At 43.3% G+C, this 72,089-nt stretch overlaps 1 protein-coding gene across 1 annotated transcript; it reads right to left on the bottom strand.

The window, feature by feature from the left end:
- Positions 1–18,716: 18,716 nt before the first annotated feature.
- Positions 18,717–63,718, bottom strand: FBXO21 (F-box protein 21). Its single transcript, XM_036741058.1, has 12 exons — positions 63,450–63,718; positions 56,786–56,921; positions 54,254–54,348; positions 46,013–46,134; positions 41,623–41,769; positions 40,628–40,761; positions 38,568–38,704; positions 34,433–34,609; positions 32,036–32,168; positions 28,435–28,625; positions 26,443–26,600; positions 18,717–21,701 (listed from the first exon to the last, which is right to left on the bottom strand). The coding sequence occupies exons 1-12, from the start codon at positions 63,716–63,718 to the stop codon at positions 21,514–21,516; spliced, it is 1,887 nt and encodes a 628-aa protein (XP_036596953.1). The 3' UTR covers positions 18,717–21,513.
- Between the last annotated feature and the right edge of the window lie 8,371 nt (positions 63,719–72,089).

The raw sequence follows: 72,089 nt of genomic DNA, 5'->3' as shown, positions 1-72,089 counted from the left end.
GCATGTGCGTGTGCATATGTGTGTGTGTGTGTGTGTGTGTGTGTGTGTGTGTGTATGAGAGACAGCTAGTGACTAAGTGGATAGACCATTGGGTGTGGAGTCAGGAAGACCTGAGTTCAAATCAGGTACTTCCCAGCTGTGTGACCCTGGGCAAGTCACTTAACCTCTGATTACCTGACAAAATGGATCCACTGGAAATGACCTCAAACGGGGTCCTGAAGAGTTGGCCATCGCTGAACAACATGTACACATGTTGATATGTATATGTATGTATACACGTATGTCATCATGTGCCTATATAACTTGGTGCTGTTGAGTCATTCAGTTGCGCTTGACCCCACGTGATGCGTTTTCTTGACGAAGATACTGGAGTGGTTTGCCATTTTCATCTCCAGTGTGTCCCCATTTCACAGATGAGGCAAATAAAGGTTAATTGGTCACATAGCTACTAAAAGTGTCTGAGACTGGATTTGAACTCAGATCTTCCCAACTCTAAGCCTGGGGCACTATCCACTGCACCACCTAGCTGCCCCTAACTTGATGTTACCTGTGTTATATTTAATCTACATATACATACACATATATACATACATGCCAATGTTATATTTAACCTACAGATACATGCATGCACATGTGCACACATACATACATATATACATGCATGCATACATGCATAATACACTCCAGCCATGCTCCTTCCTTTCTCCGTCTTGATTCTGCCCCCTTTACTCTTATAAAAAACAGTTTAAGAAGGACGGAATATCTCAGAGGCCACAACTCACCAAGAATGACAGCACCAGCTCATAGTTGGATAGCTTGCTAAGGTTCGTAAAGGGCTTTCCTCGCAGCAACCCTTGCCCACACGACTGTCTCCATTTTACAGATGAGGACGCTGAGGTTCATAGAGGTAACAGAACTGGCCCGAGGTGACACTGCTAGAAAGTGTTGTGGATGCACTTTGAACTCAGCTCCAGCCTCTAAGACCAGGGGTGCCTTCCACTGTAGAGTGGCTGTCTCTGTGATGCACAAATGGTTTCTAAAACGCTGGTGGGGAAACTGTACACTAGGCTGCTGTTAGAGAGTAATGTAATACTGGGAAAATCAGTTACTGTTAGGTACCTCTGAGAAACCCCCTAGCTACTGACAAGCACCCCCAGAAAGAATGGACTCAGATCTCTTTAGCATTTAGCAGATATCCCTGGGGCCCTGTGACTCCTCCAAGGAATGTCAATAGATAGGACCATCCCACTGAAGGATAACCTGGCAGACCCTTTCTGTCTAGCAGATATCCCTGGGGCTCCGTGACTCCACCAAGGAATGTCAATAAGATTATCCCACTTAACGATAACCTGACAGAATCTTTTGATCAGCCAGGACCTTTGTTCCTGTTCCCCCCACCCTGTGACCTGGCCTGTAGGTTCCAGGAGATAATTAACCATTGTACCCCCACATGTCCTATATAAGTCACACCTTTACCCCAACATGGGGCCATTGATTTGGGTAGCAACCCCAATGGCCGCCGGCTAATAAATTCTCCATTTAAAACTTATACTCTGTGGCGTGTCTCACTCACTTCTGGTACGACAGTAACATTTGTCAGTGAATCAGAAAGCATAATTCTGAAAGGAAAGGGGAACAAATATTAATTAAACATCTACTATGGGTCAGATACTATGCTAAACACTTTACAAATGACCCCATTTGATCACTGAAAGATGAAACGGTTAACATTAAAACAAATTTTTTCCCTTCTTAATTGTTATTCAGTCGTGTCTGACTATTTGTGACCCAATTTGGGGTTTTCTTGGCAGGGATACTAGAGTGGTTTGCCATTTCCTTTTCTGGATCATTTCACAGATGAGGAAACTGAGGCAAACAGGGTGAAGTGATTTGCCCAGGGTCACACAGCTAAGAAGTATCTGAGGCTGGATTTGAATTCAGGTTTTCCTGACTGGAGGCCCAGAGCCCTATCCACTGCGAAGCCTAATTGTGGAGAGAAATACCCCCTGGTAATTTTATTCAAGCATTAAATGCCTCACTCTGGTTGAATTTAGTGCAATGTCTCTGCTCAGAAAGGGAAGAATCTGAAAGAGATGGCTTGAGTTTTATGATGATAGGGTCTCAGGTTCCAAGCTAGATGGGGTCTTAGACGTCATCACTATTAACCCCAGCATTTACACTTAAGACCACTGCAGCAGAGAGAGGTCACACAGATATTAAGTCGTTGAGCATGGCTCTCTTTAGTCTAGAGGTCTTTCTCCTGGATCCCCTTCTTAAAACACTGGTTTCTCTTGGTCTGACCAGCCCTCTGGTCAGCTTGGAGTTTACCCACGTCCCATGTTTCTTGTGTCTTCCTTCACCCCAAAAATTGTCTGGGCAAAGGGAAAAAGCCAAATTGCTCATTTGGGGTCATTGAGAGTAACATTAGCAAGAGAATGGTGAGAAAGAGCTTGAAATGATTTGGGACATTTTTCTAAAAGTTAGATTTTCCTGTTTCTCTCACTGCAATGTTCTTGGCTTGATCACAACCAAACTGGGGGCACTTGGGAAACATGGCAGCCTACTTGTCACAGCTTGTCAACTCCTACTCAGTACTTTCTCATCACACAGGGTGACCTCAATATTAAGTGCTGTCAGCTGGGTTTTCGGCACTTACTGTTTTTGTAAGAAAAAACGTCTTTTGTTTCCCCGATCTCCAGTGTTACGCTTTGCTTAGCTCGTTCTGGAATACTGGGAGAGAAAAACAAAACCCCAAACCAAACAGGGGGAGGCGGAGAACTTGGGCCATAAGACTATGATCAAGCAAACATGTCTGCTCAGTCACATATTCCTACGGTGCTGTGGAACCCCAGGATCTAGGCATTTCCAGGAAAAACCTTCCTACGTGGCCCAGAAAAAAGGGCCCCACCAAGTATTCTGCATTTGTTAGGAAGGTGAGAGAATCCAGGAGACTGGGCCCAAGGCTCCTTAGACTAGCAGCATCTCAGACTGGTCGGTCGGTAAGGGCGTTCCCTTCACTATGGCAGATGATGCCCCCGTATGCTTCGTAGCTGGTTGTCAGGATTTGCTGGGGCCAAACATTTCATCCTTCCGCGGCAAAACTCGTGAAGAGCCTTCCTGAATGCAGGGCAGACGGCAGAGATGGGCCTATACTCAAAGCCCCTCCAGCTTGGTAGAATCTGCGAGGATTTATACACTTATGGTACAGCTTGCAAGTAGGAGTGGGAAAGGGAACAGGAAGTGAGCATTTCCTTCTTTTTTTTCTTTTTTAGAAACAAGCACTTATTAAACCTGCCATGTGCCAGGCATTGTGCTAAGAGCTTAACAAGTGTTATTTCATCCTATCCTCGCAACTATTCTGGAGCGGGGGTAGGTACAGTTATTATTCTCACTCTACAGATGAGGAAACTGAGGCAGAGGCGAAGTGATTTATCCAGGGTCACACAGCTAGTAAAGTGTCCGAGATCAGATTTGAACTCGGACCTTCCCAGTTCCAGGCCCAGCACTCTATGCACTGCACCAACCGGCTGCTACCAGAAGTCTCCCACAATCTCAGAATTAGTGTTAGCTTATTACAATTATGGTGCGTCATTTCACTGTTGGGAAAAACCTCTGGGACTGAGACTGTAGTTCTGCTGCTTTCAAAAGGAACAAAGACAACGGGGTTGACTCACTGAGTAACTGAGAGGTGTCGGAAGCCTCTGACTCTTTGGTCCTTTTGGCTCATGTCTGTGCCGCCATGAGGCATCAGAGGACAGCGAGAGAAGAGGGGTATGGGGGACTTCACCTGGGCAGCTTTCTAAACTCCACACACTGGGGTTTCTTTGGAAGAAACAATTTTCATTAATACCTTCTGTTTTTATCCACATTTATCTCTGAATATCCTCCCTGCAACCAGCAGGTCATGTCTAAGAACAAATGAGAGAGAGAGAGAGGGGGGGGGGCGGGAGGGAAGGAGGAAGAAAGGGAAGGAGGGAGGGAGAGAGGGAGAGAGAGACGGAGAGAGAGAGAGAGACAGAGAGGAGAGAGAGAGAGAGACAGAGAGAGAGAGAGAGAGACAGAGAGGAGAGAGAGAGAGAGACAGAGAGAGAGAGAGAGACAGAGAGACAGAGAGGAGAGAGAGAGAGAGAGACAGAGAGAGGGAGAGAGAGAGAGAGACAGAGAGAGAGAGAGACGAGAGAGAGAGAGAGAGAGAGAGAGAGAGAGAGACAGAGAGGAGAGAGAGAGAGAGACAGAGAGGAGAGAGAGAGAGAGGAGGGAGGGAGAGAGAGGGAGGGAGGGAGGGAGGGAAGGAGGAAGAGAGGGAAGGAGGGAGGGAGAGAGGGAGAGAGAGACAGAGAGAGAGACAGAGAGAGAGAGATGGAGACAGAGACAGAGAGAGACAGAGACAGAGAGACAGAGAGACAGAGAGAGGGAGACAGAGAGAGAGAGAAGGAGGGAGGGAGAGATGGAGACAGAGATACAGAAAAGAATTTCAGCGAAACGAATCAACACACCCAAAGTCTGAGTGTATATACAATGTTCTATGGCCACAGACTTCCATCTTTGCATCCACCAGACGTGGTAGTGCTAATCCCTCATATAATCAACCTCGTTATTATCCTAGACACTGGTGATCTTTACTGAGTGCCTGTGTGGAACATGTATTGTGAGTAGCCCCTGAAGGACAAATTGTAGGCATGAGATTTTTCTGGGGGAGGATACGCTTGAGACAAAGCTCTTGTCGCTTACAGTCGTGTTCATGGGAGAATCTTCTAATACACGTAAAATACCCTGGGAACCTTTGGCGACTCCCATGATCATCCTGGTCATCTCCGGTTCTTTATTTGGCGACTCCCACGATCATCCCACCCATCTCCGGTTTTGTATCAGGGAATTCAGAAGGACGAGGCATACACAGAGGAGGGAATCAGAGAACACCGGGGTGAAGGCTCCGAGTCCCCTCCCACAGACCCCGCCGGCCCCTGAAGGGACCCCTTCTCTCCCCTCCCCCGCTCCTGGTTTGTATAAGACACTAGGGTTGAGAGCTGGAGCTTAGACTTCATCTAGTCGGACATCAGCCCACCCTCTTACCCTCCTACCACCTTCATTCTATCTGTGAGTTAACAGCAATGAGATTAAGTGATCTGCCCGAACTCACACGGGTAACTTGACAATAAACCCAACAAACATTTATGAAGCACTTACTGTATGTCAGGTACTGAGTTAAACACTGGGATGCAAATGTGAGCAGCAGAACTGGGATTTGAACTCAGTGCTCTGAGTCCAGCTCTGCTACTGTATCACATCAGCTTTTCCAAAGAGTATGGGGCAGCTGGATGGGGCAGTGGTTGGAGCATCGGGCCTGGAGTCAGGAAGATTCATCTTCCCCAGTTCAGATCCAGCCTCGGACCCTTACTAGCTGTGTGACCCTGGACGAGTCACTTCACCCTGTTTGTCTCAGTTTCCGCATCTGTAAAATGAGCTGGAGAAGGGAATGGCAAACCCCTCCAGTATCTCTGCCAAGAAAACCCCAAATGGGGTCAGGAAGAGCTGGAAACAACCCAACAACAGCGGATTTTAGGTGTGGACCAGGGTCCTTAGCTTCTGCCGGGTCTCACCTGTATTCAGTGACTCAAGCAACCTGGAAGGAAAACATTTATTTTTTCATCGGGGAATAATCTGAATAGAGTGTTGGATTACAGTCAGAGGGCTCCTTCCTTAAAACACCTCCGCATTGCTTAGTGAGTCAACCTTATGGTCTCTATAGGCTTTGAAAGCAACAGTTCTAAAGTCTCAGTCCCAGAGGTTGCTCTTAATGTGAATTGGAACACCATAGCAGCAATAAACTAATAATGGTCCTAGGACTGAGTGGGAAAGGGAAAAAGCTTAAGCATTTATAGAGCACCTACTGTGTGCCAGGCTAAGCATTTTACAAATATTACGTCATTTGATCCTCACACCCATCTTGGGAGGTGGGTGGTGTTACCGCTATTTTATAGTCCAGGCAAACAGAGGTTGAATGACTTGCCCAGGGCCACACAGCAAGTGAATGTCTGAGGCTGGATTTGAACTCAGGTCTTTCCAACTCTAGGCCGTTGCTCTATCTACTAAACCACCTGGCTGCCAGACACCTAGTCCTACTTGCTCGTCAGCCAGCAACTCTACGTTAGGAGAGGACAATTCTCTTTTGTTCCAAGTCTCATGTAACTTAGGCTGGGAAAGCTAGAGTGAGTGAGCTCCTTAATTCAGAGATGATTTTGCAAAGATACACACAGCCTTTCACAGCATGACTTTTCTAACAAGTTGTCACCATGTGGGTTCTGGGCACAGGAGGAGAGTGGTGAGTAATGGATGATGGAGCATTTTATATCTGAAATGCAGAGCACTCTAGTGTCAGCAAAAGAAAGAGGTGGAGAGAGGAAAGGAGGTAGGGTGGGAGAGAGAAGGGAAGAGGGGGGCGGGGACAGAGAGGGGGGGGGAGACAGGGAGAGACAGAGAGACAGAGACAGAGAGAGAGAAACAGAGAGTCAGAGACAGAGAGAGACAGAAAGAGAGAGAGAGAGAGAGAGAGAGAGAGAGAGAGACGGGAGAGACAGGGAGAGAGAGAGAGAGACAGGGAGAGACAGGGAGAGACAGAGAGACCGACAGAGATAGAGAGACAGACACAGAGAGAGTTGAAAGAGGTGAGAAAGGAGAGAGAAGATAGAGAAAAAGAGAGAAGGGAGAGAAAAGAGGAGAAAGGAGAGAAAGAAGAGAAAAGGAGGAGGAAGAGGAGGAGGAGGAGGAAGAGGAGGAAGGAGGAGGAGGAAAGAGAGAGGGAGAGGGGGAGGGAGAGAGAGAAAGAAAGAGAGAGATAGAGAGAGAGAGAGAGAGAGAGAGAGAGAGAGAGAGAGAGAGAGAGAGAGAGAGAGATACACAGGTGAAAGGGTGGGCAATCTGTCCAGTGAATGATTCTTACAGCTGAAGGGAAATACCTAAATCAGAAAATATCAGAGGGCCAAGAGGCAATCTCTCTTTACCCTACTCTAAAAGTAAAGCCACGAAATTGGAACAATGAAAGTAGTGCCCCAGTGCTGGGAACACATTTTGCTTTATTCTGAATAGGCCTATGTAGAAAAATTACCCTCTTTGCCCCATATGCCAAAGGGGAGCACTCGAGTTCCTAAGGGAAGAAAACACACCTTCCCTGGCGTCTTTGGAGTCAGGCACCAGGTGCCCACAGCCAATCGGGTGCAGCTTGATGGCTGGTTACCTAGGTCACCCTTCTTTCTGTTTCTAGTAGCTCTTCTTACATTTGCATCAGAGCCATTTTGGGGTTAGGCATTGTTCTCTACCAACAAACTAAAGAGCCTTTAAGCCCTGGGACGCACAGTTTTTCTCCAAGTTGTTTTCCGGTATGAATAAGAGTCTTTTCTAACTAGTCCTGGTGAGTCATCCAGACTGCACCCCACCTAGACAGCAATTAGAACAGCGAACTGCTACCAAATTAAGAGCCGAACACTGGCTCTGTGTCCCCCCCCTCCCCCTGCCTTCAGCGCAGAGCCATCTGCTTGTCTCATTACCGTGTGCACTGCACTGCTGGGAGGGTCCTGCCCACCTCCTACACAGCTCCAGAATCTGCCCCAAACCGAAGATCCCAGACCTAGAACCAGGCCTTTCAGTTCACCATCAGCACGTCCTCCCCCACGTCCATAATTCCCTTTCCTCACTCCTGCCTTGACTCGGACAGGAATAAACCCAAACTTAAACTGAATACAAATGGTACCATGAACAACTTGAGTGAGTAAAAGGAGTAATATTTACCCTGATAATAAATTAAGAAGTTACTATAAGATTCAAACTAAATTCTTTTTGAAAATCATGCTCTAGACCAGAGGTTCCCAACTGATTTTGTGTCCTGGACCCTTTGCCGGTCTGGTAATGCCCAAGAACTCCTTCTCTGAATAAGGTTTTTAAATAAATGAAACAATTATAATAAAATACACTTATTAATATAGTTAAAACAATATAAGAATCTCAGTTTAAAAACTCCTGGTCTAGAGACACTAAGAACCCACTAATAACTAGCTATTAAAACATTTGGCACTAGTAGCTAGGGCAGCTGGGTGGTGCAGTGGATAGAGCACCGGGCCTGGAGTCAGGAAGACTCATCTTTCTGAGATCAAATCTAGCCTCAGACACTTATTAGCTGTGTGACCCTGGGCAAGTCACTTCACCCTGTTTGCCTCAGTTTCCTCTTCTGTAAAATGATCTGGATAAGGAAATAGCAAACCACTCCAGTGTCTCTGCCAAGAAAATGTCAAATGGGGTTTCAGACAGTTGGAAAGGACTGAAATGACTTAACAGTACAAAGTAGGTATGAAGATGGCAAAACTAGGAGAGGCAGACAAATGTGGTTATGGTACCTAGTCAAGAAATTGTTAATAGACATTTATTAAGTACCTACTATGTGGCAGGCACTGTGCCTTGGGATGCAAAGAAAGGCAAAAGGCAGTCATGCAAACGACTATGTACAGTATCTATATCTAAATAGATAAATTGGCCATGTATGCAATAAACTGGATAAATTGGAGAATCAGAACCACAGTCTCCCAGCTTAGGAGGGTTCACAAAGGTAATCTAGTCCAATCTTATTAGCATAGGAATATTTTAGCCAAATTGCTTGGAGATCTGGGTGGGGTGTGGGGATCACCCACTACCTCCCGCGTTGGCCTAGTCTGCAGCTGGGCAGCTCTAAGTGTTAGGGAGTTTTCCTTCTATCAAATGAAGATCTACCTTTCTACCCCTTCTAGCTTTTACTCTAAATCCTGCCCTCAAAAGCCACTCAAGCCAAGTGTCTTCTGAGTGCTAACCCTTCAGATACTTTGGAGCCTAGCTCTATAGCTGTAAAAGAGCTTGGAGATCACCTAGTCCAGTGATATAAGACTCAAATAGAAATGGGGGGGGGCACTAAATCATACATAATAACCCCAGCAGGGGCTGTGTATTGACTTAGAAAACCACATATTAACATTATCTGTGTTCTATTGTATTCTTACTTGTTTTGTTAAACATTTCCAATTACATCTCATTCTGGGTCTGGGCAGCCCATAGGCATTTGTGTTTGATCCCTCTGCCCATTTTGACACCTCCCTTCCTTTTACAGATGAAACTACTGGAGCCCAGAGAGGAGAATGTACTCGACCAAGTCCATAAACCTAAGCAGTGGCAGAGCCAGGGTTCAAAATTATGGCCTTTGAAAGTATTAAATCCAGCACACTGCCTACTGTGCCACCCTGCCTCTCTGCTGCCCCAAAGACAGCTATCATTTCCCCCCTAAGCCTTCTCCTTTCCAGGCTAAACATGTCTAATTTCTTTAGCCATTTCGATGATGGCAGGGTTTCAAGGATTCTCATCATCTCTTCTCTCAATGTCTTTCCTGAAATGTGGCACCAAGAACTGAACACAATACGCTATCTGCTGTCTGAGTAGAGAGTGCCTCCCATGCTCTGAACACCCTGTCTCTCTAAATGCAGCCTAAGATCCGATTAGCTTTCAGAGTGACCGTTTTGTACACATTTTCTACATACTTATCTCCACACATATTTGTCTCCCACAGCTGATTACAGGGGCTGGTTTGTTTCTTCTTTGTATCCCTATCCTTTAGCACTGTATCTGGCATACAGTAAGCATTTAATGAATGCTTGCTGATTGCTTGAATTGGAAGCTGAGAAAAGACAGATGGTTTGATTTTATTATTTCAGGTAAAGCTATTGAGGGCTGCTGTGGCTAGCATAGATAAATCAGGGGACTGGAATCAAATTTTAAGTGAGTGGTTCCCCCTAGAAAGAGCAGAGGGTATCTTATCTCTGCCGTGATGTTAAGTGAAAATGCAGATCCATCTATCGATCCATCTATCCATCTATCTATCTCTTATCTATCTACCCATCTATCTACTCTCTCTCTCTCTCTCTCTCTCTCTCTCTCTCTCTCTCTCTCTGTATCTACCGAAATTGAATGCAGTTTCTTGAGCCCAGTGTATCTTATGAAGAGTAGTTTGGACTTTCCAAAATGAGATATGGGATCAGACTGCTTGCTTATCTGATAAAAACAATAAGCTAGTTTTGTAGCTTTTTCTCTTGTGAATAGTTTACCCCTTGAACAGTCCTGACAACACTGGTGAAACAGATTGATATGGGTTATGCTCATTCCAGTGAATTAAGGGACACAGGACAAAGAAAAGTTGGTCATTCTTTTGAGTGCTAATGCCTCAAGTTTCCATAAGAAATTAGAAAAATGAGCCATCCTAGGGTTTTGGTGGCAATATTTTTCTGTATTTTCCTGACTCCCAAAGTTAGCTTAAATATTTGCATGAAATAATGAAGAGTGAAATGAGCAGAACTAAGAACGTTGATACAGTAACAACAACATTGTTTGAAGAACAACTGTGAACTACTAAGTTATTCTGAGGATTATAAATATTCAAATCAGCTACAAAGGACCTATGAAAGAAGATGCTATTGACCTCTAGAGAATGAACTGATAAATAGAAGTATGAAGAGTATGGTTTTACATCTCTCTGTCCATCTATCTATCCTGTCTATCTATCCTGTCTGTATATCTATCTATCCTATCTATCCTATCTCTATCTATGTATCTATCCTGTGAATCTATCTATCCTATGTATCTATCTTATCTATCTATCCTATCTATCCTGTCTGTCTATGTATCTATCTATCCTGTCTATCTATCTCTATCTATCTATGTATCTATCCTGTGAATCTATCTATCCTGTCTATCTATGTATCTATCTATCCTGTCTATCTATCCTATCTATCTCTGTCATTCTATCTATCCTATCTATCTGTCTGTCTGTCTATCTATCCTGTCTCTGTATATCTACCTATCCTGTCTATCCTATCTATCTATCTATCTATCTATCTATCTATCTATCTATCTATCTATCTATCTTGTCTGTCTGTCTATGTCTGATGGTGGTCTTCGCTAGTGCTGGATGGGGAGGGTGGAAGGGAGACACTTTGAAACTCAAAATGTAACAAAATAAAATTAAATTTAAAATAAAGTTAGCTTAGATAGTTGGATTCATGGACCAGAATATGCAGTATGATTTCAGAAAGTGAATTCATGAGAAAGCTATTTCATCGTGCAAATCACAATACAGGATTTTCAGACTCATAGTGTCCAAGATACATCTTGTGTTTTTGTTGCTTATGCTTAAGATTGCACCCAATGGTCAAATTATGAGGGCTTAAGTAAAATTATAGTTTCAGAAGCATCATCATCTTCTCTGAAGAACTTGCTTGCTTTAGGATAAGGCTTCCCAAAAATAATGCTAGCACAAACACTTGAAGTGGTGAGGGATAATCTTTCTTCACACCCCAACAACAAAATGAAAGTGAAGGAGAGAGAAGAGTGTGGGCTGAAACTGACAGGGAAGTTGCCATGGGTACCTTGTTGGGGATGCGGGAAGAAATGGGCGCCGGGGATGCTGATAAGTGAAAGGATACTGATTAGGGAGATGCACTGATAATGACACTGGAGGAAGCTTGTGGGGGGCTGGCCTGGGGGAGGTCTGAATACTGCCAGGAAAAACTCTGCCCAGGTGAGAACAGGAGAAAACACATTAGAGCCAGAGTCATGAGAGCTGGTGTCTGAGGCCAACTTGGGCACTAGCGGATCTTCCACCTTGGTCAAGTTTCAATCTCTCAAAGGTTTGGAAATGTTTCAATAAATAATGTGGAAAACTACTGCTCTCCACTGTCAAAGGGGCTGGTTGTGCAGTTTTTACTCCATGCTTAGGAGAGAGGTATTCCACAAAAGATAATGGGAGGGAATTTATCAGAAAAACAAGTTTCAGGGTGTCTTCTGGAGACCAGTTTACATTTAGCCATGCGTGATCTAGAATAGCACAGGACAAGAATTACTAGACTCTAAGCTTCTTGAGGGGAGGAACTATATCTTACTTATCTTTGTATCCTCACAGTGCCTAATGCCTAAGTACAAATATTAATTAATGGTTATTAAGGTTAAATTTTGTTAGAACATATTCTGTTTGCCAAGTCAGAAGAGTATGTAATATGTTAAAAAATTATTTTTTTTATAAAAATTTTGGGGGAATCTGGGGGAAATGGAGTTGAGAGGTTTCCTGGAGGTAGTGCCATACCCCACTTGAATAATACAAGGAAAAAGATCTTAAATGAGGAAAATTCAGAAGCGACAAGAAGGGAAACCAACACAAAAGTGACTCTTACAGAAAAAAATAAAGGTCTAGTGACCAGGCCAGTGATCCAGTTCCTTCTGTTTCCCTCTCCCTGTTTCATAGCCTGGCATGAAGATGCTGCCAACTCAGTGAATGTCATGCCTAGTGCAATTTTAGGTGCCTGACTTTTGGAATTGGCCTCCTTTGGAAGAGCTGCAATACCTTGTCAAGTCGGGGCCTGTGAATCAGGCCAAGAAGGAGAGGGGGTGGCTATGGAGGAGCGTGGAGCCTAGGGGACAAGAAAGTGGAGGAGGGAGGAGAGCAGAAATGGAGCTTTGATCAACATTCACTGCACTCTGCATCTGCTTCTCTGCATGCTTTCAATGCCATGGAACTAGAGGCTCCTTGAAGGTTAAGCTCATCACCATGCTGCTCACTCAAGCCTTGAATGATGCTACTTCCCTCAGCTTCCTCTCCCCCCCACCCCGCCCCACTGGAGAGCTGGATGGTGGCATACCAAACTCCTCCCAATGCCTTTCTTTACAGAAAACAGAAACTGGACTTTTGCTCAATCCGTTCTGCATTGCTTCTCTGCCTAGGTGAACTCTCAGTGGGTACCCTTTGCTGTCCCCACTCCGGCCCCCCCAACATTTCCTGCCTCCTTTTGTGTGTTTTCTCCCTCTGTAGGTTGTAAGCTCCTTGAGGGCAAGGACTGTTGTTTTATTAATTGTATCCCCACAGTGCTTGGCATTTAATAAATCTTTATTGGATTGGATTTATTGGGAAATGGTTGTTGTATGTGAGGAGGGCAAGCAGAAGAAGGGGTAAGAAAAAATTGGAGAGGAAGGAGACCCAATTACATAGGAGAAGCATCTCTCTCAGCAGTGTCTTGGGGCACCCTCCCCTTACACTTTCATGGCTATAGAGAGAGTGGTAGAGGCCAGAAGAGTGAGACAGGTAAAGATGGCGACCGGGCCTAATTACTTTGGCATCTTGGACTCTCCCAGCAGCAGTGGTCTAACTGGTCACTCTTACTCTGTAAGGGAAACAGATCTTATTCCAACCTGGTGGCCTGAGAGGACAAGAACCAGGCAGCAGAGGCCTGAGTGAGTGGCAGAGAGGAGATGGAAGAAAAGTGTTGTGCCTTGTGAAAGAAAGGGATGGATATTAAGGTACATTTTCATCAAGGATACCTGAGAAAAATCAGCAAAGTGATGATTAAGTTAGACAAAAGCTCAATGAGGTAAAATGAACAAGAATCAGGGGGAAAAACATAAAAGACCATTTCAATGGACAAGTACTTTGAAATAAAGGGAAATCCATTAAAGATAGGACAACAAATTCATCAAGGCCTCAGAAACAATGGAGCAACTCTGGGGAATCTCTAGAATGGATCAGAAGAGCAAGGAAAGAATTATGTAAAAATATCAGAGAAATAAGGAAGAAATTGGAGCTTTTAGGGGAGAAATCAGTCAGTCTAATCAATTAATTTAGGACAAAATATATACACGTACTCCATAACTACAGATTGTCTGAAAAACAAACTATCAGTCGGAAGGCAAAAAATGCAGAGACAATAGGAAAACAAGGGAACAAAATTTAAAAACCAAAAGAAACCCACCAAAATTAGAACACCTAGGACCTCTACCACACAAAAATACTGAACTTGAAAATAGGATGCAAAGAGATAACCTAATGATAAACAATTCTTCCAGATAAATATAATGAAAAACAAAACTTGAACGTCACATGCCAATAAATCACACAGAAGTTTGGAAGCAGATGGCAAAGCTCAGATGGAAAGAACCCATAGAACACCAACAGAGAGAAACCCCAAGTAACATTCTAGTGAAATTTCAGGATTTTAATATAAATGAACAACTTTTACAGATGGTGGGGAACAGAGAGAGCCTTCAGAGTTCAAGAAGAGTCAATCAGAAAACCACAAGATTACTCTGTGGTTATAGGAAATCAACATGCAAATTGACCAAGTAGCAGGAGGTTAAATACTTTCACATAGTAACGAAAAGACTAAGAAATGAACTGTTTATTTTCCTTTGACTGGGGCTGTAAAAGGACATGAATGTGGGTAAAAGTTTTCTTAAAAAATGACATATTGCTTGAATGGCAACAAGAAGACAGAGAATATCGATAACTTAAGGAAGCTAAGGAGTTGTTGGTACAAGAAGAAAGACTGGGACAGAAGGTGAAGGAAGTGATTTACTATTTCAGGCAAAAGCAATCCCATCTCCTTATTAATAAAGAATATTATAGGCGGCAGGATACAATAAAGTAACACCTGTCAGATGGGGAGAGGAGAGGAGAAGCTGAGATGTGGAGGTGGTTATTAATGACTGGTCAGGACTTGAAAAGAGCAGGGGATGAAAGGCTTTCGATTTCTTCCCCTGCCTTTGGGGTGGAGAGAGACTAAGGATGTAATATTGAGAGGCAGATCACAGAGGAAGGAATGGGAGGTGGCCATAGCAAGCATACCAGCTTCCCACAGTCTCTCTACACAAACGTGTTTAATACTAAAGGAATTCTAATTAAATGATGGTTAGGTGATGCGGTAGACAGGATGTTGGATTTGGAGTTGGGGAGACCTGAGTTCCAATCATCTCTTAGACATTTAGTAGCGGCTATGACCTGAGGTTAGGTCACTTAGCCTCTCAGCCTCAGTATCCTCATCTATAAGATGGGAATATTAATAGCCTTTACTTCGCAGCCCTCACTTTGCTGTGAGGACCAAATGAGATAACATGTAAAGCGCTTTGCAAACCTCAGAGTCAGTTAAAAATTTAGTTTAAAAGTCAGATATAATAATGGCATCCTTTCTAGACCACGATGCAATACACTTAGTAATAAAGGACACATAAGTAAAAAACACAGGCCTCACTTGAAGATAAATGATAACATCGTGAATAATGACCAAGTCAAAAAACAAATGACAGAAATGATAATTACGTTAAAAGTAATAATAAAAATGAAGCAATATACCAAAACTTTGGAGACACAGCTGAAGCAGTCTTCAAGGTGAAATTTATATCTAAGAAAACTTACATTAACAATAGAATAAACTGAGCGTGCAATTAGAAAATTAGAAAATAAACATATTAGCAATCTTAAAATAAGTACAAATGGAGGCAGTTTGGAAATTGGAGGGGACTCTGAGGAACTAGAAATTAAAGTGATTACAGAACTGATAAACAAACTGAAGAGCTGGGTTTCTGAGGACTGACAAAATCAATAAACCATTAGCTAACCTGATTAAGGAAAACAGAGGAAGGAAAATTAAATTACCAAAATAAAAAATGAATGAAGTGAACTTATAACACCGAGGAAATAAGTTATCAGGAACTACTATACATAATTACACACCAGCAAAACTAAGAAAGCAAAGGAAATTGATGAATGGCTATAAAAAATAAATTATCTAAAGAGAAATAAAAAAACCCAAAAAGTCAAGACAGAGAAACTCAGCAGTCCCTTCTCAGGAAAGCAAATTGAACAACCCTGGGCAGGGGGGTGGGGAATCACTGGTTCAGATGGATTTACAAGTGGATTCTATCATGATTTAAAGATCAATTAATGCTTGTGCTTTAAAAAATTATTCCCCCCAAAAGCGATACAGTCTACCAAATTCTTTTTATGAGATATGTATGGTCCTGTGACCTCCACAAGGGAGGAAAAAAGCAGAGAAAGAGAAGGATTGACCAAGGTCACTAATGAATATTGATGAAAATTTTGGCTCTAAGTCCTCACTAGGAGCCTATAAAAATATATCCAGAAAAAATTTACTATGACCAAATTAGATTCATGCCAGGGACATAAGGGTGATTCAGCATTAGAACGATGATCATAATTAATCATGTAAACGACCACCATAACAAATGCATATGATTATTTCAGTAGACGAAGAAAATGCCTTTGACATGTTGCTGCTGTTCAATCGTTTTCAGTCACATCCAACACTTTGTGACCCTATTTGGGGTTTTCTGGGAAGAGGTACTGGAGTAGTTTGCCATTTCCTTCTCCAGCTCATTTTACAGATGAGGAAACTGAGGCAAGCAGGGTGAAGTGACTGGCCCAGGGTCTCAGTGACTGAGACTAGATTGGAACTCAGGGAAATGACTCCAGACCTGGCACTCTATCCACTGTGCCATCCAGCTGCCCTCGTTTATGTTAAGATCTCCTTAAAAAGGACAAGAATGGGAGACTTTTCCTTAATACAATCACAAGCATGTGTTTAAAACCAAGAGTTAACATTGTTTGCAGTGATGAAATACTGACTAGCAGCTTTCTAAATTCAAAGACGCATGAAACAAAGATGATGCCTCTACTCAATATTATATGAGCTAGCTCTAGGAATATAAGCTATAGCAATAATGCAGGAGGACAAAATGAAAGGCATAAATATTGGCAGAGAGGAAACAAAATAATCCTGCTTGCAGATGATACAGTGTACTTAGAAAACCCCAGAGAATTGGCAAAGAAATGGAAACAAAAGCTTTAGGTAAATCCATAACAGTCATTGGCATTTCTATATAGTACTAACAAGTTAAGAAGAAAGAGTAAGACAAATATTTAAAATAACTAAAAATGCAGGGAATTAATCTACTAAGACATACAAGATTAAAAAAACCCAACTACCAGAAAGCACTCTTTGAAGAAATAAAGGAAGAAAAATATTGGAGAGGTATTTGCTGCCCAAGGTTGAGTTGAGTCAGTAATGATAAAAAAATTATACTAAATTAATAGATTTAGTGCTATAACACTCAAATTCCAAGGGAATACATGACAAAACAACAACAAAAATTCATTTGGAGGAAAAAGGTATTTAAAGGAAAATTGTAAGAAAAATATGAATGACAATCTATATTATAAAGCAACAGTTATTAAAACTATTTGGCATCAGTTACAAAAACAGAAAAGTTGATGCAGATGGGGGCTGGGAACAGGCCAGATGAGCAAGAAACAGAAGAAATAAAAATAGTAGTTCTGTGTTTGAAAAACACGGGTTAGTGGGGGAAGGGCTTTCTTTTTTTTAACTAGAACTGCCGGGATAGCTGGAATCTAGTTGTGCACAAATCAAGTTTAGACCTAGACCTTATGCGATATAACACAACATGCTCAAAATGGATGCATGACCTAAATAGAAGAGGTCAAGCTATTTTTAAAAATTAAAAGAGATCCAGATTCGGTGCTCTCCAAAACTATGGCCAGAGGGAGAATTTTTTAAAAATTGTTAAATTTATTGATATCTTTTGCCTTTGCATCACCTACATTTCCCAATATGTCCCCTCCCCTCCCAGAGAGCCATCTTTACTAACAATAAATAAAAGGTTTTTTTAAAAAACCGAGCAAAATTAATACATCACAAAGGTCTCAAATTAGAGGGGAAGGCAATAAAGAAGAAATATATTTTGTGTCAGAATATGATGTGCCAATTTGAATATAGAATTTCCATCAACTTGAACCATTTCAAGATTGTTGTTGTCCAGTTGTATCTGGCTCTATGTTTTGTGGCCAAGATACTGGAGTGGTTTGCATTTCCTTCTCCAATGCGTCTCCATTTTACATATGAGGAACTGAGGCAAAAACAGGTTAAGTGACTTGCCCAGGGTCACACAACTAGTGTCTGAGGCTGGATTTCAACTCAGATCTTCTTGACTCCAGGCCTGGTGCTCTATTCACTGCACCACCTACATTAAATACTATAGAAGCTACTTAAATATCGGCAGGATTCCTTTCCTTTTCTCTCAGATGTTCTTTTGATCCATTTCTTCTCTACCAGCTACTTCATTCCATTCCCCCAAGTTTTTTTAAATGCTATTTTATAAAAAGCTATTGGTTTTAACCATGTACACCTCCCCCTTCCTCCCATGCAACTGCCACGTCTGTCATCAACTCCCCAGCACCATTCCCAGCTGAAGAGGAGATGGGGGAAGCTCTCTCTAGGCAGTTCACACAGGAAGAACCAACCCACTCTTGCTAAACATTGACATCTTTTTGTTAAACATCCTGGTCAGTGGTTAGGTGTTCTATGTACCTGCTCTGGAGGGATACAAAATTAATGATTGTGAAAAAGATACCACATTTCCTTCTCAAGATCTCAGCTCTCAGCACTTACACACCCCACTCCCCCCATCCTTCACCCCTACCCCCCATGGTTTGACGAGTCCTACAACCAGGGAAGAAACTGGCTAGATGATGCATGAGAGTACCTAGGGAAAAAGTCATCTAAAAATAGGGCAAATACACTGAAATATACTGGGGACCATTTTTTTGGGTGGGGAGGGCTTTTCATTTGGTGTGTACCCCCCCCCCCATCTTTGCTTCTTAAACACAGGAACAAACAGGAAATTCACATCAGGAGTTAATTCAATCTTAATAATTTCAAAATATTGTCTTGTGGCTGTAATAAAGACATTTAAGAAATGTGGAAGGCAGGCCTTCAACCTTCTACCTTTATTCACCTTAAATGACTTAATGTTAGGGATCAAAGGGTCTGGGGATATAGAGAAGAGCCTACAAATGCTGACACAATTTTATTAATACTGTGAAAGTGAGACAATCCAGAATTGGAAGTGCCTGTCCCTGCAAGCACACAGATTTATGGAGACATTGAAAAATGTAACAATGATTGATAGACAGTACTTTCTAAATAAAATGCCTCTGTCTTTGAAGACCCGAGAGAAAGAACCAATCACACAGGCAAGGGAGACAGAATTAAACCGAATTACAACTTACACGCTGATCAGAACAACAAGATTGACTTTCTCCCATCCAAGTCTTGCTGCCTTAAGGGCGGCTGCCTGGGAGCTTGTCTGGAACACAAGAGTCACTGACCAAGTTACTGCAATGAGTTAAATGTGCCTGAACACCAAAGCCTTACTCTTTCTACCACTTATTTTATGACATCCACCCACCCGATGTGATAATTAAAAAGCTGTAAAATTTTGCATTACAAACATTTATTCCGAATGATTAGTCACAGGCTTGTAAATATTAATCCTTCAGTGAAATCAGACATGCAAAGTTACCCCACTTGTCTCCAGTGTTATACAGAGTTTAGTACAGAATACATTTTTGGGGGCCATTTTTAGGCCAGAAAAGGTGAGGTATTTTACTCATGTCACTTCTAGGTTGTAGGCATGTGAAATTTGGTAGGTCACCTTTGTTGACAGTCTGGATGAAATTAGCCATTTGTTAATTACATCTCAAAATTCAAATGTTTGTATTCACTTGGGGAAAAGGGATGAAAATATGCCTAAACATTTAACATTTGTTAACACTGTAAAGGTTCTATTTACAGATTAATGTAACAGGCTGCTTTAAAGTGGACAAAGGTTTTGGCAACTTTTAAAGAGAAAACTTACGATTTATTGGCATATTGGGTCCAAAACAGACTTTTAGAAAAATATAAAGTGCCCAAAGGACAACTTCCTGGAACCAAATGAAGGGTCACTTAAGGAGCACATTTAAAAACAGTCTAAATACATATTTACAATTGTCTCAGCAAAGTCAAAAGCAACCATATTCTGATCTTTACTTCTATAAGATGTCATTGTCAAGTGCTCCCTCTTAAGCAGGACAGGCTTTTCAAAAGAGTCTCCCTGGAAGATTATTGACTTTCACACTTTCAAACTCCAGTCCAAGTGACCTGCCTTTAGTCTGGACACAAGAGGGATATGGAGAGTGGCCAGAGCCCCCTTTGGAGCTGGTGGGAGCTGCGTGGCCATGGTCTCCGTGAGGTTGTCTAATGCTACGTGGCCTTCATTTAGTATCTTGTGGTCTCCGGTGGCCTTCCCCAGGGCTGCTGTGGTCCCCAGGGTTTTACTGTGTAAACATAAAATATTCATCAACACACTGAGAAATAGTGCATGCAAGTCAACAGCCAGAATGTGGAGGAGTGGGCAGCGCACCTCCCCCTCCCCCAGAGCCTTATTTTCACTACGGAAATTGTAATGCCTTAAGCTTACAGGCACAAGGATTAGACGCTGACTCCAGCAGCAGCACCCACTCCCCTTAAAGATGGCATTAACTCATCTGAGGGTTGCCAAGCTTTTCAAAGCACAGGGGTCTATCAAATAAGTGACAAAGCTGTGTAAATGTTTGGCGCCTCCACATTCCAAAGCTAAGTAAATCTTGAAGAAGACAACAGCAGACTACTGGTTTACTATTCCAGACTTTCCCCAAGCCACTTAATTATAGTTTGCTTGTCCCGACGCTTTTCTGGCCCTAGGTACTTACTAAGGGGTATGAGACAGCTCATTTCCTTTTCCTTCTCTGGCAGGCTGTTCTGGTCAAAAGTGAGACAGGTCAGCAACTGCCTTTTTTAGGTCTTGGGGGGTTAGGTGTCATGAGAAGGAACCCAACTGGTCTTTAAGCAGCAGACGGACACTCGTCCATGCTGGGGAAAGTGAGCGATTACTGAACTGAGCCCTTGGCAACGATCACTTCCTGGGGGAAGAGCAGTCTCATTTACCGAATTTAAACAGTTTAAAGGCAACAGTATTGAGTTCATATAGAAAAACTCAGAGCAGATTTCTCTCATGAATGTTCTTGAAATAGCTTACTGTGATAGGAATGGACTACAGCAACTGCTGTAGGGGTAAGGACAGGAACCCACGAGCTAGGAGAAGGAACTGAGAGCAGGAAAATGGGCACAACTCCTCATGAGCTGGAGAAGACACTTCCCATTGCCTGTGTTTCACAGATCAGGAAGAAAGTTCAGACGGCTGCTAAACTCACTGAGGTCTCTGGAAAGAGAGACCCAAGTACTTTCCAGCCACATTCCTGGGATCACTTACAAGATAACTTCCAAATGTTTAATTAAACTTGTGGATAAATAAGACAAATTTGACTTACAATTGCACCAACTCCAAGGGAAATTAGATTTAGAAAATTCTTATAAACACATAGAACCCCTTCTTGTTCAAAAAATTAAATCCTCATAGACACAAACTACATTAAGCACAAGATTTAAAAAAACGGTTAGGAGCCTAAATGTAGTGCTGACCATAAGACCTTGAGAACAATAATTTCTAAGAAATCGTCTCCCCAGGACAAGCCACGTCACCGACCGACCATCCTGCCTTCCAAATGATCACGCTTGTGTTGGAGGCAGGGACGTCATCTTCGTCTCGGAGAGCTAGCACGCAGTAGGACTATTTAACTTAGAAGGTAGCCAAGATCATTGGTTAAGAAGTGCAATTCCTGGTTGGAGAAGGAGCCCAAGCACCAATGTGCTCCCAGAAGCCAGTCCTCGGAGGAGAGAGCAGCCGCTGCGGCAGAGGCGCATGCGCTCAGCCACCGTCCACTGTCCACCCTCACTCCTTGTCCTCTTTCTTGGGACTGTAAATACTCTGCACTGTTTCACATACAAACTCCGAATCCTCTGGGTACCGGATTTCCAGCTCTGTGTTGGCTACATAATGAGTTCCAGTAAACTCTGAAAAATAGCGACCAACATCAGGGTGAGAGATTTCTTGAGGCTCCATGTTATATTCCAGATTTTCTGTTGGAAGAAGAGAGGCAAATCAACATTGGCAATCAAAGCAGACCTTTCCATAGCAGCTCCTCTGGAGAACTTTGTGCTTCCCTAAAGAAGGACAAGCTCACGAGAGCTCACAGAGGGCATCGAGGCCACACTATGCATACATAAGAGGTGTTTGCCTCAGTGGTTCGTGTGCCCCATTTGGAGCCAGAGGACACTGGTTGGATCTTCAGTCTGCAGTGACTCGGACCTGTCTGGGCCTCAGTGGCGAAGGTGAAGGAAGGCTGGGGGCTGGCTTGGAAGACTCCAGATTGTACCAGAAGTCACAGCCTCCTGAGGCAGACTCTTTCACTTTGGAGAGCTGACTATTAGGCAGCTTTTCCTTACAGAATACTATTAATAACAACGCTGCATAGTGCCTGAAGGTTTGCAGAGCCATTTACTCACGGCAAATCTATGAGCTCTGTAATAGAAACATCATTACCCGAATCAGACAGCAGAGGAAACTGAGGCTGCCAAGAGGGTAAGTCTGGGAGAACTCAAACCTGCCTCCCAGGCCAGTCTGCTCTCCGAGTGCTGCTGCTCTGTCCTGGCCACTTCTCCCACAGCTCCCAGAAATGCTTCAAGACAGCCATCACATACAGTGGAAACAACACTTGTTCTGAAGTGAGAGGCTACACACTGCCTGTGCCACCTTGGCCAAAGTCACTTAATGGCCCTGTGCCTCAGTTTCCTTATCTGTAAAATAAGGGGGTTGAGCCAGAGAGGTTCCAAGGTGCTGATCCTATAAACAGCCAGGGTCAGCCTCTGTTTTGTCTCAGGAGAACCGCGGCTCTAATTTTCCCATGTTCTAATTACTCACCCAGACTGAGAGAGCCAAAGTTCTCTCATATAAGGACTCAATGTCTTTTTAAATGAAAATGTTTTGGTTTTAAAAGATGTATCATGAGGCTCCCTCAATACACCGCTGGCTTTTCAGCCGGCCTCCAGTGGAAAGCCTCAGCTTCCTCTTCAAGAAGAAAACTCAAGTTTCCAATCCAGAAGAAAAGAAGTATTTCTTAAAAAGCCTGACTAAATGCTCCTCAAAGCAAAGCCGCAGAATTAAAGAAAGGATCCATGGATTCTCTCTTTCCAAGGACAGAACCTGTGGTGATGCTAGACAATAACAAGTCTCTGGAAGCACCAATGTCTTTGACAAAACCCAAGCTTCTGATGGCCAAGGAAACATCCCTTCTTTGGAGGGCTCTCTGTAAACAAGATCAAGAGGAACCAATGAGCAAGGACTCAGAAGCGAGCAGCCCCTCGGGAGTGCTCAGGATGATGTAACCGGACCAGGGGGAGGTCAAGCCAGGGCCCGTGCTGTGCTTGTATTCTTTGCTTTCCAGATTTAGAAAGGGGAGCCAGAATGATAGGAAGGGGAAGGAAATCAGGAGTCCTATCTACACCCGCCTTCCACAGAGAGGCCGCTTCTGTTCACAGCAGGCAGACAGTTTAAAGCAAAGTTAATTCAGGTGGTTAATTTATCCCAACAGACTTTATTTCTAGTTTCTCTCCAGCAATTCAGCCACGAATTTATAGCTTTGGCCTCCTTCACGTGCTGGCTGGCTGTGTACCTCCTGGAAGCAGTTGAGGTGTGGTGGGTAAACAAAGTCACCTTATTTATGACGCTGTTTACAGACAGCTTGGCTGGATGGCAACATGGACAATGCCCTGGAAATTGGGACAAACGTGAAGAGAGGCAACTGTTTGGGTGAGAGCAGCAAAGGGGCACAGAAGGGCTCCCAAGGGGGCTCCTACCCCACTACTGCTGGGCACTTCCCAGCTCAAGCCCCTCGCCTGGTAAGTAGCCTGGCAGGGCAAGGAGTAGCAGTACTAAGGAAACTGGAAGGGGCACAGTCTTGTGCCTGAGACAATGAAGCTGGCTGGTCACGATGACCCCAAATCCCTAGGGACTGGAAATCATAGGGGGAAGTAAATATTGACCTAATGAGGAATTAGACCACTGAAAAGAGGAAGCTTCCTAAAATATTTATTTGGGGGAAGGGAAAGACAAGGAAAGAACGCATAACAGTATATTATGCCAAAGCATTTCAAATGTGGACTTGCGAATGCCCAGAAAACCTTGAGAAATGCCGTCCTGCACTTAAAAAGCCCATCTGGCTTTTTGACTCCTTCCCAGAAGCTCTGACACATGGAAGAAAAGCAAGGCAGAATTCTGGGAGCCACACAAGAACTAGGTTTTTGGAAGACTGGAGAACCTTCAAGATATAACAGAATTATCTGTGTTTCAGGAGATCTAAAAAAATTAGGAGTCTGGATGGAGTAGAAATGGAAGACTGCTCTCAGATGGCTGTCCTGGGCCTCAGTTTCCTTTTCTATTCTTGTTGTTGCTTGTCCTTCATCCTTATCTACAGAAGAAGTTGGAACACATTATCTCTAAGGTCTCTCACAGGCCTAACAGGCTATGAAATTGTAAAAGAAGCAAAATGTGCCCTCTGCTGGCAAAAGCTTCACATTTAGCTGCTTAAAAGGTTCTCATTTTGATCAGGTCTCTTATTTAATTACACAGATACTATGCCATACTAATGTATTTTAAAAATTAATGTATTTAAAATTCATCCATTGTCTAACTCAGTAGGAGATGCAGGGACTGGCTGAAGTCCCTATTAATGGCAACCCTTCACTAATGCCCTATGTAGATCCTCATTATTAGGAGGGTGGCCCTGGGTTCTAAAAAGCTGAGGCAGCAGAGTACAAACCACGCTACATCCTACTGAACGAGACAAGTTTTCATGCGGATCTGTCACCAGTTCAGAAAAGCTCATTACTGAACAATTTGACACGCGGTGATCAAAGTCATTTGGCCAAAGTGACTCATACGAATGATTTAATAAGAGGTCAGGGTGCCCTCACTGAGAAAATCATAGATCTTGCAGGGTTGAGCTATTAATCATAATCATAAAGGCTAATAGCATTTGGGTAAGGATTTAAGATTTGCAAAGCTTTTAACATATTCATAGTAATAAGACTATTAGAGCCATGCAGGAAAATTCAATCAGAGAAGGACATTTGATACAGAAATAAATTTTAACTAAACAAGCCTAGAAATACATGTGTTGTTTTTCAGTTGTGTCTCCATTTGGGGTTTTCTTGGCAAAGATATTGGAGTGGTTTTGCTATTTCCTTCTCCAGCTCATTTTACGGATGAGGAAACTGAGGCAAACAGGGTTAAGTGACTTGCCCAGGGTCACACGGCTAGTGTCTGAGGCCATATTTGAACTCAGGAAGATGTGTCTTCCTGACTTCAGGCTTGGTGCTCTATCCACCGTGCTACTTAAGCTGTCCTAGAAATACTGTAAATGACCTTTAATAAGAGTCGACAAAACCTGGTCCTCACATTAAGAGGACCAGAGAAGGAGGTGCGCTGGTCATGTATCAAGAACCTTAAATGATGAGTGGCATTCAGTGTCCAGAGAAGGAGGCTTTAGAGGGGGTCATGGTGAGAAGGTGTGGATGGCATCTCACTGAAGAGCTCATGGATCCACTGAAGCAGCAAAGGTAATAACTGAGATACTTATGGTGAATGACAGGCCTTGAGAGCAAGACAAGCTGATGCCAACAGCTGGTGCTTGATAGCTTCCTTTAACAAAAAGTTTTATTTTTGCCTGTTGCTTTGATGACACAGTTACTTCTCTTGGAACATCACTGGCCCCCATTCCTATGTTTAAGGGGATAAGTGATACAGGGATTTAAAAAATTTAAACCTGTAGTGCTTTCTCTTGCACAGCTATTTTATTTATTTTTGAGATGGGGAAACTCAAGCCCAGGAAATTAGATCGTGGACAAAAAATCCCCCCAAAACAAAATCCTTTCCATTTCTTCTAAATAAGGCTTTGCTTTAAAGTTAATGTAAAAATTTAAAGTACAGAAATGTTTACCACTGTGGTCTGAATTACAGCTAAGTCTAGGGTACAAGGAAATAAGTGAGTATTTCGAGCAGGATCACTGCCTGCTGGAAAACAAAGCAATCCACTGGATTTGGATAAAATGATCTCAAAGAGTTCTCTTCCAGAGTCCTCATGGGTCTCCCTGCCTTCGATCTCTCACTCCAGGCCATCCTTCACCTTGGCTGCCAAAGTGGTCTTCATAAGTGTGGCTCTGACCATGTTATCTGTGTTCTCTGCAGGATCAAATATAAAATCCTGCTTGGCTTTTCAAGCCCTTCATCCCTTCTGGGCCTCTCACACCTTACTCCTTTCCACCAACTCTAGGACTGAGCCACGGTGGCCTTCTGGCTTTTCTAGCCCAACTCTGTCTTTTCACCGGCTGTCCCTTAGGCCTGGAATCCTCTCCTTCTTCACCTCTGCCCCGAAGGCCTCCTTCAAGGCTTGGCTCAGACCCCACCTTTTGCAAAAGGCCTCTCCTTCCCCCTGAGATCAGTCTTTAGCTGGTGTCTACACAGCTATCTGCAGGCTGCCTAGTGGATTGAGCTCCTGCAGGGTCCTATGATGCTTCTTCCTTTCTTTGTGGGCCTCGTGAAGAACCAGCACTTCATGATGCTTGTTCCCATGTACCATTTTATTATTCAGAGGGTGGTTCATTTTGAGCCAAGTTGAAGGCTCCTAGGACAGTAATAACAAGCCATAAAAGTGGTTCACTATAGAGACATCCTGTATACGTGAGGAAAGGTTAACCAATGGTGATGAATACATTCAGGAGTCACGAGCATCAACAAACACACAGTTCCCCACTGCTGCCTCACCTTGGGCTGCATACCTACAAGACCCATCTTCCACTAGGACGTTATAGAAGGGCTGATGGTGGCCATGAGGCAGGCTGTGGACATTCATGTTTCTGATCCACTCGTGCCCCATCATGCAGGTTGGGTCCCAGCCATAGATCACACAGTTATAGCCGTACCTAAAGAAAGGAGGACAGCCGGCGGTCAAAAAGAACAGGCCTTGTGGGAAGAGAGGAAGGTAGGAATAATGGCAGCCCTGCCCACGGCTTGGTCTTGCAAATTCCCTACCTTTCTGTCTCCTGTGTGGAGCAGGATTCCAGCACTGCCTTTCTTGCTCTATATAAATCCTCTCCCTCTCCACGTATTATCATTTTACTTGTTTTGGCAAAAAAAAAAAAAAAAAAAAGCCCTCTCATTGATAAGTCAAAAATTTTTTAAAAGCAAAGAAAAAAGTCTTGGGGAAAAGGAACCCATGACATCATCTGGAGAAATACAAGATTGATCAATGAACTTTACCCTGAACTTGAAGACCCCATTCTGAGCATAGGAGGAAGCCAGAGACAGAACTGGCAGGAGGCGCAGAAGGAGAGCGGCTAGCAAAGAGTCTTTGAGGAATTCTAAGGCAGGATTGTAAAAGTGAAAGGAAGCATTCTTGTTAACTGCCCCTAACGAAGGAAAGCAGGCTTCACTGCTTAACACTAGACACCAGAGGACACTTGCTTACATCATTAAGGCTTGGCTCTGGGATGATGGTCTCTCCTTAAGACAATGTCAGGGAGGAGGAGAGACAGAAATAGACTGGGAAAGGTACAAAGCAACGTAAATTTATTTTTAAAGCAGACAACGTGGGGTGGTCAATATGAAACTGCTAATTAGGCAATCACCAATGCTGAGCTTTTGTTAGCTCCAGGCTGGCCTGACCCCACCTGTCCTTCTACAAGAAGACAGGGACAGGCCGCTGAGCAGGTAATGGGGCGGGGGAAGCCTTGCCTTTGACACTCACTGGCTGTGTGACCCTGGGCATGTCGCTTCATTCCCACAGCTCTGGGCAGCTCTAAGATTATAAGCTGCACTGGAGGTGGGTGTTTCTTCTTGCGGGGAGTTTTCTACACCAGAGATGGGGCCTGCAAAACTCCTAATGTGGCCTGAATCAGAGGAAAATATTTAACAAAATAAAGAAGATACAACAGAGATGCTAATTTGTGGTTTCCTAAGTCAATCTGCTGCTCCAGGATCAGTTTGTATTTGAATGTGACACCATAGCTTTATATCAGGGGTGGAGAACCTGTGGCCTCAAGGCCACATGTGGCCCTCTAGGTCTTCAAGTGCAGCCCTTTGACTGAATCCAAACTTCACAGAACAAATCCCCTTAATTAAAGGATTTGTTCTGTAAAACTTGGACTCAGTCAAAAGGCCGCACCTGAGGACCTAGAAGGCCACATGTGGCCTTGAGGCTGCAGGTCCCCCACCCTGCTTTATACCAAAGAAATCTCAGGCCCAGTCTCTTTGCCTGTTCTTACTAAAATGCCAGGAAACCCTGAGCAGAAAAGTAGAAATGGGTGGAAGAGATAATCTAGTCTCCTCTGTGGAGGGGGGAGAGTGAGAGGGAGGGAGAGAGAGTATGTGTGTGGTGTGTGTGCGTGTGTGCGTTTGTGGTGTGTGTGGGTATGAGCGTGTGTGGAGTGTGTCTGGTGGTGGTGGTGGCAGTGGCGGTGCTGGTGGTGTGTGTGTGTGTGTGTGTGTGTGTGTGTGTGTGTGTGTGTGTGTGTGTGTGTGTGTGTGTGTGTAATCAAGGGCAGCAGACACTTTGCCCATTTGCCCCCTCCAGGACACCCCATGACCCCTTCAGGGAATGCAGGGTGGGCGATTCTCCCCTCCAGTGCTCAGCTGCTATGCCCTCTGGGCACTTGGGCGACCCTAAGGACCCGGGATATCCAAGAGAAAGCCCTGGTCAGTCTCTGGTGGGAGTTGCCACAGGAGAGGCCCTGGAGCACAGTTGATGTACTCGCTCACCTCTTATGTTTCATGATGAGCCCGATGGAGTAGCAAACGTCACGGTGCTTCTCTTCAGAACGATGCTTCACCTCCAGCCCAATCTCCTCCTTCTTTCGCTCAATGTGCTCCAAGGTGTGCTGTACCAAGTAGCCAACTGCCCCGTGCTGGGAGGGGTCCAAGGTCTGGATGTGCTGCAGGATGTCTAGCACCTTCAACAGCCAAAGAAAGGCAGGAATTAAGCTTCTCAGTTGTACTTTTACTGACAAGGGACACCTGGCAAATAAGGAGGGCGAGCTGCCGTCAAACCCCCGGAATTCCAGACTTGGCTGGTCTTGCCCAAGCTGCTCGTCTGTCTTACAGCTTTTACTTTAAATGCACTGTTGTGTCCCACTCTTTGTGACCCCATTTGGGGTTTTCTTGGCAAAGATCCTAAAGTGGTTTGCCATTTCCTTCTCTAGCTCATTTTACAGATGAGGAAACTGAGGCAAAGTAAAGTGACTTGCCCAGGGTCACACAGCTAATATGTATCTGAGGTCAGATCTTGTGGATAAGTCTTCCTGATTCCAGGCCCAGCACCGTGCCCCGTACCTGCCCTTAGTATGGGCTAGGAGGCTTGTTTATAATGAAGCAACCAGGTTCTCGAGGATCTGAGAGGGTTTTGATATTTAGCCCATTCACAGTGAGAGTTTAGGGAATTATTTGTAGGTAGCATGGTGCACTGGAGAGAACACTGGATTAAGAATTAGTCTGCTGGCAATGAACTAGCTGCGTGAAAGTAATTAAGTCAGTGTACCTCTCTGGGCCTTAGTTTCCCCATCTGTAAAATCAAAGCTTTGGACTACATGTTCTCCAAAGTCTCTGACAGCTCAAAGGATATGTCTGCATCTAGTTAGAACCTTTTTTTTAAGTATGCGAAAGGAAATCACCACACAAAGGAATCGGGAAACAGAACAGCTATACCAGCACTTTGCAACTCGAGGCTCTAACAGGGTGCATGATCTGATTGGAGGGGCGCAGGGACAGTGGGAACATCAGTTTCCACTCTGGACACCGTACTGTAAGAACTACCAGACTCCCACATCAGCCCAGTAGTTATGTATGGGCTATCCTGACCATCCTCATTACAGAAATTTCTGTGTAAGTGAGCACTGGGGAGAATGTCATCTGTCACTGAGAGCTACTCCTTGGAGTTTCCCAGTACATTGTGTTCCCTTGTGAGATTAGGAGGTCCAGCTTGCTTAAAATGTCATGTGAGAAAAACAAGGATTTTGAGGAGAAATGAACTTGGCAATCTTTTCCCCTGCCAGTCACCGAGTCTTGTTAGGATCTAAGAATCGTGGTCACACAGGAGACCTATACACACAAAATGCAGATAAAGGTGGCTAAGCCTTCCATGTGCATCACTGAGCTAGGCTGGTCATAGGGGGCAGTTTTATTAGAGTTCCTGAAACAGAACATAACCTTAGGATGAGAACGATCTCTGAAAATCAAGAATTTGGTCACTTGCTTCTTGTGATAAGAGACTTTCCTGGTTCTCCTCTGGGCAGCCAGGGCATGGAGAGTATGGCATACTGGATTTGGAGACAGGAAGATTTGAGTTCAAATCCAGCCTCAGACACGTCCTAGCTGTGGGACCCTGGGCAAGTCACCTCACCTATGTCTGCCTCTGTTTTCTCATCTGTAAAGTGGGGATAATAAGAGCACCCACCTAAATGGGAGGCTATTTGTCCAGCACTTTGCAAACCTTAGGGTGTGATATAAACACAAGTGATTCTTTTCCTCTAGCCAGCGTGAGTCTTTGGCCTGTCTATTCTGCGGGCCCTCCCCTCGGTGCTCCATCCTAGCTGGGGGTAGCTCTACCACTGTGTACATGCCCAGCTCTCTGCTCATTGCCTTTGCCCCTGCTGCCTCAGACTCCAAAGAGGCCTCCGAGTCTAAATCATCTCTGACACAGAATGTCCTTAGAACTCTCCTGGTAAATGACCATCTAGAGTTTGCTGGTAGCGCCCCCTCCTCCTAGGCAGGCCGCCCATCCTCCCTTGGGATGGTGCTCCCTGCTCTGTGCTCAGGTCTCTGCCCTGCTGCTGCCTGGCTCCCCTGCCCAACCACCTTATTTTTGTTAGTGGTGCCACCTGTCTTCTAGCTGTTTCAAAGCAGTAAACTACAAAAGGCTTATTGACTCACACTTAGAAACCTCAGCATTCTCCCTGTCAGGCTCCAATCCACCACACAATCCTGCCGTGTCTTCCTCAGTGCTGCTTCTGCTCTTTCCCCTTCCTTTCTATCCGCATGGTGACTGCCTTCCTCCCCTCCCCCTACCCTACGACTACAGTGTTGTGGGCTTCAACTCCTCTCCCTAACTCTGATGACCAAAACCAAACCAATGAGGCTTGGGTACAAAGGCCTTCTCATAATGAGCTAGGAAAAATTACTGAATGACAAAGTGAAAGAAAGATCCCTGCAACAGCCAGAAACTCCAATCAATCCATGCCACAATGTGGGTACCCTTGCAGCATGTCTCACTCCTACTGAGCATGCTCAATCTGTGAATCATCTCTGAGAATCGGGACTCTTAGTTCTGTTCTCAAGCAAATCCAAAGCAAGAAACAAATGAGAGGCTGCCCAGGACATGCCGACTTCTCTTCCAAAAACTATACCAAGAACAAGCCTGCTGGCTGAGGACAAACTAGAGCCAACTGTGTTCTGATAAAAACTTAACAACTTTATGATGTGAGAGAAATGGATGATTAATAACCAATGATTTGCGGAGATCCAGATTTTGCTCCTTTTTCTAAAGCCCTAATTTCAAAGGTTCAGTCTTTTGAAGGACATTCCTGATAATGAGATTGGGTTAACTTTAGGTATGGATAAATTCTTTGAACAGATTGCCCAAGGCTGAGGGAGGTCTGGGTATGAAAGATGTTACTCCCTTATTGTAATATAGACTAGACTCACTGAAATACTCATTCTCTCACTAATTGTCAACCAATCAGAGTTGGGGAACATGGGCATATGAGCTATGAACCTGGCACCATGATTGTCTTTGGTCTAAGAGAGAGAGAGGGCCAAATGACCACCCTCTTAAAATGCATCATTAATAAAATGATTACATCACCCGGAAATTCTCTCTTGAACTTTTTAAACATCACAAATGTTATTTATCAAATAAAGGTTTTTTTAAATAATTGAATCTATTTCATTCCTAATGTGTATATGCATGATAAACTCTAGAATATTATTTCCTTTTGTATTAAATAGGGGGTATAGGAAGGTTTACTGAAAGCCAAGGGGTAGACGCACCAAACAAAAGTTGGGAACACTGGATTAAGATATAAAAGATGAACATTTGGGAATTTCTGTTGGACACTGAGCCCACATTTGGGTCAATGATTGGTTAGGTGGTATCTGTTACAAATACTGACACAATAACACTAAGACACAAAACTAGGCATATGTTCTCTCTTTACATTCTCAATAAGGCACCTCACTTCAGTGCAGAGTCCCTGACATTTCTGCTCTGGCTCACCTCATTGGCTACTTCAACAAGATGGCTGCAGCCACACTTCCCCAGTGAGAGCCCCTTCACCCCATCTTACTACAGGCCATTAGAGCCCATTACCTTTTCTGGCCAAATTCCCAAATGGAAGTAGAGCCTGGCCTGGAGCAAGAGATGCTGTACATGGTCTGGATACATGGCCAGATACAGATCCAAGGAGTCCCTTAAGAGCTGGTAAGACTGATCCGTGCTTTCCCTACCAGTAAGAGAAGAAGACACACCAAAAAGTATCTTTTAATTTTTGCATTTGCTTTCTTGCCTCTATCTGGTGTTTAAAAATGAAGTCAATGTTTCCATTTTCTAAGGCATTCAGTTGTGTTCTAAGGTGGAGGCTACCAGGCATCAGTTTCTTTTTATAAATATTAAAAAAAAAACCCTAGGTTCTAATGGTTCATTTCAGAGGATCTGTCCAACAAATGGTTCCCTGCTTTAGATGGGGGAAAGACACAAAGCAAACAAACCTGGCACCTCATTTGGGGATGGGGAGAAACCCAAACGTTTGTGTTGTTGTGTGTCATGGATCCTTGGCAAGGCTGTTGGCCCCAGGGAAGATACCGAGACTTCTGGGACTCCTGAGCCCCAGGAGTCTTGGTATCTTCCCTGGGGCCTAGCACAGTGCTCTGGGGCACACAGTAGGCATGAAAAGGAAGAGGAACCTGAAAAGGGACATCTCATGCCTGTTCAGGGCTAACAGTCGAATATGGCTAACAGAAGAAAACCATTATTAAAGAGCATCACATTTTCCAAATTTCTCTCTTTGGGAAAAACTCCCTACAATCAAGCCCTTTCAAAAGCAAAACATCTACTTCCCCTTTGAAATCCCTGAAGTAATTTGACATACTTTTATCTTCCCATGTCTTTGTAGTTTTATCCCTCTGACTGAGACACCTGTCACTCTCAACACCTCCTCACTAGACTCCTAGATCAGCCTCTCCTATCTCCACCCCTCCGTTAAAGCTGCCACTACTGATAGTTTTCCTAAGATGGCCCAGCTCTGACCACGCAACTCTATCCTTCAAAACCCTTCAGTGGCTCCCCAGCCCCCACAGCAGGGCAGCTTCACCTTCCATGGAGGGGCTGAAGACCCCTTGGGCAGTCAGTCTGGGGAAGCCTATCGGCTCCTGCTCAGCATCACATTTGTAATGCATAAAATACAAAGGAAACTAACTATGTGGAAATGCAGTTATCAAAATGCTTTTTTTGGTTTTTATTTTATTTTTAATTTATGGAATAAAACAAGCATTTCCATAACATAGTACAATAAAAAGGATGATTGCACATGAAACTGCGAATCTACTAGGCAGGACTTGCTATTTCCTTCAAATATACAACAAAATTACTATGTAAATTTCCTTTTTTTTGCTTCCCTCCCCCCACCCCTACCCCTAGATATGGCTACTATTAGACAGAAATTGGTGTATACATGTAAAATTATTCTATACGTGCTTCTTTTTATCAATTCTTTCTCTGCGTGTGGACAGCATCTTCCTCTATACGTCCTTTATAGTTAATTTGGGTATTTATAAATAGTCAAAATAGTTTATTTGCTCAAAGTCTTTTATTTTTCAAAATACTTTTTAAAAAGAAACCAAAAACAAGTTCCCGGACTCCAGGTTAAGAGCACCTGGTCTGGAGGACCCAATATCCGTACACACAGTCCCTCTGAGGAAGGCCTCTTTTCCTCTCTCCCAACACCTAGAGCTATGGTCTTTCTTTAAGGATCAGGTCAAGTGCTGCCCACTTTGCAATGCCTTCTGGGATCCTCTCAGTGGTCTGAACTCTCTCTGACCTCGATCTCCCTCGTATTCTACACATTTCTGTAGATGCCATGATTCCCTCAGATTGAGTGCAAGCTCCTGGAGGGCAGGGAACACCCCATTTTTGCCTCTGTACCCCAGAGCCAAGCACATAGCCTTGAACATTGTAAGCACTGGAATTAAATTTTAAACCTGGAAACATTTAAGAGTTTCTGTCGGACATTTAGCTCGTGTTTGGGTCAATTATTGGTTAAGCGGCTTTTTTTTTTAACAAATGCTGACATTACAGTAATACTAAGACACACGGAAACATAAGACAGATGGAAACACTTCAATGTCAGTTCAAAGATGACGGAGCAATAACGTAAAAGAACCCATCGTGCCTCCAGAACAAGGTCGGTGTCTAGCATCCCTCCCTCCTCGGCATTCTCTCAGTTTTAATCTGTTTATCAACTCAAAGTAGATTGTTCTTTCAGCTCTAAGAGTACAGAGGGACGGCTTCTCGTGGCCCACCTGTGGGAGGGAGAAATGGAGACCTAAAGGGCCATCCGTGTCTTTGTCTGTCTCGCCCCTCTAGAGTCCCCTGTGGGTGGGACGGGTTAGATATGCCCTTGGATAAGGGTTTCTGCAGCGCTAGAGAAGCTTCTTGGAACCATCTGAAGAGTGACATTAGGCAGACCCAAGTCAGACACCCAGGACTCACCGCTTTCCCAGGCTTAAGAGGTTTCCCACCATTCGCTGCAATACCTTCTTAGAGCTAACAACCCCGTAGAACTCCTCGGTCACGTGGTGGCCAATCAGATATTCACATTCTTTCACCGTCAGCTGCTTTCCTCTCCCAAAGGCATCGATGTAGATGTAGTCAAAAATATCTTGGCTCCTAGTAAAAAAAGCCCACAGAGCCCAAACTCAGGTTGGAACTGTACATTTTCATACTTACCATTTTTTAGCAGGCTCCCCAAATGCCTGAGGCCAAACGCCCTATTTTCACTTAGAATGCCACTGTTTAAAACTGGTGACCTTGTGTTTACCCTCTGCAGCCTTCTCGGGCTGCTGTGAATCGACATGAAGGAACAGCAGGCAAAGTTACAAAGCCAACAAATTCCTCCAGTTTAGAGAGACCTCTGCTCAACAAGAAGCCGTTGGTGTTCCCCTGAGCTATGCAAGGGCCTTCCTTTCAGTTTAGCTGACACCCAATTTACTGGAACAAGCAGAACGAGATTCCTGACCCAACTGGAGGACAATCTTACAAAGAAGAAAATGTCTCCAAATTACATCAACAACCAAGACTACTGTCAGAATTGACATGACTGAACAAAAGTACATCCTGCTGTCTAAGTCTGCCAACAGATGTTTTTAACAGTTGCTTTTCTACCCCAAGAGACGAGGGCTCTCTCACTGGGTGATGATCAGTGATGGCGCTTTGGGACCTCACAGGTAGGGAATGCCTCTTTCCTAACGGTCCCATGGTCTTGGGCAGTCCCGCCTGGCCACTGGCATTTGTGGTTTCATCTGATCTGGACACCGTCTCCACGAGCCTGACCAGGGATGTTTCCAAAGTCCTATGTGGCTCTCAGGGAGAGATGACGGAGCCAGCACTAGAATGCAAATTCAATCTTCTTTCCAAGGCACTCGAGTGACTCTTCCTGATGGCAAAAGAATGTCTTTTTGATAACGAATTTTTCTAGATCTAGCTGGATAAAATAAATGTCTGTGGATTTCTGTATTAGGATCAAGAGTCAGGTCTTCTTATATACACTATGAAGTCTCTAACTAGCTTTGGATTATAACAGGTAAGATGTGTGGAACAGAAAAGGAATTTATTTGGAACCAGGCAGAAATTAAAGGGTAGTAGAAAGGAAAAAATATAGATGATTATCAAGATTTTTAAAATTTTTTGAAAACAAAAATAGTGACATTTCTTTGTCTCATGTGAATGATGGAAACATAATTAAGGGAGATGCAAAATCTGGTAGAAAAAATACTTAATGATAAAGTTAAGTCAACAAGCATTTAAGAAGCACCTACTATGTTCCAGGCACTATGCTGAGGACATAAAGTAAGGCAAAAAACAATCCTTGCCCTTCAGGAGCTCACGGTTCAGTGGGAAAGGCCAAATATAATAATGATGTACAAAAAAGACAAGATATGGTGAAGACAGTTTCATTGGGAAAATACTAAGATTCAGGAGGCCTGGAAAAGGCTTCATGCAGAAGGTGGGGCTTTGGAGGAGACTTGAAGGAAGCCAGGAGAGGGAGATGAGGAAGGAGAGTGTTCCAGCATGAGGGACGGCCAGGAAAAATGTATAAAACTTCGGGGGGTGGGGGAGGGGTGTCCTGCTCAAGGAACAGCAAAGAGGTCAGTGCCATGAGATCCCAGAACACATGAAGGAGAATATAGTATAAGAAAACTAGGCAGGTTGGAGGGGGCTGGTAATGAAGGGCTTTAAAAGTCAAACAGAGGAATTTAGATTTGATCCTGGTGACAACAGGGAGACACTGGACTTTATGAATGGGATGTATGTGGTGGGGAGGGGGATGACATGGTCAGATCTGTACTTTAGGAAAATCAATTTTTAAAAAATATATTTTTAAATATATTAATATTTTTTAAAAAAATATTTTTACTTATTAAATACTTTCTAATTACATCTAAAATTTTTTTAACATTCACTTTTCAAAATTTTGACTTCCAAATTCTCTCCCTCTCTCCCCTTCCCCACCTTTTTAGAAGGCAAGTAATGAGATATTGATTAGACATATGAAGTCATATAAAACATACAGGAAAAGCAATCTGACAGCTAAGGAGAGGGTGGCCCAGAGTCAGGCGAGAACGGAAGTAGGGACACCAAGCAGTAGCTGCTGCAATAGTCCAGGGGTGAGAGATAAGGGCCTGCCCCAGGGTGGGGGCAGTGTAAGAAGAGAGGAAGCGACACATATGAGAAATGTTATGACAGTAAAATCGACTGACCTGGCAACAGCTTGGATGGGGGAGTGACAGAGGGAGGAATCCAGTATGCTACCAGGGTTGTGACCCCGGGGCCTGGCAGGAAGGCGGTGCCCGCAATGGTCACAGGTAAAGTAGAACAGGAGAAGGTTTGAGGGAAACAGAATGAGTCCAGTTTTGGACACGATGAGTATAAAATGTCTATGAGACATTCAGTTTGAGCTGTAGAATAGTGAGGTGGAGATGCAAGATGGGAGGCCAGGAGAGAAGTTAGAGTTGGACAGACAGATCTGGGGATGCTCTGTATAGAGAGGATAATGGAATCCATCAGAGCTGATGAGGTCACCAAGAAAAATAGTGAAGAGGGCCCAGGCTGAAGCCTTTGGAAAGATGTCTGGTTAGTGGCCGACAACTGGGTGAAGATCCAGCAAAGGAAACTGCGGAGTGATCAGACAGGGAGGAGGAGAACCAGGAGAGGAGTGCTGTAAAAACCTAGAGGAAAAAGCATTAAAGAGGAGAAGAGGGTGATGGACAGTGGCTAGTTCCTTGGAGATGGGCAAGGCAAGGGCAAAGGAGGGAGACACAGGCCCAGGCTGGGCATGAGAGGGAAGCCACGGTTCAAGGGAGCCTCAATGACCCACTCAGCACAATGAGAAGGACACGAGGGATGGGAAGGAGGAGACTGGCTAAGATCACCTTGTCTGGGTGTGTGTAGCATTTGTGGAAAACGTAAAGTACAATTGTATTTGAAAAGACATTTGTGCCACTTCTGCTTCGGATCTTCATCCTTGGTTCTCCAAGAGGACCCATAATCTCAATCAGCAGGGTGAGGTCCTGACTTGCAGATGAACTGGATTTAATTGAGGCAGGCTGTGCAAAGTCACCAGCCTCACTCTCTCCTCCAGAGTCATGGGAGTCCAGTGGCAGCACATAGATCAGGATGACTGTAGATAGTCCTGGATGCAGTGGAGACCTTGGCCAAGGTCTTCCCAGGTCTCGATTTGTTTGAGGCAAAAGCCAAAGTGATTAAAGATGCAGTAAGAATTGAGGCAGAAGACAGCCTAGTCTGACCTCCCAAAAGAATCAGTCTGGGAGGTAAGACCCTCAGAGCTTCTGTCCAGGATAGAAACAACTGCTATTTACACTCACTCTGAGCCATCAAAACCCAACAAAGAGCAAGTGAGGCTTGGGCAGGGACCGATTACTAATCAGTCAGTGAGAGCCAGAGAAATTTGGGTTTAGAGGCAGAGTCACGTAGCTCCATTTAAATCCCAAAGGGCCTTACCAAAGCCTGGTTTACCAGAGCTATAGTTCAAGAAATCATGAATGAAAACTATATGAGACAAAAGAGTTAATTGTCCCAGTTTTTCGAAAGAGACAATGATAGAATAAATGAAGAAATAGGGAAGAACAAAAATCTAGGCCCCAAGTCCCCAAATATCTTGTGAAGTCTAAGTGATCAAAAGGATAGGGATACAACTCCCCACATGGACAGAGGGAAGAGGAGGAGGAGAAGCAGATGATGCTACAAAAGTCACAGAAACTCCATTTCTAAGCACCCTTTGGCTCATACTAAAAGCGTGGTGTCCTACTGGGGGCAGCTAGGTGGTGCAGTAGACAAAGTGCTGGGCCTGCAATTGGGGAGATGTAAGTTCGAATGCAGCCTCAGACGTCTAACAGCCGCTGGGCCCTGGGCAAGGCACTGAACTTCTGCCTGCTTTGGTTTGCTCATCTATACAACGGAACAGTAGTAGCACCTACCTTGCAGAGAATAACCAGACATACAGTAAGCAATATATAAATGTTAGCTATTATTAATACTGTTGTTATTGACAATACGTGCTACTAGAAGTGAGTCCTCAGCACTAATCCTGACCCAACAGGTAACTCACCCTTCAATACCTTGACACCATCTTAGCAAGAAGTGACTAGGGAAATTGACCGGTTCCAGTCGGACTCCTAGCTGTCTGGCGATGGTTAGATAGAGCACCGAGAGACTAATTGGAATTCCTGTTCTTCGGCCCAAAACCTGAAAGAGAAAAAAAAACCCTCAACTCATAACCTAATAGAGATCAATTTATTAAAAAAATCAAGACATAAGAGAACTAGAGAGGTTTTTTTTTAAAGAATTATTTCAAGGGAAAAAAATAAATAAAAGTAGTAATGAAGGAAGGAAAGTACTTATTGGATCTTGAAGTACGGTATAACATAATAATCACCAAAATTATTTGAAATTGTTTAAAAAACACACACACAGAAAAACAGATGAGTGGGACAGACTAGGTAGGTAGCAACTGAACACTCTAAGCCAGAACTTGTGTTCTATGAACTCAAAAATATACTCTTGGGAGGAAGAACAAATGCTATTTGACAAGAAATGCTGGGAAAATAGGAAAATTGTTTGGCATAAATTGGGTTTACACCAGCATCTTACACCACCTATCACAACAAAGTCCAAATGGACCTATTAACCTAACTATAAAAGATCACATCATTAAAAATAAAAATTAGAGGAGAAGGGAAGTTTGTACCTTTCCTACGGTCAGGGGGAAAATTCTTTAGATGAGAAGAGTTAGGGGAGATCACATAAGAAAACTTTGATAATTTTTGATTATACAAAATTTAAAAACTTATGAACAAACAAAATTAATACGGTTGGTAAGAGGAGAAACTGTACAGTGGGAAAAAATCTTTGGCTCAAATACCTAGTAAAAATCTGATATCCAAGATATATGAAGAATCAACAATAATATATAAAACTAGGACAATAACATACAAAACTCCCCAATAACAGTTGCCAAAGGATATAAGGTTGTTTTTTTTAAATTCAATCCAACAACCATAAGAAAAAATGCTCCAAATCACTAATAAGAAAGAAATAAAAGTTCAAAAAACTCTGAGGTTTCATCCTGTATCCATCAAATTGGCAAAGATAAAGACAGAAAGAGTCAACAGTGAAGGGGGTCTGGGGAAATGGGTATACTAATATACCACTGACACAGTTGTGAATTGCTATAGCAGTTCTGGTAAACAATTTGACAATATGCAACAAAAATTTCCCTCTTTACACCCTTTGACCCAGCAATCCCATTACTGAGTATATGTTCCAATAAAGTCAAAGACAGAAAGAAAGGTCTCATATATAACAAATATCCATAGGAACACTTTTTGTTGTGGCAAACACTGGAAACAAAACAGATTTCTTTCAATTGGGGAATGGATGAACAAATCATGTTATAAATGTAATGGATTATTATTGTGCCAGAAGAAATGATGAATGTAAGGAATTCAGAGAAACTTGGGAAGACCCATATCAACTGATACGGAGTGAAGTAAGGAGAACAAGAATTAATATCCATGATGATTACAATGATGTAAATGTAAGGAACATAAAGCAAAGCTAATAACAAAAGAGAACAAAACATTCTTCTTCCTCCCCCCACTTCTTGCCCTTTCTTTTGGTAGAGAGGTGGGGAAAATACTGGTGCAGAACAGTGTATACAGTGTTACCAGGCACTATGTGAGTAGATTTTGCTTATTTCTTTTGCTTTGTTATTCAAAGGGTTCCAGGGAGATGGGGGTGGTTATATTCTGAAGTGACCATGAAGTAAAAACAAAAGGCAGCAAGAAAATTTAACTTAAAAAAAGTTATATAGAGGTAAGGCCAAGACATTCAATCAACAGGAATTTACAGGAGGGCTGAAATGCCAAATACTGTCCATTCGATGCACTTAAAGTGCCTGAGATCAGATTGCCTTTTGGTTTAAAACTTCAACATTCTTACACTGGCTCACTAGAACCTATCACCAACTCTGCAAAGTAAGGAACTGTCTGAGTCCTGGCCCACTGATGAGGTTATAAAAGTGAGAAACATCCCAAATTGAGGCCCTGCAATGCTAGTCAAGTCTTTGACTCGTTAGACTTTTCTCCAATTCAGGAGACGCTCCCTCACCTGATGGATATACAGGTTCAGGGCATTGTAGTAATCCATTCGGTTCCCTCTGTATTTGAGCTGATCATAAAGGACACAGTTGATGGCCTCGAGGACCTGGCTCTGGAGCTCACCTTCAGTTATCATGGCCCCACCTAACGAACACACAGAAGATCAAAATACACAGTTAAAGATGGAAATAAACTGGATAGTTTGGTCAATGCTAGAAATCACCAAGCAATTGTTGAAAGCAGATTCTGGGGAAAATATAACTGTCTCTATTTTGTTCTGTATTTTCCAATTTGCTGTGTATGACTCCTAAATGAACTGTAAGACCAGTTACAACAGCTGGCTCCTTTCAGCGTCTTTTTGCTCCTCTAATTGGCACAAAAAGACTTAGTTGCTAAAAAAAAAAAAGGAGGCCTTCAGCAGTCTCTGGAACGCCCCCTCCTTGATCTAGCTTAGGTAATTCTCTTTGATTTGAGTACAACTAGCTATACTAATAAAGACATATGCCTTCTCTATCTCCTGTGGCTTATGATATATAGATTCTTCTAAATAAGCACACTTTTTTCTTTGTATAACCCACCGTACTGTAATGAGCAGACATTTTCTTTCTTTTGTTTCATGTATTATATAAACACTACTAAATGAATTGTGAATGACAAACAATCCCATCAATTCCTGGTGGGGTGTGTCACACTGATTGTAATAAAACCTGATTTCCATTGGTTTAGTAGTTAGTTGGTCAAAGAGATCAGAAAATTAATACATACATATAACTGTAAGCACAGAACCTTGAAGAAGAGAAAAAAATCCATCTGCATATAACATACATGAATATACATATGTGTTAGGAAAACTCTGGATAACTATTAAATCATGTGCAATTAGATATAAAATATCCCAAGACATTTTGATAATTCAGGAAACTTGTTCTGTACTTTCCCAAATTAACTCCAGACTCTTTGGTTTTCTTTTACAAAGCGAAATTGGAACTAGAAGCAATTCCACACCTGCCTTGAAGGCCAAGCTGGGGTGGCGACAGTTCTTCCCACGAAGGACTTTGCGAACTTGGTCTGTAATGCTCTCGACTTGGGACTGGATATCTTTTAGGCAGATATCAGCAAGAGGGTTGCAATACTGGTCAATTAATACAGCACCTGAAAATGAATACACAGCACAGGCAATGAACCAGAAGTGGGACCAGAGAGCTAGCTTCATCGCTACCCTTCTCATGTCTATAAGCGACTCGCTGAATCCCATCAAGATTACACTGCTTTGCTGTGTCTCCCCATCAGATACCTCTGCAATTGAGGTCGATTTCTAACGGACTTACTACATGAACTTTTAAGAACTCATGAATCCATGTCTGAAAAGCAACACAAATCCCTACAAGCTAAAGATGACAAATGTGGGTGAAAGTGATACAAGATAACAAGACCTATGACTCAGCTTATTGTTACTGAAGGAAATGTTCAAAGTAGAGCCTGTCACACACTTGGCTACTTCTCTTGCAAAACACAGTCCAATATCTTGATGAATCTAGAAATACTAACACAAACCGTTCTTTACTGCAAAGAGAAGCTGAAACCTCAAATGACATGCTATGTGGTATTTAATGATTTCAGGTGGGAAGCTGAGAAATTTGGAGATATACCTTCCAATATGGATGCAGAATTAATTTTAACATAAAATTAAATCAATAACCATTTATTAAGTGCTACTATGTACCAGGCATTGTGTTATACAAAGACTGAAACAAGAATAAAGACAATTCTTGTTCAGGACTGTTACTGCCCAGTAAAGCATTTCCCATACCATTCATGTGTCTTCAACCGTAAGGGATTAGACAGCGATTTCTAGTTAGAAGACATTTCCCTAACAAGTCTGCTGTCACTGCAAAGTTCATTATCACGAGCCCAGGTCTCCCTAGGAATACAGTATAGTAGAAAAGACCTATGATTCAAGACACCTGGGCTTCAGTCCTATACCTGCACCTGCACAGATCATGTCCCTTTTCTGTGACTCAGTTTGCACACCTGGATTGCATGATCTCTTAAGATCTCAATTCTCTGTGAATGACATCACCATTCTTTTTTTCTTTTTGGCAAGGCAATAAGGGTTAAATGACTTACCCAGGGTCACACAGCTAGTAAGTGTCAAGTATCTGAGGCCAGATTTGAACCCAGGTCCTCCTGACTCCAGGGCCAGCGCTCTATCCACTGCGCCACCTCACTGCCCCGCATCACTATGCTTGAATCTACCCTGGCCCAAAACTAGGATTGATTCTTCCACTGAACAAACATTTACTGAGCACTCTCCAGGCACCAAACTTGTTAGTTTGTCCTTTGAAAGGTCACAGAGCTTCTTAAACTGTGGGTCACAATCTCCAGTTTAAGAAGCACTGAAGGAGTTGAGCAGAAAAAAGTTTAAGAAGCCCCGGTCTATAATACCGTTCCACTTCTCCCCACTCCCCATTACCACCCTAGTCCCAGCTGTCACTGTCCCACATCTAGCTTGTTATAATGACCTCTTTAACGTCAGGCTTTCCTACCTCTAGCCCAACCTGCACATTGCTACCAGGCAAGTGACCCTTAAATACCGCTTTCATCAGGGCATCAACAGAATCAGAAAACTGCAGCGGCTCCCCGTTTTATACTGAATCAAGACCAAGTTCCTCTGTTTGATTCTGGAGACCCTTCAGATCCGGCCTCCTCCTGTCCATCCAACCATACTTCCCACCACTCTCTAACAAACCCCTTCTGCTCTGCTTAGGCTGTCACAAGGAGACAGAGCTCATCCCCACTTTCAGGAGCTTCCCTACATTGTCCCTGATCCTTGGAAGGTCTTCTACTACTTATCCAAATCTTACTCATTATCAAGGCTCAGCCTTCAAGTCTTCCCTGATTATCACGGCCCTCCATGCTTCCATCCTACACATGTCAAGAGCTCTTTTAATTTGTGCTACATAAAAGAGAAATGAACTGTGTGCTTCTTGGATTGTTCATTGTCATCTCATGTGTATTTGTTTTGTTTTTAGGAAAAAATACTAAACCGCTTTGGGGCAGGGATCAAGTTTTATGGTTCTGTGTGTCCAAAGCACCCAAGATGCTGGGTATGTAGTAGGTGCTCAAGCATCTGACTTAAGTATATGGTTGGTATTAACCTCTAGAATAATGAAACGTAAATGAGAATAAGACCTAACTATCAAAAGGTTTTGTTTTGACATCCTTAGCAAAGACCTTAGTTTAACTTTGTCTCCAAAGTTAAAACAAGCATGTGTCTACTCACAGGGAGCTGACAGTTGAAATTATTATATTTTTAAAATGATCAAAGGACTTCAGAGGTCATCTAGTCAAATCCCTGGAGGGGTGAAGTGACTTGTCCTGGGTCATCCAGGTAGGAGGTGGCAGAACCAGGATATGCCCAGTTCCTCTCACTCCAAACTCAGCCTTCTTGCCACTGGACCAGACTATGCTCAAATAAACTTCTGTGGGCTTCTTAAATAGGGAATAAAACAGCAGTCTTTCATGTGACAGGTGGGGATACATACCACTATACCAATAAAGATGGGTAATGCTATTATATATTAAAAATATTACATATTATATATATTATATTAAAAAGAAAAAAGTATTACCAAAATTTTCATTAAAACATGTTTTTTTTATCAATATGATTAGATCATGATTATCTATTGGTGAGAAAAGGCATATAAAAATCCAAAAGGCTTTTAAATAAGCCCAAACTTATGTTCTTTGGGCTCAGAAATGTCTTCTCAAAATTATGGGTATGTAGAAGGTCAGGCATTCAATGCCTCTGCCCTGGCCTATTGTAAGAACCTGGAACAAGACTCCCCAACTCTAGCCTCTCTTTTCCAATACATCCTTTGCAGAGCTGTCAAAATAACCGAAGGCACTGGTCTAACCTCTTCAAAAATCTTCAGTGGTTCCTCATTACTTCTAGAATAAAACACCGACTCCTGAGCCTGGGGCTGAAGGCCCTCCCTAGCCAGCTGTAGCCTCCCTCTGGAGTCTCACCTCTCATTTTTGCCCCCTTCACATACTCTTACTTTCTGACCCAAGTGGTCACCAGTTCTTTCCTGCACTCAAGCAGGGGTTTTGGTCAACATTCCCCTGGTTCCTGGAACGCACTCCCTCTTCCCTTCTGCCCTTCAAGAATTCGCTTAGGTGCCCATGAAGCCTTTCCTAATCCTCCAAAGGAAATCTCTATTTCTTCCGCCTCACCACAAAAGTATGGTAGGGCACCTATCTGCACATATACTGCATTTCCCCCAGTAGATTGTAAGCTACTTGAGGGCAAGCGCCATGTTGTTTTTTACCTTTATATCACTGGGGCTAAAACAGCACTTCCTACATAGCAAGTGCTTACAAATGTCTGCTGAATTGAATGAAAATACATGGTACTTCAAACAAAATGAAGTCCAACTATATGGATGGAACTCAGAAGGAGCAAGAAAATCCTGGTCTTCATTATCTTCACCTGTGCTATCTCCCAGCCCCTCCCATATCCATGTGGTGAAACTCTTTGGTTTTTACTCCAAGCTTGGTAAGGATGAATGGCTGTCCAACCTTAGGTTATCTTAGGGCCGCATTAAAATGAAATAATTGTTCGAGGGCCACACATAGAATAAAAAATACAGTACACTTATAGAAAGCGGGGGAACACGCGGCATCAATGTAACAGGCCAAGGCGTGAAGCGCAAAAGCAAACACAAAACAACAAAGCGACAACACAACAGAATAAAGGTGGGTGCATACTGACTAGTCTGCATCATACAGATGGAACGCATCCCACAGATGGATTGAAAATTTCGTGCGATATGTTCCATCCATAATACTGCTTAAAAACACCAAACAAAATTAACATCAATGAGATTATTTATTAGTGATGGAATTAAAAAATCTAATACGCATTCCATACAAATTATTATTTTTTCATTCATGAAAATTAAAACCCACAGGTGGGCCGCATAAAATCGCACTGTGGGCCGCAGGACGTATTTTGGACAGCCCTGACTTATCAGATTGCTAGAAAGCTGCCCTCTGATTTACTTTTACTTAAGTAAAAGAATAGCTAAAAATACTTAGAACACAAAAGCAGGCTCCCCAGGGGACATTCAATAAGTGTTCGGGCTCTGAGTGTCTGTTACATGTGATGCACAGTATCAGTACTCTGCCTTCACTAACGCACCTTACGGGCGGCAGTCTTACAAGACCACACAATTTGGTCTTAGCCTCGCATCCTCATTATTCAGGGGCCAAATGGGTGAGGAGAAAATGAAATCACTCATTAAAAGACTTGTTAGGCAGAAAGCAGGCAGGCAAACAAGAGGAACTCTGGTGGAAGATCCTTTGAAATCACGGAGCACCTTAAACACACCTTCTAGAAATGATTCGTGGTCCTCAGGCCGCTGAAGGAACGCCTTCAGATTCTTCAGGATCTTTTGCTGGCGTAGGAAATAAAGAATCTTCTTGGCATAGTACTTCCAGGTCAGAGCTTTCCTAAGGAACCAAGTTTATAAAGAAGTAGGACTGAATTATTTTTAAAGACTCATTTCAAGACTTTCTGATTAACCTCATCACAACAAATGGAAGTTTAGGCTCCATTTCATTTTAAACACACCAAGCACAGGTGCTATTTGAGACAAGAATATACAGAAAAGTCTCGGAAAAATCCCCCTACAAGTCAATCACTACCACTCTGTATTTAGATAGCTGTTGACTACTATCAGAATATTCCCTCGTGCACGCCATCGCTTGCTTCTCACAGCTCCATGGCTGGACAGGGCAGGGACGATATTAGCCATAGTTGTGTTTCTCACATTTGCAAGGTAATACACATTAAAGCAGCAAGGAGGTACAAAATATAAATCTTCAGCCTTCAGACTTCTCTGACTGGCTGAGGTCTTTGTTGAGAAAAAGGGTCAAGAAACAGGGACTGAACATGTTAAGGCCAATGGAGGGACAGCCCCGAAAGCCTGGTATGAGACTCTCAGGGCCTTTTTGTGATATCTCTCTATGAATAATGGATGCTATCTGCTGGCATGTGGGCCTCACCTTAGACAAACACTTTGCCTTAAAAACTCACTAAATGCAGATGGAATGAAATCTGCAGATCACAAAAAGCACAGAAAGCTTCACACCTTCAAATATCTTGGCACTGCCTTGGACCCATGCCCACTCACTCAAACCATTTCTGCCTCCTGCTACTGCTCCCCAGATCAGGAGACCCAAAGGAAACAAGTAAATGAGGCCGGTATCCTTCTGTGCCATGGGATCTGGGGCTCTTCCCTCATCCCCTGTGACTAGAAACAGAAGACAGAGAACTATTTCTTCTCATAGCCATCCTGTATTCCTTAGGTCCAAGACACATAAATTGTTTTTTGTTTTTAGGTCTGTACAATATTGTCTGTGATAGCACTTTTTACTTTAAAGCGAAACCAGGACAGAAATAGCAGTATGACATCTGTTTTCAGGTAAGATTTAGAATAAGAACATCTCCACAATCACTCATATCATATCCCATTATCAGATATTCCAAAAGTGTGCCCTTCTTTTAGTAATTTCAAAATTGTTTTTCTAAAGCAGGAGTTCTGTGAACTTCAAACACTTTTTGGATAAAGTGTTTGGTGATTCCTTTGCAATCCCAGAACATTATTCTCAGAGTAACTCAGAGGCTTCACCTGACTGTCCAAAGGGCCCATGACCCAAATGTGGTTGGTCAAGAATTCTACTTTAAAGGGAAATCCTAAATAGTTTTCTCCTTCATCAGTAAAATCCCAGCATCTCTAGAGCAGAAAATCTCTTCATAAATACATTGAAGCTTGTGATCCACTCATCCTTTTAAAACATCCTGAAAATGAGTTTTTATGATGGAAAACAATTCACAAAACTGCCTGAGAAACAAGTGATGAAAGCCCTGTCTCCTCCTCTTCAGTCAAGTGTCTACATAAAGCAGGCAGGCTGCCCCTCAGCAAATAAAGCACCTGTAATTTACTGAACCAAAGAAAAAACTGACCACTTTTCCTACAAAAATTCCTCAAAGCAGTAGGGAAGACCAACTAAGTCAAATCAGAGAATATAATAGCTGTGCCGAAAGCCAGGTAAGAACGTGTTAAAATTTTTAATAATTTAAAATACATTTTTCTGAGAGTCAGGACAATTTGTAGAGTTCCCCTGAGAAGCGTAAAAAGGAGACCTGGAATTGTATTCTGGCTGTGACACCATGTGACAAGGGATGAGTCACTTCACCCCCTGACCCTCAGTTTTCTTACCTGTAACATGAAGACAATTAAAATTGTACCATTGATACTTGAGGGATTTGTTGCGAGGAAGGTGCTTTGTAAATTTTGAAGAAATGGGAGTTACTACAATCACATTAAGCTCCACTAACACATTTAATGTATGATTCAAGACTTACAACATTTCAGAAACATAAATCAAGGTAGACTTTAATTTTATTTGTTGGGATGGATCTTTCAGACATAAAAACTAAATCAGGCACTTGCCCAGAGATATCAAATGGCAATTTGCCTATAAAGCTGGCTACAAGAACCATCAACACCGAGGACTAGGCGTTCTCTCCCTTCTGGCATGTGTGGAGGGTGAAGGGAATTCTATCATGACTTGTACTGTCTGGACAATGTTAGTCTTTCTGCTGTGGCCAAACAAATATCCATCTGCTATCAAAAGGCAGGTTGGCCCGCTTCCTTCAAGAGGAAGTAAAAAGTTTCCAGAATGTGTCCCTACTCTCCAGGTAAACAGGGGAACTGAATGAAGTGTTACTTAAACAAAATGGAAGAACAGCTTGACAAAGGCTAAAATGGGCAATGCAGGGCCAAGGAACAATAAAATAAAACAATGACAACATAATGATAACATAAAGGAAAATAAGACTGACAGACACCAAGACTCTGATGGCTCCAGAAGACTGAGGGTGCCATGCCCTTTCCCTCCTCTCAGCATAATGAAGTGGATGTTGTCAGAGGTGGTCAATGTGCTGGTTTTACTTAAGTTTGTTTTGATGCACAAGAGGCTATGTTGACACAGAGGTGGGAGGGTGGGGCGAGGAAAAGAGTTCGGAGAAATAATGGTGATTTTTAAAAATCAGTAAAATGTTTTCAAAAGGCTTCAAGGCAAAAAGAAAAAGAATTCAAGTCAGAAGGAAATCCTTGTATGATACTGAAGAGGAAAGTGAAGAAGGACCATAAGACACCAGGAGCTAAGTAGCTTGTCTATGGTTCTTTACATGGAGGACTGATCTGGGCCCTTGAAGGAAGCAGCTGCTTGTACATGGAGGAAGGATGCTCACAGGTGCCATCAAAAGAGATCCCTCAAGAAGAAATGAATGGTGGTAGTTAGTGACTGCCTGGTGAGGGGCACCCAAAGCCAGCCCTAAGATTTCTACAGCACGGAGTCAGGATGAGATTGAAAACCTCCTGAGGCCTGTCCTACCTGAAAAACCACTTCCCAGGACCATTAATCAGGGTAGAGGATAATGATAATGGGGGATGATAAGAAGGCAGAACTACTCAACTCTTATTATATGTCCACTTCCCTTGTCAAGGAGAACAATCCTGGGATTTGAAGATCCAGAGGCAAAAGCTTGACACTCAAGATAACTGAATGCGGGGGCGGAGCCAAGGTGACAGCTAGAAAGCAGGGACTTGCGTGAGCTCCCCCCCCCCCAGGTCCCTCCAAACACCTATAAAAATGGCTGTGGACAAATTCTAGAACTGCAGAACCCACGAAATAGCAGAGGGAAGCAGGGCTCCAGCCCAGGACAGCCTGGATGGTTGCGGGGTAAGGTCTACCACACAGAGCTGGGAGTGGAGCGGAGCAGAACCCAGCGTGAGCCACGGTCTGGACCAACCATACCAGGAGCCGGGCAGAACAGGCCCTAGCACTCTGAATCAGTGAGCTGTGGCAGATAACAGACTTCTCAACCCACAAACACCAAAGACAACAGAGAAGGTTAGTGGGAAAAGCTGCAGGGAGAGTGAAAGGAGTTCGCGGTTTGGCCACTGCCCCAGGGGCAGCGGAGGTGATGCAACTCTGAGGCTGCTTACAGAGCTACAGCTGCAGTTGCTTCCAGCCCCAGGCCCACCTGGTGGGAGGACTTAAGTGGCAGATCTGAGCAGGAATGCAGAGTCTGCTTAGATCTGAGTCCAGTCCGGGTTGGCGGTTCTTGGGGGAGGAGTAGTGCTGGTGTGGCAGAGCTTGCTGTGTAGAAACAGCTCTGAAAACAATAGTGCAGTCCCTCAAGCTTGGGACAAAGTACTCCATACTCTACAAACTGTCATACCCTGATGAAAAACTCAAGGGTCAAGTAAGTTGGCTGGGAACATGGCCAGGCAGTGAAAACAGACTCAGATTCAGACTTGGACTTTGGAATCTTTCTTTGGTGACAAAGATGACCAAAACATACAGCCAGAAGAAGTCAACAAAGTCAAAGAGCCTACATCAAAAGCCTCCGAGAAAAACATGATCTGGTCTCAGGCCATGGAAGAGCTCAAAAAGGATTTGGAAAAGCAAGTTAGAGAAGCAGAGGAAAATTTGGGAAGAGAAATGAGAATGATGCAAGAAAACCATGAAAAGTAAGTCAATGACTGGCTAAAGGAGACCCAAAAAAATACTGAAGAAAATAACACCTTAAAAAATAAGACTAATTCAAATGGCAAAAGAGCTCCAAAAAGGCAATGAGGAGAAGAACACCTTGAAAGGCAGAATTAGCCAAATGGAAAAGGAGGTCCAAAAGACCACTGAAGAAAATACTACCTTAAAAATTAGATTGGAGCAAGTGGAAGCTAGTGACTTGATGAGAAATCAGGACATTATAAAACAGAACCAAAGGAATGAAAAAGTGGAAGAAAATGTGAAATATCTCATTGGAAAAACCACTGACCTGGAAAATAGATCCAGGAGAGATAATTTAAAAATTATTAGACTACCTGAAAGCCATGATCAAAAAAAGAGCCTAGATATCATCTTTCAAGAAATTATCAAGGAGAACTGCCCTGATATTCTAGAGCCAGAGGGTAAAATAGTGAAAGAATCCACTGATCGCCTCTCGAAAAAGATTCCAAAAAGAAAACTCCTAGGAATACTGTTGCCAAATTCCAGAGCTCCCAGATCAAGGAGAAAATACTGCAAGCAGCTAGAAAGAAACAATTTGAGTATTGTGGAAAAACAATCAGGATAACACAAGATCTAGCAGCTTCTACATTAAGGGATCAAAGGGCTTGGAATATGATATTCTGGAGGTCAATGGAGCTAGGATTAAAACCAAGAATCACCTACCCAGCAAAACTGAGTATCATGCTCCAAGGCAAAATATGGATTTTCAATAAAATAGAGGACTTTCAAGCTTTCTCAGTGAAAAGACCTGAGCTGAATAGAAAATTTTACTTTCAAGCACAAGAATCAAGAGAAGCATGAAAAGGTAAACAAGAAAGAGAAATCATAAGGGACTTACGAAAGTTGAACTGTTTTGTTTACATTCCTACATGGGAAGATGATGTGTATAATTCATGGGACCTCAGTATTAGGGTAGCTGAAGGGAACATATGTGTGTGTGTGTGTGTGTATATATGTATATATATATATATATGTATGTATGTATATGTGTGTGTGTGTGTGTGTAGACAGAAGGCACAGGGTGAGTTGAATATGAAGGGATGATATCTAAAAAAATAAAATAAAATTAAGGGATGAGAGAGGAATATATTGACAGAGCGAGAAAGGAAGAGATAGAATGGGGTAAATTATCTTGCATAAAAGTGGCAAGAAAACGCAGTTCATTGGAAGGGAAAAAGGGGCAGGTGAGGGGGAATGAGTGAATCTTGCTCTCATCGGATTTGACCTGAGGAGGGAATACCATACACACTCAATTGGGTATCTTACCCCACAGGAAAGGAGGAGGAAGGAGATAAATCAGGGGGATGATAGAAGGGAGGGCAGATAGGGGGAGGAGGTAATCAAAAGCAAACACTTTTGAAAAGGGACAGGGTCAAGGGAGAAAACTGAATAAAGTGGGATGGGATAGGAGGGAGCAAAATATAGTTAGTCTTTCACAACATGAGTATTGTGGAAGGGTTTTATGTAATGATACGCATGTGGCCTATGTTGAATTGTTTGCCTTCTTAGGAAGGGTGGGTGGGGAGGCAAGAGGGAAGAGAATTTGGAACTCAAAGTTTTAAAAACAGGCGTTAAAAAAAATTAAAAAAAAAGTTTTTGCATGCAACTAGGAAATAAGATACACAGACAGTGGGGTGTAGAAATTTATCTTGCCCTACAAGAAAGTAAGGGAAAAGGGGGTGAGGGGCAGTGGGGTGACAGAAGGGAGGGCTGACTGGGGAACGGGGCAACCAGAACATATGCCATCTTGGAGTGGGGGGGAGGGTAGAAATGGGGAGAAAATTTGTGATTCAAACTCTTGTGAAAATCAATGCTGAAAACTAAAAATATTAAATGAATTAAATAAATCAAAAAAAGATAACTGAATGAACTAGAAAGGAAATGTTTAGTTGGCCCTGATACCTCAGGCAAAGTAGGTCCCAGGCCAGGATGTAGGGAGCTATGATGGCAGAACCATTATCAGTGACCTCTTAAACAATGTGGAAATAGGAGAGGGGCAGGAGGAATGGAGAAGAAGAAATGCCACAATTTTCACAAAAGACACACCAGGAAACTCTAGGCCAGTGAGCTTAACTTTGATTCCTGACCAAATTCTAGATGACTAGAAGGATGGCTTGTCAATATCTTTCAAAGGAAAGGCATGATCATTAAAAACAGTGAAGCACAGCTTCACCAACACTATGTGATTCCAGAAAGACAATGTTTCCTTGTTGGAAGGTGGACAGAGGAATGCTAAAGATAATGGTTTATCTTGACCTCAGCAAACTTCCCAGATTAATCTTGAGGGCATGATGGAGCAATGTGGGCTTGACATATTGGTAAGGCAGATTCAGGCCTAACTAAATGAGCACACCCAAGAGTGGGCATTAACAGCTGTCTCAGTTTGTGTATAATGGGGATGGAGGGCTCCAGGCATCCATCTGTGCTTGCCCTATGAGGTCCGACATTTTGGTCAATGTCTTAGAGGAAGATACAGATGGCGCACCTCAAATTGGCAAAGGTAGAAAGCTGGGAAGGAGAAGTGACACACTGCATGGTTAGCAAAGTTTCAATTGGCTAGAAAGGTGGGCAGAATATAACAAGATTAAATTAAATAAAAAGAAATATGGATATAAAATTTACGCTTAGCTTTAAAAAAGTCAGTTTCCAAAATACAAAATGGGGGTGGCATGGTTAAATGAACAAAAATCTGGGAACTCAGTGGGCTGCAATGTCAACAAGTCCCCTAGTCTAGAACTTGGGTTCCTGACCAAAATCTGAAATGGGAGGTGAGAGCTCTAACTCTGCCTGGATGTACCAGGAGTATTGTGTTTAGTTTTGGGAAACACACTGTAATAAAGACCCGCTGGTGAGCATCCAGAAGGTGACCAGGGTGGGGATAGGACTGACCCATACTCTGAACAGAACTGGGGATGTTTAACTTGGAGAAGAAAAGAGTTGGAGAGGGGCTGCATTATAGAATTAGAAGAAATACAAGTGCTAAGGACTGGCAAGAAGCCAGAAAATCCTTGCAGTCCACTGCAGGGCAGGGGTTGTAGTTGGGTGGGGATGTAAATGGTAAAGGGATGAGTACCAGAGGGAGCCACAACATGGAAGAGCAACTTACAACTGCTCAGAAAGCTTCCATGGCTCCCAATTAGTGCCAGGATAAAATACAAAGCCAAGAAGAATTTAAAGCTAAACCTCCCTACTCTGGTTCCCACTTTCCTTTCCAGGTTTATTCCACATCTCTCTCTTTCTCACACTTTGTGTTCTGGCCTCCTGGCTGTTTCCTGATCTTGACATCCCACCTAGCCTGGGCCCCAGGGCTCCCCTTGGGGGTCCCCTGCTGCAATGCGTTTCCTGATCCCAACAGCAGCTGTTGGTGCCCTCACCCTTCTAAAACTCCCTTATACAGCCTGCTCTGGGGGTCGTCTCCCTGTTGCAAGTCACAAACTTCCCGTGGACGAGAGATTGTCTCATTTTTCTCTGCTCTTGGTGCCCAGGGCGAGGCCTTGCCCAAGCATGGACTTGATGGTCGTCCACTGAGCTGAACTGGATTTGCAGGGCTGCCCCAGGGGAGGGAGGACACTTGTCTTGTGCAACCAGATGGAACTGATGAAGCCAAAGAGAGGCAGGGCTAGGCTCAAGGTAAACGGAGCATCCTGACAACCAGAGGTCTCCAAAAGGAAAGGGAGCTGCTTCCATTGTGTTCTCTCCCTCCTTGCAAACCTTCAAGTGAACACTGGCTGACCATCTGTCTGGAATGGGTCACATGTGGGCTGGATTCAATGGACTCTTGGGTCACTTCCAACTCTGTGATTTTACTTTTTTTAAGAGTAACTGGGATTAAGTGACTTGCCCAGGGACACGCAGTTAGTAAGTGGCTGAGGCCACATTTGAACTCAGGTCCTCCTGACTCCAGAGCTGATGCTCTATCCACTGTGCCACCTAGGTGCCCCTCTCCCCACTTTTGTAAATAAAAAGAGCCATCCTGCTGACTTACCTTCCTTCCATATTAAGGATGGACATCAGTTCATCCTCAAAAAAGTGTCCTGGGCACCCAAGGTCCTCAATGTCACTGAAGCCATTACAAGGGACCTAGGAAAGGGAACAGATGCAGACAAGCAGGAGTGAACCACAGTCTGATTTTGGTATTCACACACAAACTGAAGTTTCTTTTACTTGAAAACAAAGCTGTCTCACTTTTACTAATGAGGGTGAGACTGCCATGGTGGTTTTCTCTTATCTTGAAATATCAAAACAGGCATGTGCTGCCATGATGGCAGGTGAACAGTCACTAGGCCCGTGACGATGCATGAGTCAATCATGGTCTCAAAGAGAAGTAGAGGTTTTGATGTTATCCTCTAGCTATTTTAAGGCGCTGTTAGTGGGCCTCCTACAAAGCCAGGCCTTGTACAGAGTCCCGTGGCAGGCTGCTCTCTTCAGGAATTCTTTGTAAAGATAGCCAAAAAGAAAAAAAAAAAGGTCAATCTCTAGAAAAAAAGATGCTGAGAATGTTAGACTGGCCCAGGAGTTTTAGCCAAATTAAGCACCAGCCCTAGTCCACTACCAAGGTGCATTCCTGGGGCCGTTAATTCACTCGCCTTAAATACAAAAGCGCTTAAGCAAAGGGGTCTGGGGAAATGGGGAATAGTGGGTTATAAAAACAGGCCACTGCCCTCCTAGGGCACAGTCATCTGAATGCAGAGAGGGAAACTCGCTAAAATAGTCAGTGAAATTTAATTCAACACACTTATTAACTGAAATGACGTGCAAGGCCCTGTGCTAGGTACTGCCACAACACTACGAATAAAATGAGATTTTAAAATGATAAATCTTGTGGATTTTTTTTTAATTTTAGGAGAAGTTCCAGTCAAATTCATTTTGTGTGCAAACTACATACTCTAATGTTACCCTGCATAAAGTAACATAAGCTACATTACAGAGACAACTTTGTACAGTTTCTGATATAATTCAGTGGGAGGTTTGCTACCCATAAAACAACCCTCCTAATTTTATTTTCTCTTTCAAACCTTTATAAGAATCTTGAAATTATAAAGGATCTATAATTTCTGAGGAATTCCCAGTGTGGGATCTCACTCTGCCCACACAGTTTGCAACCCACTGATAGCTCGGCAAATCTTAAAGAAATTTCCTCAGACACCAAATGTAAAGGGATTTGACCAACATCATACAGCTAATGGCAGAGGCAGGATTCAAACCCACGTTGTCCTGTCCTTAAGACCAGTCAGCCCAATATCCACTATTGTATATATCTGTCCTCATTACGAATCTTGAAACCATCCCCAATTTACTAATTCTATTTACTTGTACAAATCAAAGTCTGAAAAAAGGGAGCTGGGTGTCAATCAGGTTACAATAATCAAAGTAAGCAAAGAATGACCACTTTTGTAAGCCAAAACCCTCAAATGAATCTCTCTTTGAAAAATGTGTTTAAATGAATGGCGGACAAATCTACAGAGAAAAGGGAAAGGGGAGGGAGAGGGATATAGGGGAAATTGAGGAAATGGAAAAACAAAAGTTATCAATACAAATTTACTTTTTTAAAAAGTGAAAGGAGAATACATGTATACAATATGAATACATTAAACTATACACACATGAATACACACATTTATATAGGATATATGTAGATATGTGTGTATATATATTTTTTCCATCCACCTATATATACATAGACATACATTTTTTATAGTAGGCTAAGTTATTTGGTAATGAATTCTTTGCTCAGGGTAACCTGAGAAACAAAGAAAAATCCCAAAAGACACTATATTCTGAGAAGGAGGTAAGGTCCCTGCTCTCCGCTGCCTGCTCAGAACACATCTACAGCACCATACTCACTGAAGAGACTGGAAGTGACTCCACATGAGGCCCTGGGAATGGGGAGCTTGCCCAAAAGGAAGTGTAGGGAAAAAGATAGCAGAACCATCTTTCAAAGTCTTTGAAGGGCAGCCATAGGAAAAGGGACTGGACCTGTTCTACTTGGCCCCAGAGGACTATTTAACCAGAAAGTACCTGATCTAAAAATATTTTCTCTTTTGTATTTTCTCTTTTCACTGGATATTCAGTAATCAGAGGAGGAAAAACTGCTATTTCTACTATGAGATATCTATTGTCCTTTTAGCTACTTGAACTAAAGCTAATGGTTTTCACTGTCATTTAATGGTATGTACTTTTTTTCCTGTATAAATGAGAATAAAGAAGTATCTTTATTTTTAAAAAAAGCCAAGGATACCAAGAGCAAGTCGGAGGCAAATTTAGGCTTGATGAATTATTCCTAATCATGGAACCTGTCCCAAAGCACTTGAATGGGGTGATTGGGAAGGAAGTAGGCTCCCCTCCCCACCCTAGAAGGTTTCCCAGCAGATGCTGTACCACCACATGCTGGATTTCCCATTGGGGCCCAGAATGGAGAAGATGGCCAGGAAGGCGTGAAGGCATGAGGAGTGGCCCCCCCCCCACCCCCCTCACAGGCACACTCTGTATCACAGGTTCTGTATCACAAAGTTCTTACATGCTCTGAAAAGAACCGCTTAGAGAAGGAGGCGACCATCCTTCGGGCTTCCAAGCCCGCACTCTGGCGAGCTTTGTACTCCTCCAGCCAGTTCACACCCTCGGTGTGACTGTAGTACTTCAGGAGGGAGGGCCACCTATAAAAGAAAGATGTGCACTCAGTGGCTGCCCCAGGAGGACCTGGAAGTCCCGAGGCATGTGCAGCTGGCAGGCTGGGGGCAGAGACATCACATGATAAAGCAGTCATTTATGGGACAATCCCCTTGACCCTCCCCTGCCAACCAGGGCTTTACAAAACAAGAATGTGACTGGTCTTTATTCTATCAATCAATCAATAAACATTTTTTATGCATCTACAATATGCCAGGCACTGTGCTAATCCAGGTGGATACAAAAAGGCAAAAAACAGTCCCTGCCCTGAAGGAATTTACGATCTAATGGGGAGACAACAAACAAATGTGTACGAACAGCCATGTACAGGATAAATGGGAAATAGTTAACAGGGGGAAGGCCCTAGAATTAAGAGGGGTCTGGAAATTCTCTTGCAGAAGGGAGATTTTGGTTGATACTTAAAGGAAGTCAGGGAGGCCGGCAGTCAGAACTGAGGAGAGTGTTCCAGGCATGGGAAACAGCCAGAGAAAATGCCCAGAGCTGAGGCATGGAGTGTCTTGTTTGAGGAACAGCCAGGAGGCCAGTGTTGTTGGATTGAAGAGTACATGTTGGGCAGCAAGATGTGAGAAGACTGGAAAGGTGGGAGGGGGCAGGTTATGAAGGCCTTTGAACACCAAACAGCATTTTCTATTTGATCCTGGAGGCCATGGGGAGCCACTGGAGTTTTCTAAGTGGGAAGGGAGGGGGGCGACATGATCAGACTCGCCCTCTAGGAAGATCACTTTAGTGGCTGAAAGAATCCTTGAGGCAGGCTGGTGCCATAGTCCAGGTGGGAGGTGATCAAGGCCTGTACCTGAGTGGGGGCAGTATCAGAGGAGAGAAGGAGATGTGTTTGAGAGATGGTGCAAAGGTGAAATCGATAGGCCTTGGCAACAGTTTGGATATGGGGGTGGGGTAAAGGGAATGAGGAGTCCAGGATGATGCCTAAGTTGTGAGCCTGAGGGACTGGGGGCAGCGATGCCCTCTGTAGTAATAGGGAAGGTAGGAGGGGGAAGATGGTTTTGGGGGGAGATGTTGAGCTCCGTTTTGGACATGTTGAATGTAAGATGTCCACTGGACAGAATGGATATCTCTACTATGAGATATTTGGCAGTTGGAGATGCAAGATTAGAGGCCAGCAGAGAGGCTGGGGCAGAACAAGTAGATTTAAGAATCATTAGCATAGGGGGCAGCTAGGTGGCGCAGTGAGTAGAGCACTGGCCCTGGAGTCAGGAGGACCTGAGTTCAAATCCGGCCTCAGACACTTAGCTGTGTGACCTTGGTCAAGTCACTTAACCCCAAATGCCCTGCCAAAAAAAAACCCCCAAAACAAACAAAAAATCAAAAAGAATCATCAACATAGAGCTGGTCATTAAATCCATGGGAGCTGATGGGATCACTGAGTGAAGTGGTGTAAAGGGAGAACAAAAGAGGGTCTAGGACAGAACTTTGGTCAGACTGTGTTGTCTGGAGAGGGATCCAGCAAAGGAGACTGAGAAGGAGTGGTCAGTTGGTAGGAGAACTAGTAGAGGGGTGTGTCCCAAAAACCTAGAGAAGACAATAGCAAGGAAGAGAGAGTGCTCCACAGTGCCAGAGGCTACAGAGAGGTCAAGGAGAAAAAGACTGAGAAAAGGCCACTGGAGGATCAAGTGAGTTTTTTCAGGATGGGGGAAACATGGGCACGTTTAAAGGCAGTAGAGAATGAGCCAGTGGAAGAGAAGAGATTGATAATACAAGGTCCTGCATTATTAGATTACACAGTGGCTTTAGCAAATACAAACTGATCTAGTCCCTGGCCCAGTGAGGCTTCCTATCTAAGGGAAGAGAGACAAGATACGTATCTTTTGGAAACTGAAAACCTACAGTTGGGAGATGGACAAGGAAAAGCCTTTTGGGGCATCAGACTATGAGAAGATGAGTTCTTTTTGGAGGGAGTGGAGCAATGAGAAGTTATGGACAGGCAGGGTCCATGCACAGGAAAAAAGTGTTTGATTAAATTCAGTAAGTAGTTATTAAGCAGCTGCCACAGCAAAGTGTCCTGAGGTACTAAGAATTTTTTTATGGTAGTTCTTACCCTGGAGGAACCTGACTTCTACCAAGGCAAGAAGAGTTCTTAACTTGGATCCTGTGAACTTGACTGTTTTTTAAAAAATATTTTAATAAGTGTATTTCAATATAATTGGCTTCTCTGTATGGATTTTATTCTATGCATTTAAGAATATGATTCTGAGAAATGGTCCATATACTTCACCAGACTGCCAAAAGGGTCCACGATCCCATCAAAGTGAAGCCCTCGCCTAGGGGGATGTAACTGTGTCCACCCTATGGGGAGAGTGGCCTGGGGACTAAAGAGAGATCCAGGAAAAAGCAAGGAAGTGAATACTTTAACGGAGCAGACAGCAGCTGAGCTGGGCCTTGGGAAGATGAGCGTTCTTAAAGTTAGGTATAAAGAAGGGGTTATTCCAGGTACATGCGTCTCCTGCATGAATGCATGGAGATGGGAGATGGCATACTGTGTTTGGGGAAAAGCTAAACCAGAACACAGAGTATCTTAACAAGTTGATCCTGGAAAGCTTAGCTGAAGCCAGACTACAGAAGGCTTTCAATACCAGGCTAAGGGGTTGTATTTTAGGGAATGTTTTTGAGCGGGGCAGTTGACACGGTCAGAATGAGGCCTTGTGAATATCACTTTGGCAGCTATTATTATTCTACATAGGAAGGATGGACGGAAGCAGGATGGACAGCAGGAAAGAAAACCAGTTAGGAGGATGTCACAATGGTCCCGATGAGAGACGATGAGGGTCTAAACTAGGATGGTAGCTGTATGAGTGGAGAGAGGAGGACCATACAGGGAGAATCACAAGGATTCTGGTGGTTGGTGGTCTGGTGGTCTGGTGAAGAAGGAAGGGTCCAAAGGTTCTGAGCCTTGGTGATTGAGAAAGTGGTTATACTAAGCAACGGAAACAGGTAATGTTTGTATATGGGGGCAGGGGAGGAGTGGAGGGAGATGATTAGTTTAGTTTTGGGCATACTGAATTTGAGGTTTCGGAAGGACACCTGGTGGAAATGCCCAGTAGGCACTTGGAGATGTGAAACTAGGAACCATGAAATGTAGGAAAAGAACCAATTTTTTATTTACTAGGTCCCCTAGGTTCTCAAAGGTTACTTAGCAAATCAACCTCGTGATCAGCAAGCACAGGGCAAACTCAAGTAGGTTCTGCCCAAACGGAAAATCCTGGTGCCCAAGACCAGCTTAGGTGAGTTAACAAGACTCATTCCTGGTAGGATGACCACTAAGACATTGGTTCTTTAGACATGGCGACCCATGAAATGAAGAAATAGAAATGATGTTCCATTATGCAATGATGATGGTGGGAAAAGGAGCCCATGATAAAGAGAAAATTGTAACCAAAGAAATGATACTTAGGAAAAGCATGAAACTCATTTATAAATCATGATGTTGGAGGTGAGGAGGGAAGGCACATGGACAAAGATGAGGCTGGCAGGAAAGACAAACCATCAATGCTGGGGCTTCTCCATGTATTGTGGTGGTGCAGGGCTGGAAGGGACTATTGGAGAGATGAGCAAATGGGGAGGATGGGAAAAGCTGGCGTTCCCGCAGCTGTCAGTGAGCAGCAGAGCTCGGACTGGAGCCCAGATCTCCTGACTCAGGTCAATGTTCCTTCCACTACACCAGCCACCTGACTTCTAGTCCCTTCCCTATCTTGCCCATCAGGGCCATGCCTGGGAAAGATGCCAAGGTCTAGTGCCAACCAACCGCAGTCCCTGCCCAATAATATTGCACAGGTAAAAGGAAACATGATGGGTGGCCTTGGACAGGAACAAGCAGGTCTCTGAGGTTTGCACTCCACTCACGTCACACCCTTACTGACCCCTCTCGCTCTTATCAAATGCTCTGACAGCACTCTGTATGGCTGTCTCCTTTGCTACTATTCCTCTCAGCATCTGCGTGTGCATGTGCCCAGCAGACTATGAGCTCCTGGAGGGTGGGAGCTGTCATTTTTCTCCCTACCTGCCCATCACTCGGCACATTCTTTTATACAAAGTAACCCTTGAATAAATGTTCCTTCAGTTTAAATGGATTTAGAGCTGGAAGGGACCTTGGACATCACCCAGTTCAGCTACCTCATTTGACACGAGTGGAAACTTATGCTGGAAAAGGCTAAGTTCTCTGGAGAAGGGAAACTGAATATAATCATGAGCTGAGGGAGTCATCCACTCTTTGCCCAGACAGTTTCTTGCCTTTCCTAGGGGAGGGGGCAAGTCTAGAGCAGAAACGCAGGGTAGCCACCCCACCAAACTGTAGAGGGAGATGGCTTAGGAGCGTGTGAGGCCAATACACAGGGGAATGAATGGAGGAGTCTCCTTGGAACCAGGCCAAGATGGGGGGGGGGTGGGCAGCGCTGAAGAGAAATCACAGGATCACAGAAGGAACCTATGAGGTCTGGTATAACCCCCTCATTTTCCAAAGGAGGACAGCGAGAGCCAGGCATCAAACAACAGAGGCAGGATTTGAAACTAGCTCCTTTGACTCCAAATTGAGCACCAGGGTGCTCTGGCCTTAGAGGTCCTTTGAGGGAAAGGGGCCCAGCTGCTGCGGGCTGGGGGATGGGGCTGGAGAGAATACATGATCGTAGATTTAGTGCTGGAAAGAACTTGAAGGATCACTTAGTTTAACACCCTTATTGTACAGACGAGGAAAGTGAAATTCAGATCTGGTGACTTGCCCCAAATCACACAGCCAGGAACGAGCAAAGCTGGGATCTGAACCCACATCCTCTGATGCCCAGCCTGGTACTTTTCCCACTGTCCAGGTGGCAATGGTGGAACAAGTGCTAGACTTGGAAGTCAGGAAGACCTGATTCCCAATCCTACCTCGGCCATCTGTTTATAGCAGTGTGATGCTGGGCCTCACGAAGCCTCTCCCAGCCTCAGTTTCCTCATTTGTTAAATGGCAGCAATAATAAGTACCAACTTATTACCTCACTAAAAGGGCTGTAGTGAGGAGCAAATGAGATACCATATGTAAAGCGCTATCTAAGTCCCAGCTAATTGTGATGATTGAATTAGATAACATATAGGTAATATGAGGCAGCCAGGGTGGCTCGGTGGATTAAGAACTAGGCCTGGAGTCAGGAAGACCTGAGTTCAAATCAGCTTCAGACACTTCCAAGCTGTGTGATTTTGAGTACGTCACTTAACTTCTGTTTGCCTCAGTTTCCTCATCTGTAAAATGAGCTAGAGAGAGAAAAATGGCAAACCACTCCAGTGTCTTTGCCAAACACCCCCAATGGGGTCGTGACGGAATCAGACATAACTAAAATGATTAAACAACAAAAACAAGTGACATAGAGGTAATATAATTGTAATATATATAGATAATACATAGGTAATATAGAGATAATTTAAGTAAAATATATGCTAGTTATTATGATCCCATGAAATGACAAAATGCTTTTCACAAAATAGCTTAAAGTGTGTGACTCCAGGCAAGTTACTTGAGTCTTTGTCTGCTTCAGTTCCCTCATCTGTAAAGTAGCCCTTACAACCATAAGACTAGCTAACACTCACATAGTGCCTGCCACGTTCCAGGCACTGGGCTAAGAGCTTTACGGTTATTATCTAATGGGATCCTCACAACAACCTGGGAGGTGGGTGTTTTTATCCCCATTTTACAGATAAAGAAACCGAGGCAAAGGTTACGTGCCTTGCCCAGGGTTACTTCTGAGGCTTCATTCGAACTCAGGTCTTCCTGCCCCCAGGAAGAAAGGAGTAATGAGAATGATGATGGCAGTATCCACCTCCCAGAGTTGTGAAGATTAAATGAGATAATACAGGTAAAGCAAGCCTTAAGCACTATATAAAAGCTAGTTGTTATGATTATCTTGCTGCTTGTGAGTTTTTTGCTTTTTTTTTGTATCCCTAGAGTCCAGCTGGTCAATAAGTGCTTCCTGTGTGCCCGGGGATGCAAAGAAAGGTCAAAGGCTATCCCTGCCCTCACGGAGGGATCTCAGTCTAACCAGGGAGGCAACACGCAAACATGTATGTCAAACAGCGCCTGGCAGCCAGTAGGCGCATAGTAAACGCTGGGTGCCTGGGCAGGGCCCGGTCCCTTTGTGCCTGTGCCCCTAGCGCTCCAGGGGGCTGGGCTGCACAGGTGAGCGGATGGGCAGAGGTCAGGATGCCTCCAAGAAGCAAGGACGGGGCACCGCCCATCCAGGCGCCGCGGGGGGCGGGGCTACACCTTGGGGGCGGGGCCTGCAGCCAACAGCTGGAACCCAGGCGGCCAAGCCGGCGGCGGGGGGCGGAGCCTGCACCGGGGCCAGGGTGGGAACGCTGCCGGGAGGGGCTAGTGAGAGGACGGACCAATGGGACGTCCAGGCCTGAGCAGCATCGCGAGGGGGCGTGCCCCAAGGGGCGGGGCCTCGGCGGACGGGGCGGGGCTTGGGCTGGGTGGGTCTGGGTCTCGAGGCTCGGCCCGAGGTCCCGCTCACCTCTCTCGGAACTGCCGCCGCCACACGTTGCCCCCGCCCTGGCACAGCTCGCGCAGCCGCCGGCAGGTGCAGGCGACGTGGCCCAGGTCGGCGGCGCCCAGCGAGCGGCAGCACAGGATCAGCTCCAGCAGCTCCCCGGGCAGGTCCGTGAGACCCAGGGCCCCCGCGGCCGCCACCGCCGGGCCGTCCCCGGCGCCGGGGGGCGAGGCGGGCTCCAGGGCAGGGGCCGAGGCGCTCCCCGCCGCCGCCTTCCCCTCAGCCGCCGCCATCTTGAATGTGTACCTGGAGACGTCACGGCGTTCCTACCCTGACGTTAGGGCGCGTCGCCAAAATCCTGCTTAAGGGTCTTCAGACACGTCGCGTTAGAGAGCGACAGTGAGGGAGCGTCACTAAATTATCCGCACGCTTAAAGAACGTAGGGAACTTCATGACGTCAGCGTAGCGAATCTCTCCAAACCCCTCCTCCCACCTGGTGTATTAAAGGCGCAGGGACGGAATTCTCTATTAGCCCCCGAGGCGATGAAGGGAAATTTGAATGTGGGATTGGGGGAACACAAAGAATCTTCGATCTAGGACCCCAGGTTTCCTTGCAGCGGGGATTGCTCACCGTTTGGGGGCCACGGACCCGTTTGGCAGTGCAGGGAAGCATAGCGACCCCTGCTCAGAATCATGCTTTTAAATATATAAAATAAAATTAACGGGTGTGCAAGGGAAGCAATGTATTGAAATGCAGCTGTCAAGCTCACAGACCCCAGGCTAAAAATAGCTCCGGCTATTGGGTGCATGACCTCAAAGGTCCTTTCCAGCTCTAAATCCTATGGAATTTTACAGAAGGGGAAACTGAGGCACGGGGAGGTTAATTATCAATCACGGCTAGAGTTTACACAGCGCTTTTAGATTTATAAAGTGGTTTTGGATTATCTCTTTTGATTTGCCTAAGGCAAAAGGTGACCCACATAGTTGGGATTTGAACCCACGTCCCATGATTCCACTTATTAACTGTGTGATCTTGAAAATCACTTGCTTTCTTTGGACCTCAGTTTCCCCTTCTGTAAAATGAGGGGGATTAGACTGGGTGATCTTTAGGGGGTCCCTACTAGGTCTAGCTCTGTGATCCTATGGTCACATTTTAGAGCTGAAGAAACTGAGTCCCCGAGAATCCTGTCCTTTGCCCAGCTTTGTTCAGTCGTTTTCAGCTGTGTCCCACTCTTTATGTCCCATTTGGGGTTTTTTTTGGCAGAGATACTGGAGTGGTTTGTCATTTCCTTCTCCAGCTCATTTTTACAGGCGAGGAAACTGAGGCAAACAAGGTGAAATGACTTGCCCAGGGTCCCACAGCTAGTAAGTGTTTGAGTCCGGATTTGAATTCAGGAATAAGGGTCTTCCTGACTCCAGGACTGCCTGACACTCTATCCACTGTGCCAACCCAGCTAGTAAAGGCATGAACGGGGGAATCAAAACCAGGCCCTCTGACTCTAGACCTTTGCACATAACCATCTTTTTTTTTAATTTAATTTTTTTTATTATGGCCCAGTTTATTTTTGTTGGTTTTATATCACCTTTATGTACCCAATATATACCACTCCTCTCCCTCACCCAGATATCTAGACTTTGTTTTGTTTATGTTTATTTAAAATAATATTTTTCCCAATTACATGTAAAGATAATTTTTAACATTTATTTTTTTTAAATTTGAGTTTCAAATTCTCTCCCTCCCTTATCCCTACCCCCTCCCTGAGATAGTTAGCAACTTAATATAGGTTATACATGTGCGATCATGCAGAACATATTTCCATATTAGTCATGTTGTGAAAGACACAGACCAAAAAAGAAAGAAAAAACATGCACACACAGTAGTATGCTTCAATCGGCATTCAGATTCCAGCAATTCTTTCTCTGGAGATGGACAGAATTTTTCATCAAGAGTCTTTTGGAATTGTCTTGAATCACTGTTTTGCTGAGAAGAGCTAAATCATTCATGTTCGTGTAAGTCAGTCAAGTTCATGTGAGTCTTTCCAGGTTTTTCTGAAATCAGCCCACTCTTCATTTCTTATAGCAGAATAGTATTCCATTACAATCATATACCACAACTTGCTCAGTCATTCTCCACTTAATGGGCATCCCCTCCATTTCCAATTCTTTGCCACCACAAAAGAGGTGGCAAATATAAATATTTTTGTACAAATAGGTCCCACCTCCCACCTTTTCAAAAAATCTTTTTTGGATAAAGACCTAGAAGTGGTATTGCTGGACCGAAGCGTATGCCCGGTTTTATAGCCCTTTGGCCACAGTTCCAAACTGTTCTCCAGAATTGTTGGATCAGTTCACAATTCCACTATTAGTGTCCCAATTTTCCCATGTCCTCTCCAACATTTATCATTTTCCTTTTCTGTCAAGTTAGCCGGTCTGATAGGTGTTAAGTGGTACCTCGGAGTTGGTTTCTCTAATCGATGGTGACTTAGAACATTTTTTATATGACTGGATAGCTTTGCTTTTTTCATCTGAAAACTGCCTGTTCATATCCTTTTGACCCTTCAACAATTGGGGAATGACTTGTATTCTTATACATTTGACTCAGTTCTCTATATATTTGAGAAATGAAGCCTTTATCATAGACATTTGTAAAAATTTCTTTTCAGCTTTCTGCTTTCCTTTTAATCTTGTTTTCATTGGTTTGGTTTATACAACAACTTTTAAATTTAATTGAATCAAAATTATCCATTTTACATCTCCTAATGCTCTCTATCTCTTTTTTGGTCATAAATTCTTCCCTTCTCCATAGATCTGACAGGTAAACTATTCCTTGCTCTCCTAATTTGTTTATGGTGTCAGCTGTTATTTCTAAATCACACACCCATTTTGACCTTATCTCGGTATACAGTGTAAGATGTTTGTCTGTATCTAGTTTTTGTGATGCTGTTTTCCAATTTTCCCAGCACGTTTTGTCAAATAGTGAGTTTTGTCCCAAAAGCTGGCGTCTTTGGGTTTATCAAACACTAGATTACTATGATCATTTACTAATGTGTCTTCTATACCCAATCTATTCCACTGATACACCAATCTGTTTTCTTAGCCAGTACCAGATTGCTTTGATGCTGTAATATCAATTAAGTTGGGACTTTTTTTTTTTTACTGTTTCAGAATGATTAATTAAGTGTCTTTGATTGAGCCTCATTAGGTGCAAAGCCCCAGGCCCAAACCCCTATCTACTAGGTGCTAAGCCTATGTGGGCATGAAGCCCTCAGGGTCCTAAGGTGAGTTGCTAGGACCAGAGCCAATCGTAGGAGCCTGAGTGCTGGTCGCTCTGATGATGTTTGATGCCAGCTAAAGAGTGCACAAAAAGAGAGAACAGAGCTATTTGCTTGGGGCTCTCACTCTTAGAGGTGTGTTGATGTGGAGACTCTGGGCAGCTGTAGTTAAGAGCCCTCCAGCTTAAAAACCTGGATGTTGGGACTTTGTTAAACTCTGGTAACTATGTATATTGTGGTTTGGTTAGACAGAAATGTTGATCTGTTTATATTGTCTCTGTAATTTCTGTTTGTATTTGCTCTGAAGTACAGGGGGCTGGCTTTCCCCCCTGAACTAAGTGAACGATATATGTTGGATTAAAGTAAGACTGTTAACCCCTTAACGTTACTTTCCTTAGTAAAGCCGATCAAAGAACCTGTGCTGGCAGCATTTTTGTTGTTGGGCTTCTGTTGCTCTTTTACCCCCACAATAGCTGCTAGCTGAATTGTTGCAACACATGCTTTGAAGATTACTGCTTTATAATACAGTTTGAGCTCTAGTATGGCTAGTCTAGCTTCCTTCACATTTTTTCCCATTAATTCCCTGGATATCCTTGACTTTTTGTTCTTGCAGATGAATTTTGTTATTATTTTTTTCTAATGCTTCAGGTAGTTTGATTGGTACAGCACTGAATAAGGAAATTAATTTAGGTAGAATTGTCATTCTTATTATAATCTCCTGATTCTTGTCCAGTTGTTTAGATCTGACTCTATTTGTGTAGAAAATGTTTTGTAGTTTTCTTTATGCAGTCCCTGGGTTTGTCTTGGCAGATGGACTCCCAATTATTTTATATTGCCTACAGTTATTTTAAATGGAATTTCTCTTTCCATCTCTTGTTGTTGGACTTTGTTAGTAATATGTAGGAATGCCGATGATTTAGGTGAGTTTATTTTATATCCTGCAACTTTGCTGAAGTTGTTACTCATTTCAATTAGTTTTTTAGTTGATTCCCTAGGGTTCTTTAAGTATCCCATCATATTATTATATGCAAAGAGTGATAGTTTTGTTTCCTCACTGCCTATTCTAATTCCTTCAATTTCTTTTTCTTCTCTTATTGCTATAGCTAACATTTCTAGTACAATATTGTGTAATAGTGGTGATAATGGGCATCTTTGCTTCACCTCTGATTGCATTGGGAAGGTTTCTTTATTCCCATTAGAGATAATGATTGCTGATGGTATTAGATAGATACCACTTATCATTTTAAAGACTGCCCCTATCATTTTAAGGAATTGGTGTTGTATTTTGTAAAAAGTCTTTTTCTGCATCTGTTGAGATAATCATGTGATTTCTATTCATTTTATTATTGATATGGTCAATTATGCTGATAGTTTTCCTAATATTGAACCATCCCTACATTTCTGGTATAAATCCCACCTCGTTATAGTGTATCATCCTTGTGATAAATTGTTGTAGTCTCCTTGCTAATATTTTACTTAAAGTTTTTGCATCAATATTCATTAGGGAAATTGGTCTATAGTTTTTTTTTTTCTGTTTTTGTTCTTCTGTTTGGTTTTTTTTGTTTAGTATCAGCACTATATTTGTGTCATAAAAAAGAAATTCACTTCTTCCTCACTTATTTTTCCAAATAGTTTATATAGTATTGACATTAATTGTTCTTTAAATGTTTGATAGAATTTACCTATGAATTCATCTGTCTCTGGGCAGGTTTTCTTTTCTTTTTTCCTTTTTTGGCAGGGCAATTGGGATTGACTTGCCCAAGGTCACACAGCTAGTACATGTGTCAAGTGTCTGAGGCCAGATTTGAACTCAGGTCCTCCTGACTCCAGGTCCAGTGCTCTACTTACTGCACCACCTAGCTGCCCCCTGGGCAGGTTTTCTTAGGGAGTTCACTGATGGCTTCTTCAATTTCTTTTTCTAAAATGGTTTTTTTAAAGTATCCTATTTCCTCTATTTCTGTTAATCTGGGCAACTTATAGTTTTGTAAATAATTATCTATTTTGCTTAGACTGTCCAATTTATTGGCATATAATTGGGCAAAAAAGCTCCTAGTAATTGCTTTAATTTCCTTTTCATTGTTGGTGAATTCGCCCTTTTCATTTTGAATAATGGTAATTTGGTTTTCTTCTTTCTTTTTAAAAAAAATTCAAATTAACCAGTGGTTTATCTTTTTTATTTTTTTTTCCATAAAACTGAGTGGAACGGCCAAAAGTTTCTCATTTAAGGGGAAAGACACCTAATACTTTGGTCTCTATAGAGTTTAAGCCTTGTTACCCTAAATCATAAAGATTTGAAGCTGCCCCCCACCCCTGGCTTAAACCTGCACACACATGAAGGCTCTCTGAAGAGAAAAGCCACAGTCAGATACACCCACATCCTGCATGCACACACAATTATAAACTTTGTAACTGCTATCTCTATATCTTTTAGCCAAATAAGGAAACTAACTGAAATATGTATTCAGGTCGGGTATGAGGGTCCTTCCTTGTTCCTAGAATGTGAGGCCATTCTTCTCCACCAATAGAGATGGAGGTCCAGGCATTAAGGAAAAGGTCTTTCTCTGACTTGTTTTCATTGGGGTTTTTCTCTGAATTGTTTTCATGGGGGTTTTTCTGATATATAAATGCCTGCCTGCTTTTTGTAAGGGGCCTCCCTATACCATGATATATGCATGTTTAATTCAAATAAGATTGTAACCCCTTAAAGTTGCTTTCCTTAGAAAAGCAGATCAAAGAACCTGTGCTAGCAGCCCCTCCTGTGTGCTGGTGTTATTGGCCTTATACCTACACAGCAGCTACAAGCAGCATTGTTACATTTTTCCTTTCCTTCTCCAGCTCATTTTATAGATGAGGAAACTGGATCAAATAGGGTTAAGTGACTTACAAGGATTATCCAGCTGGATTTGAACTCTAGAAGTTGCATCTTCCTGACTCTAGGCCTGGTGCTCTATCTACTGCACCACCCAGCTGCCCTAGCTGTTGGAATATAATAAGTAATTAATAAATGTGTTTTGAATTTGACTTGACTTGAAAAAGGGAGGAGGAAGAGCCAGGGGATCACTGGATAATAAGAAAATAGATTTAGAATTGTAAGGGATTTAGAGGTCATTAAGTGAAAGCCTCTCATTTTTGAAATAATAATAATAATTTATCTGCATATACTTTATGCAGCCCATTATGTTATTTCATTTGATTCTAACAGCAATCCTGTGAGGACTTGGTGTTAATAGTATCCTTATTTTACAGGTGAGGAAACTGAGGCAGACAGAGTGACATGCCCAGTGTCACACAGATCACGTATGTATGTGTCAAAATCCAAACGTTGGTCTTCCTGACTCCAAGTCTAGTGCCCTTGTGCACCATCTCCCTCTCTGCTGCTTAGAGCACCTCATTCCATATTACAGTTGCGGAAATGGAAGCACAGAAGAGCCAATGGTTTCTCCTCAGGTATGACAGATAACGATAAAATCTGAGTTGGAAGAGACCTATCAAGTTTGACCTATATTTGAATAAAATTCTTCTCTCCAATGTTCCCAGCAGATGACCTTTGCACAAAGTGAGGATGGGTCTCACCACTTCCCCAAGCAGTCCCTTTTACTTTTGGATAGCTCTCATTCTTAGGACTATCTTAACCTCCAGCCTAACTCAGCCTCTTTGCGGTGACCACCTGCGTTTCCTAGTTGGTTCCGCCCTGTGGTGCCGAGCAGAACATGACTAATTTCCCTTCAAATATTTGAACAGTTAACCTTTCCCTTCTGAGAGAAGTGATCATTGCTCTCTCATATTAATAATTAATTATTGAATTAGGTCAAGGATTTTTTTTTAAACCCTTAGGTTGTTCAGTCTCTGTTGATGATAATGAGACTGAAATCACTTTTTTAGTGACCTCTAGGTGAGGGGGAAAGCCATTGGGTTCTACTCAGGTCTTGGTGGAGTTAAATTCTTTGATTAAATTGCCCAAGGCTGGGGCAAAGTCACATCCCCCTAATCCCTCATTAGAATAGGTCCACCTCTTATTATAATATTCATTCTCTTTAATTACTTGTTAATCAATCAGAGTTGGTTGCCATCTTCAGGAACACCCACTATTCCAAGGGCACATAAACTGTGAGCCTAGCGTGAGTCCAAGAGAAAAGGCCAAATGATCATCCCTTTTATTAATAAAATGTTAGCATTATTAATAAAACGATCTCCCAGAAACTGTTTCTCAAACTTTTTAAATGTCACATTTTGCAAGACTTTTCTTCTCTGGGCTCAATGGTGCCCACATCTTTCAGCTGGTCTTCATAAAGCAAGGACCCTGGAACCCTTCACCATTCTCGCTGCCCACCTCTGTTGGCTTTCCTGACAAAAAGAGCGCCCAGAAGTGCACACTATGTGGTTTGACCAGGGCTCTGGGTTTTTAAATATCCCTTTGCTAATTACTCACAATATCTTATTGACTCGCCTGGGTTTCTTTAAATGAAATGAAGGATGGTTATTTAATTTGCTTCCAGCTAGGTTAAACTGTTAATTGCTGTTTTTGAATGGCTCCCTTGTTGTAACAATTACATTAATGTTATGCACTTGGGGAGCCCTTTTGCTAAGGGTGAAATTAAAAAAAAAATCAAAAACAAAGCACAATCAAATGAAAGTATCATGGTACACTGGAAAGACTAATGGACTTGGAGCCAGAGGACCGGGGTTCAAATCCCACCCCTGACACATACTGCTTGTGTGACCTTGGGCAGATCATTTTGCTTCTCTGAGCCTCAGTTTCCTCATCTATAAAATGAGAGGGCTGGGCTAGATGGCCTCTTAGCTCCCGTCCAGATCTATGTTTAGGAGTCTATGACGCTATCCTCAGTGTGAGATCCTTCCCTAGTTAATATCAACAGGAAGCCGCTTTAAATAACTATGTAAAAGAAACTATGCTTCCCATCTTGTTGTTTCAGAGGTTCCCTTGTGGCATTAGCTTGGGTTTGTGGTTAGAGCACGGGGCTTGGAATCAGGAAGACTCATCTCCCTAAGTTCAAATCCAGCCTCAGACACTTACTAACTGGGTGACCCTGGGTAAGTCACTTAATCCTATTTGCCTCGGTTTCTGCACCTGAATGAGCTGGAGAAGGAAATGGCGAACCACTCTAGTATCTCTGCCAAGAAGACCCCAAATAGGGACATGAAGAGTCGAACACAACTGAATAGCAACGAAAGGACTTATAAGTTGTTAGAGTTCCAGGCCTTGGGGGAACTCAATATTTCAAAGATCTGGGATTTTGTCTGTTTCTGTATTTCCGTGGATAGCTGTCCATGGTTGAAAAATAAATTGTCTTCTGGTCACCCTAGTGCTAAGACTTGAGACTTACTTAGCATGCCTTCCTCTCCCCCTTCCACCTCTGGCTTTCATCCTGGG

Source organism: Trichosurus vulpecula, chromosome 1 (assembly GCF_011100635.1).
Source record: "Trichosurus vulpecula isolate mTriVul1 chromosome 1, mTriVul1.pri, whole genome shotgun sequence".
NCBI classification, from domain to species: domain Eukaryota; kingdom Metazoa; phylum Chordata; class Mammalia; order Diprotodontia; family Phalangeridae; genus Trichosurus; species Trichosurus vulpecula.
The sequence above is the reverse complement of the archived record's forward strand: the minus strand, read 5'-3'. Positions and strand labels throughout refer to the sequence as shown.

Excerpts from the sequence above, each read along its gene's own strand:
- FBXO21 (XM_036741058.1), bottom strand. The coding sequence starts at position 63,718 with ATGGCGGCGGCTGAGGGGAAGGCGGCGGCGGGGAGCGCCTCGGCCCCT. Across the intron at positions 40,762-41,622 it reads CAGCTTGGCCTTCAAGGCAG|GTGGGGCCATGATAACTGAA; the intron begins GTGTGGAATTGC and ends TGTGTTCGTTAG. Across the intron at positions 28,626-32,035 it reads TGGGAATTTGGCCAGAAAAG|GTGCTAGACATCCTGCAGCA; the intron begins GTAATGGGCTCT and ends TGGCTGTTGAAG.